General features: G+C 39.3%; 1 protein-coding gene across 1 annotated transcript; it reads left to right on the top strand.

Annotated features, from left to right (window-relative positions):
* Positions 1-26,800: 26,800 nt before the first annotated feature.
* Positions 26,801-60,646, top strand: LOC142856705 (fatty acid desaturase 2-like protein FADS2B). The gene is made up of 12 exons (XM_075984373.1): positions 26,801-27,240; positions 37,100-37,210; positions 42,281-42,478; positions 42,763-42,864; positions 48,740-48,865; positions 51,469-51,529; positions 54,039-54,115; positions 54,283-54,380; positions 55,428-55,524; positions 57,422-57,501; positions 58,874-58,999; positions 60,230-60,646. The coding sequence occupies exons 1-12, from the start codon at positions 26,932-26,934 to the stop codon at positions 60,276-60,278; spliced, it is 1,434 nt and encodes a 477-aa protein (XP_075840488.1). The 5' UTR covers positions 26,801-26,931; the 3' UTR covers positions 60,279-60,646.
* The last annotated feature ends 6,286 nt before the right edge of the window (positions 60,647-66,932 follow it).

A 66,932-nucleotide genomic window follows, 5' to 3' on the forward strand; every position in this document is an offset into this window, starting at 1 on the left:
ACTTTGGAGAGAAGTTGCAGCAATACCATTAGAAAATGGTGATGGAGAGATGATTTGATATATTTAACCTATGATTCTCGGAAGTGCTTCAGAGTATGTTGGTATATCACCCATTCAGACTGCTCAGGATTTTGTTCTGCCTGCTGATTTCACTCTGTTCAGACAATTCCATCTCACTCTTCATGCATAGACATTTGCTTGGCATTGAACTGCACTATGAAGAAACAAAGTTTAATGAGAAAGGTCACCATATGGGCACACACTGATAATTTAATATGATAGTTATGTGGCGACTACCAAGAAGAAAGGAGACATTATATAAGCTTACAGAAGTCTTTAGTGGGTCTAAATGGATTGTAAAGAGTTTTTAGGTTAGATAGAATGAGGAAGCTGTCATATAATGTATATTACAAAATTAAAGTTAAGGGAACCAGAGAGATGGCTCAATGGTTAAAGGCTTTGGTTACTTTTCCAAAGGACCCAGGTTCAATTCCCAGCACTCATCTCATAATCATTCATCATTTATGTTCTGGCAATGCTTAAGCATGTACGGGCAGCTCATGTATGGCGGTTCTCCAATTGTTCTTATCCCTGGCAGTCCTAGATGCTTCTGTGATTGTAATACCCAAGGTTCCACAGTCTTCCTTTATGCTGTCTATCCAGCGTTTTGTGGGTCTTCCTCTTCGCTTATCCTGCCACTCCTCTGAGCAGTGCTACCTTCGGGTATCTGCCGTCATTCATTCACATAACGTGACTGAAGTATTTCAAGTGCCGTTGCCAAATGCTGTTGTTTATCCTGTTCTTCCTTCTGTAGATGGAGATGTTTCTTAAGGTCATCGTTGCACAGCCTATCTCTTCATGGGGTGCCCAGAATCCTCCTGAGACACGCCATCTCAAATGCATTCAGCCACTGTTCTGAATTTCATTGTCCAGGTTTCTGAGTTGCAAAGAAGCTGGCTCAAGACAAGTTGTCTTACCTTTCCCAGAAGCTGACTTCTCAATGATGAGACTGGAAACGACCAGCTAGGTCTTCTGGAAATCTGGGGAATTTAGTGGGTGGATGGAAAGAGCTCCAGCTGGTCGGCTAAAGGCTACCACACAAAGAAGAGACCAGGTCTGTCGTCCTCAATGCAAACCATGAAACCCAATAAGGACACAAATCAACACTCAACTGATAGCTCACCGCTGTCTCTAACTCTAATTCCAGGGGATCCAATATCCTCTCATATCTTCCATAGGCACTATATACACATGGTACACATGCATACAAACAGGCAAAACGTGTACACATAAAGTAGAAGTAAATAAACCTACAAAAAAAAGTAATGTCAAGGGATGCCTAGCATAAAAGATTTCATTATCAAGAGGTAAATTACTAGACATAAGAGAAGGGAAGGTAGTTTCTCCATTCTTACCACTCTGAGATGTGTAAACATGGGCAAGCCCCTGAATTTTTCTCTCTTCGGCTGTAGGGTTATTGTACAGATTTAACATTCCTGATGCATTTGAAGTGTTTGGAGTCATTCTGGCACATCTGGAGACATAGGAAATGATGTTATTGCTACCTTGTTCGGCACCATTATTATCATTATTTCAAATATATGTACAAGACCTAAATGTGTTTATACAATCTTACTTTTGAAAGGGAAGTCAAGGTATGCATCATGATTTGGATTCAGCTCAGATAACATGCTCCAGGTGACTGGAGAGGTTACTATGGATCTCATAGGATGAATAAAGGAAACATTGTAATCTCACTTCCCTCAAACCCTGTCCCACAGAGCAACAGGCCCAGGTGATGGTCACGAGGTAGCCATTTGCTTCATTTGGCAAAACATTCTTGTCAAATTCACTGATCACTCACTGTGAAAGCAGACAGTTTTGTTTGCCCAGAATCCATGTAACAGATTGAACCCTGGCCTTATGACCTTCTTTTCCAATCTGCCTGCCTGACCTCTGCTCCATTTCAATCTCTGTTTCTGATGTCTACAAAGTTGCCTAGATAATAAGACTCCTAAGCATCACATCTCCCTTGGCTGTTACAATATCTCTATGTAAATAAATATGTATGGAAAACAAGTGGCTGGTTCAGCTCCAAACCATTTGTGTGTGGCCTATTAGGTTTCCTGAGGAATAAAATGTCTTCACTGTAAGATTTTTTTATTAGATTTTAAAAAATACCTATGCAAAATTCACACTCCCTCCTCTCCTCCCATTCCCTCCACACACCCTCCCATCCCACCCCCTCCAATCCTAAGAGAGGATAAGGCACTTTGCTTTGTGGAAGTTTCAAGGCCCTCCCTACTGCATCTAGGCTGATCAAGGTATACATCCAAAGAGAATAGGATCCCAAATAGCCAGTACAAGCAGTAGGGATAAATCCTGGTGCCACTGCCAGTGGCCCCTCAGTCTGCCCCAGTCATGCAGCTGTCAACCACATTCAGAGACACTAGTTTGGTCCTATGCTTGTTCCTTCCCAGTCCAGCTGGTGTTGGTGAGCTCCTATTAGCTCAGGCAAACTGTTTCAGTAGATGAACTCCTCATGGTCTTGACTTCTTTGTTCATATTCTCATTCCTTCTACTCTTCAACTGGACCTTGGGAGCTCAGTCTAGTGCTCTGATGTGGGTCTCTGCCCCTGTTTCCTTCTGTTGTTGGATGAAGATTTTATGGTGATATTTAAGATAATCGTCAGTCTGATTACAGGGCAAGTCAAGATTGAGCCCTGTCTCTTGATTGCTTAGGGTCTTAGCTGGAGTCATCCTTGTGGATTCCTGGGAATTTCTCTAGAGCCAGGTTTTTTGCTAACCCCATAATGGCTCCCTCAATCAAGATATCTCTTTCCTTGCTCTTACATCTGTCCTTCTTCCATCTCAACTATTCCATTCCCTCAAAAGCTTTGCCAAGGACGATGGCACTGGGTTTTGTTCCTATTGCATGTACTGGCTTTGTGGGAGCCTAGTCTGTTTGGATGCTCACCTTCCTAGACCTGGATGGAGGAGGGAGGACCTTGGACTTCCCACAGGGCAGGGAACCCTGACTCCTCTTTGGACTGGAGAAGAAGGGGGAGGGGGGGAGGAGGGAAATGGGAGGAAGGGAGGAGGTAGAAATTTTTAATAATAATAATAATAAAATCTAAAAATAAATAAAATAAAATTAATTAAGTAGAAAAAAAGAAATAAACAAATTCTGTAACACACACAAAAAAATTTAACCTAATGTGCTACTAAGAGAGGAAAATAAACACACAACAAACAACAAAATTGCCTTGAAAGAAGTATTTATTCAACACACACTCCTTGCAAAGCCATGGATTAGAAATGAAGATAAAAAGTGTTAGTGGGGAGGCTGGAAGTCTATGAGGAGAAGCACAAAGGTATGTTTTAGATGTATGCTACTTTTCATACTAACAGGATGTGTGGATTTAGACAAGTGTCTACACTTCTTTGAAACTGTTACCACATCTATTAAATTCCAGGAACACCTGCTTCAAAAAGCCACCTGTTGGTTGAGATTAAATGCACATAAAAGAATTTTCCAAACTCCAAAACACTGGTTGTGATGACTATGAGGTGGCAATGAGGATGGTCATGAGTTTGCAGTGGGGCAAGAACTGTCCTAAGCATTTCAAACACAATGTCTCAATCATCCTCACCAATACACCTGTTAGATTCTGTCAGAGATGGGAGAATTTCAACATGGGATTAAAATTTGAATTTGATTCTGGATGCGTTGTTAATAATCATATCTCTACTACTGTATGATCAATAAAACACCCTTTTATTAAGAGGATTATCTGAGTCTACAACTTACTCCCAAAAAGCTTGCCCTCTGCTTAGATTAGGTGCACCTGCTCTTCCAAGTGTTGTAGTTGATGGGGGCAGGATCAGCTCTCTCATTTGCTTCAGGCATTGAGGGCAGAGGCAGGAATCTCTCCCCTGATCATGCCACCACAAGACGGATGAGTAATGAGGACATCTCTCCCATGCTCACAACACTGGGACAGGTTCACCCACACCTCTGCCTACAAGATGAGCTCTACAGTGCTCACCAGGTGAGGTGCAGGGCTTACTCGTGCTACAGCTGGTGGGATACAAGGACAGTTCTCTCATTGGCCTCAGGCACTGAAGTAGGAAGGACATCTCTCCTGGCCCACACCACTAGAGAGATGAGTAGTGGGGACAGCTCCATGCACACAACCTCAGAACTGGCTTACCCACACGTCTGCCTACAGGGTTGGTCCCTAGAGGAGCCTTTTTATTCATACCATTCTCTCCTCCACACCCTATCATTGTACACATGAGCACAGGCTAAAATTACTAGTGATTTCTCCCCCTCCCTCTCCAGTCCAAAGAGCAGTCAGGGTTCCCTGCCCTGTGGTAAGTCCTAGGTCCTCCCCCCTCCGTCCATATCTAGGAAGGTGAACATCCAAACTGGCTAGGCTCCCACCAAGCCAGTACATTGCGTTGGATCAAAACCGCGTGCCATTGTCCTTGGCGTCTCATCAGCCCTCATTGTTCGTCATGTTCGGAGAGTCCAGTTTTATCCCAAGCTTTTTTTGGTAACAGTCCAGCTGGCCTTGGTGAGCTCCCAGTAGATCAGCTCCACTGTCTCAGTGGGTGGGTGCACCCCTCGTGGTCCCGACTTCTTTGCTCATGTTCTCCCTCCTTCTGCTCCTCCTTGGGACCTTGGGAGCTCTATCCAGTGTTCCAGTGTGGGTCTCTGTCTCTATCTCCATCCATCGCCAGATGAAAGTTCTAGGATGATATGCATGATATTCGTCAGTATTGCTCTAGGATAGGGTCATTTCAGGTTCCCTATCCTCAGCTGCCCAAGGAACTAACTGGGGGCCTCAGCTTGGGCACCTGGGAGCCCCTCTAGGGTCAAGTCTCCTGCCTATCCTAAAGTGGGTCCTTTAATTAAGAAATGGGGTTCCGTGCTCCCCTATCCAACCTTCCTTTATCCCGATCCTCCTGTTTCCCCACGTTCCCCCTCCTTTCCTTCTACCTTTTCTCTCCCCATCTCCCCTTAAAGGGAGAGGGGTGGGAGGAGGGGGAAAAGAATGGGAGGAGGGGGAGGGAAATGGGAGGCTGGGAGGAGGTGAAAATTTTTTTTCTTTCTTTTTTTTATTCTCCTTTTATCAATAAAAAAAATAAAAAAAAATAAAAAAAATAAAAAAAATAAAATTACTAGTGATGCTCCTTTTTTTGAGACATAGTCTCTTTATGTAGCCTTGGATGACTTAGAACTGGCTATGTAGTCCAAGCTGGCCTTGATCTTACAGAGATCCACCTGTCTCTCAAGTATTGGATTAAAGGTGTGCACCACCACACCCTGCAAAGCTTAAACTTCTTTATTGGCTTTTATGTACTGTTATGTAACTGAATAATAGTTCATTCTATAAACTAGAGTGGGCACTCTGATAAGTGAGTCAAGGAAACTAATTTAGAAGGACGTGGGTTAAGGAGATCGGAATCTGTACAAAATTGGATTGTTCATTTCCAAGTTAAATTCTTTTAAAGTGTTATAGGGAGGTGACCACTCAGACATAGTTTACAGCCTGTTGAAATCTTCATTCCAGCAGACTAGGACTTTACTCAAGTTTTTGGGTCCTAAGTGTAACCCAAGCATTTAGACAATGGACTTCAAAGGCACAAATCACATCCCAGTATCTAGCTCTGCAGCTTGTGTACAGGGTACACAAGAATACAGTTTGACAGAAACTAAGATAAGCAGGTAGTTGACAAGGGTTCTACACAGGAAACTAAGATAAATTAGTTGGGTCATCTTGACCTTGAGTTGCTAGAATGGAGTTGGAAATTTTTCCATGGTATTCCCCAAAGAGATCAAATTCTAGCTAAATCTGAAATAACCTCAGCAAGAATACAAGGCAGAAGAACCTCTTCATTCTCTTGCCTTGTCACAAAAGGGCAAAGTAGATGAGACACTGCTTTCACGTTGAGTAAAATAAGCCCTTTTTCGAGATTGACAGATATCAGTCTCTCCCCTAATTTCTCAGAAAGACAGAGAAATAGTTCAGTTCTGGCTTGCTATCTGAAAATTTCAGCATGAATGCTTCCTCTTTCGTATGTTGGGCTTCTCACAGGAGCACAATTAAATTGATGGCCTCCTTTATGTTTTCTGTAACATGTGTAAGGTATTGATTCTCAATTATGGATGTATGCACTTAAATGAACAATTGCAAATGCCTAGAAACAGGTTAAATGTTGTCATTTGGCTGTAGGTGAAGGCAGAATTTTCTATCAAGGTCCAGTGAGTAGGAACCATAGTATCTAGGAGCATATGCTTGCTGTCCATGTCTAAGCAGGAAGGAATGATCTTATTCAAATAAGATCAGTTGTGCTCAGGATGAGACACCCTGATGGAGGGAATAGCAATTACAACAAAGAAAATGGCAGTCACCTCACCAGGAGTAGCTATTAAAACAAACATGATAAGATTATGCCTTCTCCTCTCTGCTCCAAAACCACTACAACAGAAATGAAAGTATTTAATCCCAGGATCGAATGTTGGGTGGATAGGAGGAGCTCGAAACTGAGTACAAGGTTGATTTCTAACATTGCCTTTTATTTAAAATAGTTTAAGACTTGAAAATAAGGAACCCATGTAATTGTCATCAAACCTCTCCTTACAATGATAACTTCTCATTACAATAATGCTATATAATCATAGCCGAGGTTTCAAATTAAAACAAAGTATCAATACCATTAACTCAGGTGTTGACAGCATTTGGATTTCATCAGTATTGATACGCACTATCTTTCTCCATCATGAATCTGTTTTTTATGTACAGTTTTATGACATTTTATCTTATCATAGAGTCAATTAATCACCGCAATCAAGAAACAGAATGGTTTCCAATCACAAAGAAACTCTCACGTCTCCCTTACTAATTATGCCCTTCCTCAGCCTTCATAAGTGAACGTTGATCTGTTTGTTCTGTTGTAATGCTGCCATTTCGGTAATGTTTTGTAATTGCATCACAGAGTAGAGAAACTTTTGATGATTTTTTTGTTTTGTTTTCATTCAGCATGATGTACTTAAGAATAATCCAAAACTTGGCAGATAGTGGTGAATGCCTACAATCCAGAACTCAGAAAGTTGAGGCAGAAGGAAAGTGAGTTCCAGGTTGGGCTGGACATAAAAGTTGATATTTGTTACTTCCTAACAATAAACAGTATTCCTTATATGACTGTCCTCCCCTCCAATCACTTTCTTTGTGGAAGATATCTCGGTGGTTTCTAGTTTAGGACTTTTATAAATAAGCTTCCTGTAAGCTTTGGTGTAGAGATTTTTATAGGGACATAATTTTATTTTTTCCAGAACAAAATGTAGGATCATAACCATGGAGTCACTCTTGTGGTAAGTGCATACCTACACGCATAAGAAATAGACAAATTCTTTTCCAGCGGGTCTATGCCATTTTATGTGTGTAACAATAGTACAAGAGTGATCCTTAAAGTAGGAGGCACTAGTGAGCTAGAGAGAGAGGCCAGTGGTTAAGAATAAACCCTTCCTACCCTGAGCTGCTTTTTGTCCAGCTATTTTATCAAAACCACAAGATGAAACTAGGGCAAGGACTCTCTACTTTATTTTGAGAAAGTCTTTCACCAAACCTAGAACTCATCAGCTGGCTACACTGGCTAAGAACTGCTGTTTCTGACACCCTCCATCCTGGGGCTGGAGTTACAGATGTGCACCCAAGCATCAGGCTTTTGGGGTGACTGCTGGGGAATCATATTCAAGTCCTCTTGCTTACTCATGCACAAGCACTTTGTGCACTGAGCCATCTGCCCAGGGCCCTGTTATTGGTTCCTTGAATTGTTCTATTGGAAATACCACTCAGAGGCAGCTTCCAGGCTAACAAACATTGAAGCTTTCATGATTTATTTCATTCAGCCTAGTCTGGGCAACTTACAAGGTATCAACAGACACAATCCCACAAGTATCTCATGAGGACATACAATAAATGTGGAAGAGGTATGGTAATAGGACAGAAAATTCTAGAAATAGCATAGTGGCCATGAGTTAAGACACTGTTTAGAAAGGTTCCATCCTTCGTTTTTTTTTAACTATTATACTTTATTAAAAGGATTAAAGATAGCATAATCTCTTGAATTTGCTAATAGGCACCAATAACTCCAACAGTCAGACCCACTTAGCATTTTCTGTCCAACACATTTTTCCTACAGAAAAAAATATAAATATGTATTTACTTAAAATGATTCAATTGCTGAATTATGACTAATAGAAACAACTTATGTATATTTGTGAGAATATGAGTGTGTGGTATATGCATATGCATTGTGCACTCATGGAAGCCAGAGAATAGCAGGTGTCCAAATCTATCACTTTGCCTAATTACTTTTAGACATAGTCTCTCAGAGGAACCACACTGGAATTTAGCAAACACCATGAATTACCCCATCTCTGACTCCCACACAGAATACGGTGGTGCACATGCTCATCCCCCTGAAAATTAATAAATGATAGAAAAATAAGTCCAATTTAAAGAGTTTTGGAATGGGAATATATTCATGTAGCCATCTCTTCAACCAAGATACTGGATAGTGTCTTGAACTAGTCAACCCAGGTCCTGAGTTTACACTACTGGAAGAGAGAATAGCTCTGTACGAATTAAAGTTCAAACCCCTAACATTTATCAGGGGAGTACTAAAATGTCTGAGAATAAAGTAAACATGGAAAAAACTTAAACTGAATGTTGAGAAAGAGAATGACAGAGTCTGGAGGTACATTTTCATTCCTAAGATTATGATGACATGTGTAGTCCTAGACATTCCTGTTTTAGTAAGCAATTAAAATATTTTTCTTCTTTAATTTTGCAAAAATTTGAATTTCATTCCCCCCCCAAATTGCTATGTGGTTTATCTTTCAACTCTTAGAGTCATTATTGTCACATACAACACTCAAAGGCCAAGCTGATGAATAAGGAGGCAAAGAGGTCATTTTCAAACTCTTAAAGAAACAGAAACTTGAACTGAGCTTTGGAAGAATGAGAAAGTGAGATGACACACTAGAAAAAGGCGTTTCCCATGGGCATAGTATAGGCAATCAGAAGGTAGTACAGTGTGGATCGAATCATTTTATTCCCATGCTAATAGGCTTAGAAATCTCACTATAAGCATTGAAAAGACCACTGAAGTTTTTTTTTTTTAAATAAGTTTGTGCACTGGAAGCTTAAGTGGTGTGTACTCCTTTTATCTCTGCTTGTCTGGATGTTTAATATCCAGTGTGGATGTCAGTGTGCAGTGTAGGGGGGGAGGTGAGAGAGACTTACTGGGTGAATACAGCCATGGTGATGGAAAGGTCTGATATTGAGCAGCTCTTAGTAAAGCTAACCTGTGTCCTCCATGCTCCCAATGAACCCCTTTTCTGTGGGGAGGAACAAATGAGATGAATTAGAAGCAATTGCGGTTTCATTGCTTGCTTTCACTTAGAGTGGCACAGAGGGTCTTTCCTAAGAAAGCAAAATGCAAATTTACTGCTTCATACAGGTAAATATAGGCATTGACTTAAGAAAAAAGATCATTTAAGGTAGATCTGAGCTTGTGGTAGTATAAAAGGACTACACATTCACTAAAAAAAAAAAAACATGTTTTATATGTGTACTTTGAGCTTTGCAAGAATTGGCACTATATAATATAACAGAATCTCATGAGGCTGACCTTAAGTCCCAGCCAGCCACGTGATGGTGTTCTGTAAGTATTTTCCCCTCAAATAAATATCCCTTTTAATAATAATAAAAAAAATAAGTTTGTGTCCTGATGAAATCATCCTTCTAGGGAAATAATTTATTTTCTTACCCTTCAGATATAACAATTTCCAACCCCTCAACTATTGCCTTGCTCTTTTATCTTAAAAATTTCCTTAGAATTTCAGCCACCATCCCAACTGAATACACTCTGTAAACATCAAATGTGGGAAAGAATGTCCCAAATTGGATGTCTCTAGGATTGTCCCCGAGAGTGGTTCAGAACCTCTGGTGTCTGGGGAATTGAGAGCGTGGTGTGTGCCTTGTCTTCCCTCCATTGCCATCACTCTTGTTAGTGTTGATCATTCTTCAATAAGCAAGTGAAATGCGAAAGTCAAGTACTGCTAGATTTTAACCATTTTTGGCACAGAGAATAAGTATATACTACAGGTTGAGTGGCTTTTATTAGAAATAGTTAGTGCTATCTGTGTATCTGATAGAAGGAGGTTTGTATTGGGGAACATGCACATACATACATGTAACAACAGATATGTTGGAGTGAGACTTAAGTCTGCACATAGAACTAATTTGTGTTTTATGCACACCTTACAGGCTTAGTCGGGTTGTAGATTCATGACTACATCGTATCATGTGAGGTCATATATGGATTTTTCCCATTTCTGGCACCATGCTGGAGCATAAAGTGTTGCAGGTTTTGTGTGTGGGGGATAATATATTTTTAGATTAAGAATGACCTGTAATCCTTTCTCTGTTCTTATAGCATTACTCTCTTAGGTATGAAATTTCAAAAAATGAAATCTAGAGAAAAGCAAATCCTACTACTTATTTTTAATTGCCCGTGGATTGTGGATTTCACAAACTCTCTAGAAATGAAAACAGTTCATCTCCTTTTAAAACGATGAGCTACAACGATCACACACCTCTGAAGCTTTCAGCTTGATATTTTATTGTTTTTTACCTAGTGAACTCTTTGAAATGGACAACTTTTATGTCCCATTTATCATTGTTAATTTTGTCACAAATAATTCCTATATAAAGTAAATTTCTTTTACCTGATAATTATAAATTTTATAATACTTAGCTTTTATTTACAGTTTTTGATTAGAATCCAAGACCCTGTGCATTCCAGGCAAGGACTCTACCTCTCTACCACTAAATTAGATCTTAAAAATTCTAAAAGTTAAAATAACCCAATAAATGCAAACACTTTACTTTTAAAGCCATATGAATAATGACAGTGGATTTTTTTCTACACACAAATATCCACCTAGAATCTACCAAAAGAGCCAGTTTATACGTACAAGTTAAATGTCCCTCACAAGCCACTACACATGAATATGCAAAGACAGAAAAACTCCTATACATGAGTTGAATGTGGCTTCTAGATCTTGAAAAAAATGCATTTTCTCATTCATCTGAAGAAACCTAGGGATAAGGGAGACTTTATTATTATCTTGAAGGCTCACAAAAAATAATAAAAATAAAGAGAAAGAAGAGATGAGAGAAAGGAAAAAGATGAGACTGGGGAAAGCTCAGAGAGAAGGCAGATCAATACAGCAGTGTGGAGTGGACTCTGCCTTAACAAATCACGTTTTAACCATACTTACTTACAAATGATCTTATGTGGCCACAGAGGATGAGAGGAAATGCTTTATAAATACTTTCAAAGGTAACTTTGAAATTATGGAAGACAAATCACATCACATAAATCCCATCTGACCTGAGATTCTGAAACAAGGGTTTCTTATAATAAGGAAGAATAAGAGTGGGGGTGGAGGACAATGAGCACAGAGAGCTTGAATCACTCTCTGAATGGTTAAGCACAAGCATGGGTGTCCATAGGATTAAGCCTCCAAAACTTCTCTCCTGTGTGAGATAAGGCAGTAGCTCTGACCATGACAGGAAAGGATAGTGTTTCCTCATTGGATTCCTGCCTTGGCAGTTGCAGGGCTCACCAATCCAATCACAGGATGAGAGGGGACTAGCTAAAGTGGTCCATCCTGAAAGTCAGCCTCAAAACAAAGAGGTTGTTTTAACCCTAGGCACTAGCAGATAATTGCAATGTTTTTCAAACAAATTTCGTTGGAATGACAAAGCAGGGCTTCAGAAAAACTGGCCAGGGAGAATGGGTGTGCCTTTTGTACAGTGGCTTACTCACAGACATAGGGTGTGCTCTGGTGAAAGGAAGCCATGTGGAAAGCAGATTGGCCAGTTATGATGATAGTGGCACTTACATGGACAGGACAGGCTTCAGAGCACTGAAAACACAGCTCTGAACAGGAAGGTGGGCAGATTGCAAGTCAACAGAGAGACAATCTCCTTACCCTGGGTCCAACTTTCTTTATGGTTCTGTGGTTAAGAAGAATAGTTATATTTTTTCTCTGCGTGACATGGTGCATCCTATCGAAATAACTTTCACTGAGTGTTAAGTTGGGAGCGTAGTCCCAGTCCCTAGCATCCATTCCAGCCTCCCTGACCTAGGAGTTGCTTTGGTCTGGACTCCAAATCCCAGTATGCCAGGTCCTGGTCAGGACCACTCCCACAGAGTATTTATGTATTTATGTGTGCTCCAAAAGGAGAAGTGTGTGGTCTCTTTCCTCCCCCCACCCATGATCATATTTTTAATTTGGCTTGTTGTGATTTGACTTGATAGTGATTTTTGCTTTGGCAGAGAGCTTGTATTAGGAAATATTCCTAACACTGAGATCCAGGGAAATTGTGTATCCATTATACCCATTATAAAATGACCATAACCGTGTTTCAGCCTTGTTTGTGCCCCCATGATCTCTTGTGGGCTTAAGTGATGGCATTATGATGTCTTATGCTCTATAAGCAGGAGATAACCGAGCTTCAGAGACTGTACAAGGCACCTATTCAAAGGGAAGTAGTGTGAAAAAAGCTGAGGACAATTTTACTAGTGCCAAGACCAGAGATTTTACAAGCTCAAAGATTGGCCTCTTGTAACCTTCAATTTCGGTCTTATACCTTAAAGGCAGCGTTTGTTGGTACCTGACTATGCTATAGGATACTATGACTTCCATGTTCACCCCAAAGAATGATGATCTCATCTGCAGAGTACCACTGCAAGACTGTCTTGAGTTTCACCTCTTTGTTGCCTTAAGACTTTTCAGAGCTACAGATAGTCAGATTGATGTGACATATGTCTGAAATGTCAAAATAAAATAAAATAGATATATAAACAGGACTATCAGGGGAAACGATGAAGCCAGGAATGGGGAAATGAAAACGTGGTTATAGCCAAAATTGCATTTTATATGTATGTTTGAAAATGCCACAATGAGAGGATGAGGGTGATGGATGGCTCAGCTGGTAAAAGACTTGCCATACAAGTACGTGGGCCTGAGCTTAAGCCACAGAATCTACAAAAGAAGTCGGGTGTGGCGGTACCCACGTGTAATTACAGTACTGAGCTGGGACAGGTAGCTACCCATTGCTTTCTTCCCAGCTATTCTACAGTAGTGAGAGAGCTCCTAGTCACTATGAGCATTGACTCAGAAAACAAGGTGAACTGGCCTGGGAATAATATCTGATTTTGTCCTTTGATCTGTCTGGCCAACACACACACATACACACACACATACACACACACACATAAGTGTTATATTATAATCCATAATTTTTTACAACTAACATGTGCTAGAGGAAAAAGGGAGAACAATGAGAGGGAGGCTGAAAAAGATTCATAATGAAGCTGTTGAGACTCAACACACCAACCCTGTCAGTGTCTTTGATTTATGATTTATACTTTTCCCATCAATTTATTTACTAAACTTGTGCACGTTTTTCTTTTGTCCTACCCATTTGGCTGTCTGTCCTCCCATTGCCTGTAAGAAATCAAATTACTATAAAGACCCAGTATCTGACAAGAGCAATTATTCTTTGAGTATATGCTGTCACAAGATACCATGATAACTCAGAGGTAAATGCAACCCACAGCTTGGGGGAAGAGGATGGCTCATACAGCCACTGTAGAAGGCAGCACTGGATGTTCCTCAAAGAGGAAAGACATCGAGTTACCCTATGATCTTGCATCCAGAGGAAAGGGAATCAGTAGGTCAAAGAGACAGTTGCACTCTTGTGTTCATTTGAACTCTACTTGAAGAGAGGGAGGAGCAATAATATGAGGAAAGGGGTCAAGACCATGATGGGGAAACCAACAGGAACTGACCTGAACTAGTGGGAGCTCACTGACTCTGGACTGCCAGCTGGGGAACCTGCATAGGATCAAACTCTGAATGTGGGTGACAGATGTGTGTCTGTGGAGCCACTGACAGGGAGACCAGGATTCATCCCTCCTGCTTGTACTGGCTTTTTAGAGCCCATTCATTTGGGAGGGAAACCTTGCTCAGCCTTGGTTCTGCCTCAAAGTGAGGTGTTAGACTTTTGTGACTCCCCATGGGAAGCCTTATTCTCTTTTAGAAGTGGATGGGGTGTGGGGTGGGTAGAAGTTGGGAAGAGCAAGAGGAGGGAAAGGAGTGGGAACTGGGATAGGTATGTAAAATGAGGAAAAATTCTTTTAAAAAACAAATTAATAAATTTTTTTAAAACAAACTCCATTCACAATAGCACAGAAGTGGAGACAAACAAGATACACGTTGAGATTAGTATATAAGGAAAATGAGACTCATATTGTATGTGCATCACACACACACACACACACACACACACACACACACACACACACACACGGAAACTGTTTTTTGTTTCCTGGCTGCCCAGATCCGAATAATCACACAGAAGCTATATTAATTACAGCACTGTTTGGTCAATGTCCCAGGTGTATTTCTAGCTAGCATTTACATCTTAAATTAACCCATTTCTATTAAGCTGTATATCACCATGAGGCTGTGGTTCTGGCATTCTGGAGTCTTTCCTTTGGCAGCTACATGGCGTCCTTTGACTTCGCTTACTCTCTCTCTCTCTCTCTCTCTCTCTCTCTATATATATATATATATATATCACTTACAGCTTGATTTTATCTGCTAAACCATTGCCCCAAACAGCGTTATTCATCAACCAATAAAAACAAAACATATACAGAAGGACATTCTACATCATCTCCCCTTTTCTATTTAAGTAAAGGAAGATTTTAACTTTAACATAGTGAAATTACTTATACAAAACAGGCATCAAGCAAGAATTAGATTTACAATAGTTAGTCTATTTGTATCTGGAAAGTTTCATACCTAATTTATCTTTTATCATAACTAAGGAAAACTATAACAACTATTTGTCTTCAACTCTTTAAAGACCCCAGAAGGATATACTATTACCCAACATAACAGGAAGTGCATTGTAAGCAACTTCCAAAACTCTAGAATTAACAGAGACATCTTGCTGCCTAGACAGTCACCCAAAGTTCTTCTGTAATGTTGGGGCATCAACTTCACCTTGAGGCCCAAAGTATTTGGCAAACTTTTCCATGAAACTGGGAATTTGAAGATCTGTGGGAATTTAAAGATCTGTTCTATCCTGTACTAGTAAAGTTCAGAAGTTGCTTTTTTCTGAGTCCTGCAGAATATTTGGCAATATCTTCTGTGAAGCAGAAAGCCTGAAGAACCATCCCATCTTTTGTAAAGTTTCTATCTCTTTTTAAGACATTTTGTTTTGTATATTGATACAATTTTAGGATATATTTATCATATTGTATTATACATTTTCACCTCTGATCAAGATACTTGTACATTGTTTACATATTGAGGTCATTGTCCTCAATTGCTGTACAGTAGTTTAAAGATCATTTAATATCCTAACATGAAGTCTCAGTCTTTAAGTTATAAAGGTATTAAGTATTATAGGTCAATAGTCATTCGTGTTTGTCATACTTATAGTTAGACTAATAAGATTCTTTAGATACATAAAGATTGTATTCTTCATAGATAGGTATTCTTCAGCCACTTCAAAAAGCTGTAGAAAATGGCATCTAAATAACTTAGGTTTGTGTTGATGTGAGACATGATCGCTCCTGGCAGCACCATTCTATTCCTAAGAATGTTGAGCACCAAAGACACCCCACTTTGTTTTCTTCTTGGCAAAGCTGGTCTTTGGGCAAGGAACTGCCCATACCTCATCCACTGACAAAATGCATGGTGTCTGGACTGGACAAACAAGATACAAGAAAAAGACTGCCAAACCTTGCCAAGACAGGGTTTATTTTAAAATATTGGGTATGAATTATGCCAATCTAAGAGCAGTTGGCTGTCGGGGTCTGGTGCTAGCTCAGACCATAAATTATTTCTTTGGACCGGACCCCAACATAAACTATCTTTCTCTAGACTGGCGTGGAGACACATGAATAAAAAGACAACTTCATCAGGAGGGAGATTCTCAGAGATCCCTCATGAAATCCTGAATTCACATCCTGAAGAATTCCCCTCATTTATTCTCCAAACAGCCTTATATATCAAAACATAAACTGAAGGGGAAATTCATTAGCATTCTGTTTTCTCGGTAACCAGGTAAATGGATTTTAGTCATGTCCACATGTACTTGTGTCTCTTCTGTCACATCTTTCTGGTCTATATGCTGTCTCAATCACATATGCTTGAATTAGCATCTCTATTCAGGCATCCTCCAAATTACAGAGAAGGAGCAAAACAACATCCTGACACTTTGTTAGGTTAGCGACAGCCTGTCTGGAAGGTTACATAACTGCTTCAGCTGTGGCCTATGGCTTTAGAGCCTGGCTGCCATACCATATAGAAATATGGGCCTACACTCCACTCTCTCTTATTAATTTAAATAAAACCTGTGCTTCTGCAACAGGACAGAAGATTACACCTGGCTGAGGCAAAGACCTCTTCATTTACCCAAATTTTTCTGTCTCTTGAACAAGTATTCATATCTGCAAGCTCCTGTGTTAGGCATCTGGGGAGAAGAAGCTTCAAACCTGTCACTGACTGCTGATCTCTGTGAAGAAAAGAGATTAATGGACAGAGATAACTATGGGCTCTGTGTTTTGGAGCCATACTTTCTTATCAGGATAAAATAATCATGTCTTATGAATAATCATGCTCCTAAAGGCTGTAGTCTTCTATTTAAAGGAGAAGAGGATCACCTGAGTTGAGAATGCTTCTTCAGCTAGTTTAGAGCAACTCTTAAATTTTTTACGTTGTATCAAAATCTAAAATTCTTAATATATGCATTAAACCCAAACATATATAGGGTATGTCAAACCTTTCTCAATATCTATAAGCAGTTACAAACATTATCAGGTCAATACCATAATTCTCAGCATTATTGGTCAATACCAACTTTTTTCAACATCTTATATGCAGTTACAAAGATCATCAGGTAAGTATTCTCAGCATTATTGGTCAACACCAACTTTTACAGATATTAACAGGTCATAATCATAATTCTCAGCATTATTGGTCAACACCAACTTTTACAGATATTAACAGGTCATAATCATAATTCTCAGCATTATTGGTCAACACCAACTTTTACAGATATTATCAGGTCAGTACCATAATTCTCAGCATTATTTGTCAAACCAACTTTTCTCAGTGTCTTTTATGCAGTTAGAAGTATCATCAGGTCAGTACCATGATTTTTAGCATTATTGGTCAATACCAACTTTTCTGAACACCTTATATGCAGTTGCAAATATCAGGTCAATACTGTTAAGAATACAATGACATTGCTGCTATCAACTTGCTAGTTCCAGTCTCTGAATAGCAGGTAAACCCTTAGTCTGCCTTCTTTTTAAGTGAAGAGAGGTTTTAGTCATTTCTTATTTTGAGTCTTTCTTTCCCTAGGTGGAAAACTTAGATCTTAGTTCTTACGTTCAATATTTTAATCAAAATCAGTTCTGTGTCCCAAAGATTGAAACAGTCAGATGTTCAGTCTGCATTTTAGCTACAAAGCAAACAGGATTCAAACTGCAGAAAATTGTGTTCATTGTAGTCACCTTAGGAGGGTCTCTGGGTCTGTGTGTGTCCCAAGTGTCTAGAAGCAGCTCAGCATCTGTCCCTCAGCGCACCATGGCAAACCTAAAGTGTAGAGTGGAGGCAACAGGTCCTGTGATCAGGCATTCCTCTCTGTGGGGGTAGGGAAGACTAGACCAAGGACTCCTCTCTAACTTCTTTTTCCAACTCCTCTATGGGGGCGTTTGCAGCTACGATGTCATCAGGTCTGCCATTCCTTTACTGTATAAGCAGGCATCTCATCCAGCTTTATTTTCTTTTTGTGAAAAAAAAGCATAAACATATCCTTGACCCCAAATTAATATAGGTAGGGTCCTTTTATAATTCATTGTAAGGGTTTTTCCACCTTGCCTTAGCAAAGTAAACTTGGTGTCACCATGCCAGATCTGTTTGCAGCAAATTTATCTGCAAATTTTATCCTGTTAAGTTGGTTTCAAAGAGCTATATCATTATCCACAATTTCCTTTTATTATTAACCATATATGCAGTTTTTCCATTGGAAGAGCCATTTGTAAAATTTTTGCATAACATCCTTTAAGGTAACTTTAGCTATAACATTGGCAAAATATAATTCTGTGAATTTCAGCAGCGATCATCTGGGGAAAAGATTATTACTCTAGCTTTTGAATTGAGGAAATACAATTGTCCAAGAATCACCATCTTAAAATTATTAATTAATCTATTGCGTAGTATAAGAAACATTGATCATAGTCAATTTTCTGCTAAACTATCTCCTAGATTCTATCCTGCTCTTTTGTATTAGACAAGCCCCTGCTTTAAATTAAAACTTTAATATCTTAACTGGCAAAAATGGGAACATGTAGCCATAAAAAGCATTCTGTTTTTTTTAAACTGCTGTAAAATAGTTTTGTACTTAATACGCACACTGGCTATAGCTAAATCATAACTAATGTACTGTAATTATTGATTATTGTATATTCTACCTGTTGATCTATACTCTACCTGCTTGAGTACCTGTTTGGCAGCTTCTAAAAGCTCTCTATTGGAGATTGGCTTATTGCTCCCTTTAAAAATTTTACTTTGTATCTCAAGATCTCCCATAAGACTGTTATAAATAAGGCTTTAACCATTGTATATCTAATTAAAAGTTTGTAAACTATCCTCCTCTCAAGTTGCGAGTCTGCCTAGCTAATAAGAAAATGGAAAAAGGAAAGCTGGCCTAACTAGATACCAACATGCAGAAGAATGAAAAGAGATCCATATTCATCTCTATGCACAAAACTCAAGTTTAAATGAATCAAGGACCTCAACATAAAACTAGCAATATTGAACCTCATAGAAGAAAAAGTTAGAAGCACATTTGAATGCATTGGTACATCTCAAACACAGACTCAGTGGACCAGACATTGAAAGAAACAAAAATAAATCGGATCTCCTGAACTGAGAAGCTTCTGTATAGCAAAGGACATAGTCAATGACAGAATATCAGCCTATAGAATGGAAAAATATCTTTACAACCACTAATCCACTCCAAAAACATAGGAAGAACTCAGGAAATTAGTCATCAAAAGAACAATTAATCCACCAAAACTGAAAACTCTCAACAGATGAACTTAAAATGACTGAAAGACACTTTAAAAAAATGCTCAAGCATAACATCATAACCATTAGAGAAATGCAAATAAAAATGCATCTGAGATTCCATCTTATCCCTGTAAGAATTACCAAGATTAAAAATACTGTTAACAACTTATGCTTCAGAGAATGAGGGGTAAAGAGAAAAACCCCTCCATAGCTGGTGGAAGTGCAAACTGGCACAGCCACTTTGGATCCTCATATGGCAATTTTTCAGAAAATTAGGCAACAAACTACTTTATAACTCAGCAATACCTCTTTGGGGCCTATATACAAAAGATGCTCAACCATACCATAAGGACATGTGCTCAACCGTGTTCACAGCAGAATTACTTTCTCATAGAGAGAATCTGAAAACAACCCAAAATGCACCTCTCCTACACATATGATGAGAGACATCGTCCTTTACAATAGCCATAAATATCATAAAATATCTTGGAGTAACTAACTACACAAATGGAAAAACCTGCATAAGAACTTTAAATCTTTGAAGAAAGAAATTTAAGACATAAGAAAAGGAAAAGATCTCTTATTCGCTTGGGAAAGTAGAACCAACATAACGAAAAAGATAATCTCACTGAAATCAACCTACATATTCAATGCAAATGCCCATTAAAATTATAACAAAATTCTTTACAGACCTCGAAAGAACAATCCTCAACTTTATAAGAAAAAATAAAAACTCAGAATAGCCTAAACAATGTTAAAATCCTGTACAATCAAAGAGCTTTTAATCTATTACAATCTCTGACTTTAAAACTTCATTACACAGCCTTAGTACTGCAATCGGAATAAAAATGGATATAGTTCCCCCCTTCTTCCCTTCTACCTTTTCTCTCCCCATCTCCCCTTACCCCCATCCCACCCCACCCCCAAGATCCCAATTTTCTCCCCGGCAATTTTGTCTACTTCCCTTAGCCAAGAGGATAACTATATGTTTTTCCTTGGGTTCACCTTCTTACTTAGCTTCTTTAGGTTCACCTATTGTAGACTCCGTGACCCCTATTTATGGCTAGAAACCAATTATGAGTGAGTACATCCCATGTTCCTCTTTTTGGGTCTGGGATACCTCACTCAGGATAGTGTTTTCTATTTCCATCCATTTGCATGCAAAATTCGAGAAGTCATTGTTTTTTACTGCAGCGTAGTACTCTAGTGTGTATATATTCCATACTTTCTTCATCCACTCTTCCATTAAAGGGCATCTAGGTTGTTTCCAGGTTCTGGCTATTACAAATAATACTGCTATGAACATAGTTGAACAAATGCTTTTGGGGAAACAGGAGGATTGGGATAAAGGGAGGTTGGATAGGGGAGCACGGAACCACAATTCTTAGTTAAGGGAGCCACTTTAGGGTGGGCAAGACACTTGACCCTAGAGGGGCTCCCAGGTGCCCAAGCTGAGGTCCCCAGTTAGTTCCTTGGGCAGCTGAGAATAGGGAACCTGAAATGACCCTTATCCTAGAGCAATACTGACAAATATCTTGCATATTATCATAGAACCTTCATCTCGTGATGGATGGAGATAGAGACAGAGACCCACACTGGAGCACTGGACTTAGCTCCCAAGGTCCCAATGAGGAGCAGAAGGAGGGAGAACATGAGCAAAGAAGTCGGGACCACGAGGGGTGCACCCACCCACTGAGACAGTGGAGTTGATCTACTGGGAGCTCACCAAGGCCAGCTGGACTGTTACCAAAAAAAGCATGGGATAAAACTGGACTCTCTGAACATGGCGAACAATGAGGGCTGATGAGACGCCAAGGACAATGGCACGGGGTTTTGATCCTACTTAATGTGCTGGCTTGGTGGGAGCCTAGCCAGTTTGGATGTTCACCTTCCTAGATATGGACGGAGGGGGGAGGACCTAGGACTTACCACAGGGCAGGGAACCCTGACTGCTCTTTGGACTGGAGAGGGAGGGGGAGAGGAGTGGGGGGAGGGGGAGAAGAGTGGGAGGAGGGGGAGGGAAATGGGAGGCTGGGAGGAGGTGGAAATTTGTTTTTTTTTTATTCTCCTTTTATCAGTAAAAAACAAAAACAAAAACAACAAAAAATGGATATAGTTATCAACGGAACTGATATCAATCCACACACCTGGAAACTAAAGATTTTTGACAAGGAAGCAAAATTTATGAAATGGAAAAGAAGCATATTTAACCTGCTTATTTATTTTTAATTGTCCTGAAGCTGCAGTTTCCTGAGGCCACCTTTCTGCAAGCCTGCCTTTCAGCTTCTGTGCTGAAGCTGTGCTGCATGGCAGGGGGTAGGACACAGGCTCTCTGTCTGCCAGACTGCCTTCACAAGCTTTGGCGGTCTTAGCTGCAGTGATTTTTAACTTTCTTTTTTATTTTAACTTGTAATCATAAAATTAAGAGAATTCCTGAATACTCTCCTTTGTTTTACTGGCTAATTTTGGGCTGACTGTGTGGGGTTAAATTTGTTCTCTAAACTTACTCTGTCTCCTGCTTGCCTTTCCCTGCAGGTGGGTTAGATTTAGCTGGCTACTGTGTGCATGTGGTGCCTCAAATTTTGTGGTAACCTAGGTGATTTTTTGGGCCAAATGCTGTATTTTTTTAACCATTTAGCAAGCGATAAAAATTGCAACTCTGTGACTATTATACTTATAGATTTTAAATATCTCTGTCATTGTTTTTGCTCCACTCACTTTCTTTATCATATATATATATATACACACATATAACTTATATTTACAAATTTTTATTCCCAATTTAAATTTTGTCCAACTTATCTACATTTTTAAAAATTTGTTCTGTATTTCTGAGCACTAATTACTCATGTATCCACCTGTGGTAAAATTTTTTCTTGTAGGTTCCTCACGTTCTTCTCCATACTTTTACAAGTTTTGGGGGGTTTGCAGATCAACCCCATGTTGGGCGCCATTTTGTCAGGGTCCGGTTGCAGGCCAGACCATATATTATCTTTCTGAAACAGACCCGAATATAAACTATCTGTCTCTGGACCAGCATGGAGGTGCAGGAATAAAGACACTACTCACATGGTTTTATTGGGAGGGAGATTCTCCATAATCCCTCATAAAATCCTGAGTTCACATCCTGCAGAATTCCTCGTTTATTTTCCAAACAGCCTTATGTATCAAAACGTAAACTAAGGGGGAAATTCATTAGCATTCTGTTTCCTAGGTAACCAGGTGAATGGCTTTTAGTCACATCCACATCTACCTGTGTCTCCTCTGTCATGTCTTCCTGGTCTGTATGTTAAATCTGTCACGTAGGTTTTATTAGCATCTCTGTTCAGGCATCCTCTAAATTACAGAGAAAGAGCAAAACAACATCCTGACCTTTTGTAAGTGTAGCAATAGCTTGTCTGGAAGGTTACATAACTACCTCAGATGTGGTCTATGGATTGAGAGCCTGGCTGTCACACCATGTAGAAATATGAGCTTACACTAGTCAAATTGGTGAGACCTGAGTTCAGCAAAAGACCTGTTTCCCTACATAAAGTGGAAGCAATTGAGAAAATGCCCAGAACCAGTCTTTGACCTCCCCATGCACAGACAGACAGACAAGACAAACACACACACACACACACACACATGCACACATGACATGCATGCACATGCACTCACACACCTGCACATGTATGCACCTTCACACTCATTAACAGGTACATGTACACATACACATGCAAAAACCATCATTTCTAGCCTTGTCTTAACCACTGAACTTGAATTCATGTGTTTAACTGTCACAAAGAAAAAGCTCTGAAACCTTATTACTAGTAGTCTCATCTTGGTTTCTTTTCTAAAACTTTTTTCTCTAGAATTATGTGTGTGTGCATGCATGAGTACTGTTGCCTAGGGAAGTTAGAGGCATTGGACATCCTGAAGCTTGAGCTTTAGAGTAGAACCATGACATATGGGTGCTAAGAGCTCAGATTGGGGTCCTCTGCCAGAATAGGGTGCTCTTAAGCATTGAGCAATGTCTGCAGCCCCATCCTCTGTGTCTCATCCTCTGAGGAAATTAAACTGGATGTGGTGAGACTCCTGTCATTCTACCACTTTGAAGTCTGATGCATTAAAATGTTGAGATCATGACCAGCCTGGGCTTCATAATAACTTGAAGTACAGATTCAATGCCCATCTCAAAATTAATTCATTAATTGACTAATTAAAATGAAGCATGGTGAAGTTAAAGATTTTTTTCAGATTTATTTCATTAGAAGTTCTTGATTTTGCTCCTGGGTTGCCTACCTCTATAAAAAAAGTTGAAGTACAGGAAATAAAATTTTATTTTAATTTTTCTTTTTAAATAATTTTCTGTACAAAAAAAATGAAAGTGTGGCTCACCTGTCAACTCTAGGATGATAACAAGAAAATAAGTTCTCAGAGAGTCTGCAATAAATTATAGAATTTTCTTAAGGGCTGGAAACTTTTTCTGATGTCTCTAAAGAGTTCTGAGCTTAGGAAAGAGAATGTGTCTCATTTAGTAGAGTGATTATGTAAAACACTGAGGCCTTAGGCTCAATCCCCATCACTTGTACTAGGAGGCTGGTTGTAGTAATAGGAGCGGCGGGGCTGTGTCCCCGGCACCTGGCTGCCCACATGGCTAGCTCTAGCTTATGCCCTGAAATAATTACACGGAAACTGTATTCTTTTAAAAACCGCTTGGCCCATTAGTTCCAACCTTTTCTCTGCTAACTCTAGCACCTGGACTAGCCCATTTCTAATAATCTATGTAGCCCACAAGCTGGCTTACCAGGAATGATCTTAACCTGCATCTGCCTGGAGTGGGAGAATCATGGCGACTCCTCGACTCAGCTTCTTTCTCCCAGCATTCTGTTCTGTTTACTCCACTCACCTATGTTTTAACCTATGAGGGCCAAGCAGTTTCTTTATTGCTTAACCAATGAAATCAACAGATAGAAAGATGACCCTCCTCCATCAGCTGGTGCATATACAGTCCTGTTACTATAGCTCTCAGGAGGTAGAAGCACTCTGATCACAAACTAAAGATCGTCCTTGGCTATCCAGGGAGTCTGAAGCCAGCCTGAGATACATGAGACCCTGTCTCCAAATAAACAAACAAAAAAATGTAAATAAAACTAAAAAATGACTCCTGAGCTGGGAGGGGTACAGGTGTTCTGATGGTTGAACCCAAATGGCTCAGAGATACTGCCTGGTCCTTTCAGTACCTGGCATTGCTCAGTCTTGTCCTGTTGAGTGATGATATCAGGGTCAGCTGATTTTCAAGATTAGCACAATGCCACCCCACAGAAGCTACTCAATATAGGCTTGATGAATGGATTTGTAAATAAACCATTGACTCACCCTTCCTTGGCAACAGATGGCAGCTTTCAAAAAGCTCTTTGTAAGGTTAATATCTTATGATCTTATCCTTGCAAGAAACTTTGGGTTATACCCATCTTTTTGTAATCATAATCAATCTGAGGATTACCTTTAAGATGAAGGTTATACTTAACTGTCCCCCTAAGGAAGAGTCAGAATATTGTGAGAAAATCAAGAGCAGTAACTGAAAAGGGGACAGCTCTTTACCCCTCTGGGTCAAGCCCCTCCAAGTTTCAGAAGGATTCAAGCAGTCCAAAGATCGCCATATACTGACAGACTTACATCCACTCTGAAAAAGAACATTTCTTTGGGGACAATTGTCCTGAGGACTCTTCCTTGCAAACACCCCAATATCAGTGCCTTCTGAAACTTCCGGACAGTTGAGAAGGTGGATATGACAGTTGAAGGGTGGATATGAGGGTTCTGGATGGATTTAGGTACCATACTTTGTGGTATGTCTGCATGGCATGATATGGTAAAAACAATGCTTTGTCCAGCTCATGGAATGTGCCAACCTACTTCCCTGCACAGCTGACCTGCCTCACCCTATGCCCTAAGCTGACTGTTGTTCCCCACTTCCCTAATACTAACCTTCTCGAGTTTTCCTGAATTTATACATATGATCTACGAACGTCCACGCAGGTACATTTGCTGTGTTTAGGAAACCTCCACTCAGAGATCATGGAAACTATGAGAATTTATGGTGTTAGTTAAATGGAGTCATGAGAAATATCCTTTTCCTTTCATTTATAGGTGGAAAATGCAAAGATGTAATTTAAGGAATGTCCCATAACTAGTAAATCGTTGAGATGAAATATGATCTATTTAGTGTCCAAGCCTATACATTATTTTTTGGTTCCATTAATTTTTTTTAATTTTAAAGTTATAAAAAAGCCATCTGTTAATTTGTCAAAATTTGGAAAGTACCATAACATTGTAAAGCATAATAGCACATGACTGTACAACCCAAAGATAAAGGCCAACACTTTGATCTACCTCCTTCCCATCAGAAATTATCCAGTAAATACAACTTACTTAGTGCCTTTTTTTCTGTAGAAAATTTCTTTAAAGTACAGTTTGTTGAATACCTTTCCTTCTGTATTAATAATACTGCAGTCAGGAGTGCCTATCAAAAAAAATCTGTGAAGTTTTATTTTAAAATATTAGCATCTTATTCAACTTGTAAAACAGATGCATACTTCTTCCTTAGAGCTGAGCATTGAGACCACTTCTAGCAGCTGCTAATATCAGTACAAAAAACTCCTTTTGTAGCAATTTTGAATTGTGTTGAAGATTCAGTTCAGTTTTGCTGTGGTTCTGTGCAGCCTGTTTTCTCAAGACTTAGAAGCTTCCCACCATGACGTGGGAATCTGTTCTTCTGCTTTGTTTCCAAACCATCTCATTTTGCTGTTGCAAATCTGAAATTCCAATGTGGCAGAAGAGGAAAAGACAGGTGACATCTCATGGGTTGGCTATGACATGATGATAGGTTACCTGGACTGTCTGCCCTTTGTTTTCTAAGCTGGAAGATGGGGCACTAACAGGCCTCGCAGGACAAGCACGGATGAGAGGATTAAGGGATGGATCAGGTGACATGGACTCCAAATCACCATGTGTCACTCATGCTACCTTGAGAGGTGTTTGCAGATTCAGAAAAAAAGTTAATGAAGTGAAATCGAGTGGGGGAGTCATTTACATCGTTCACTTAGGTTTTCCCCCCTTTTGAAAATGACACTTAAAAAAAGGGAGTGGGTGGGATTTAAACGTATTTGAAAGCCCTTGGGTGAGATGACAGCTGTCCAAAGAAAATTCCTCTAATCCAAGCAACAGCTATTCTAGCCATCCAGGAAATTCTGAAAGCTTTTGTTCACATGTTGAATTACTAAAGGTCGTTAGTTGGAGGTATTCCAGAGAACAAGTAAACCCAACCCATGATGATGTCACTAGAAAATCAAAGACCAGATCTGAGCCCCTCCTCCCACTGGGTGTGGCCTCTAACCATCCAGACTGCGATTGGCTCCGGCTCTGTACTCTGGGATATTTAATGATGAAGGAGGATGCACTTAAAGCCAGCAGGAGAGAGGTGACTAGGGGAATGTGATTTAGCTGTCCTCTTGCAGCAAAGATTAACTACAGACGAAAACAGGACCAGGCAGGGCAGGTGCTCGCTGTTAGACTCTAAAGAGACAATTTAGCCAGAAGGCTTTCTGTGTAGGCATCAGGACCGCAGAGGAATAAAAGGGGAGGCAAGGAGTCATTTTATGGCCCAATTACAGAACTAGGAAACTCTCAGGGATTCAGGGACAATGAAGTTGGAGGAGAAACTTGAGCACACCGAGAGCCCTGTTAGAAGTTGTCAGCCATGTCTAAATGACGCGCATCAGGCGAATGGAAAACCGAGAGCAAATGTGAAAGCGGAGGTCTATGAAAAGCAGGAAGCAAATGGCAAGGGGAAATGTCTCAACCTGTACACCTGGGAGGAGATCCAGAGACACAATAAGGAGACCGACCAGTGGCTGGTGATTGATCGCAAGGTTTACAATGTGACTGACTGGGCAGGCAAGCATCCAGGTGGGCATCGGGTCCTCAACCACTATGCTGGGGAAGATGCTACGGTAAGGACGTCCTCATGACTCTCTCTCTCTCTCTCTCTCTCTCTCTCTCTCTCTCTCTCTCTCTCTCTCTCTCTCCCTCCCTCCCTCCCTCCCTCCCTCCCTCCCTCCCTTTCTTTCCTCCTTTCTTCCCTCTTTCTCTCTCTCCGTCTCCCTGCCACTCAATAGCTGAGATCTTGGCTCTCATCCCCAAAACACTGAAGTACATGCCGTGCCTGGGCTCCACAGTCAGTATCTCCTCCCAAACCACTTTTTCAGGATTCCTACCTATCTAACAAGAATCTAGAAGCAAAATGGGACTTCAGAGTCTAACTGTTGCTCAATATAGTATACATTCATATGTCAATGATGGAAATTATTGTGTTTTTGCATTCTGAATTTTGTCCCCCCCCCCGTGTGTGTGTGTGTGTTCTTTTGCTTCTTCTTCTTGAAGTAGAATAACTGTCTTATAAATAGCAAGTTATAAATAGGTGATTAAAAACTGGGGTGGGAGAGAATGATGTTGACTTAAATGGGAGTTGACAGAAAGCAATTCATCTCATGGGCATCAAACATTTTTAATAAAAGTGAAAACCAAGAACTGCCTGGACTTGGAGAGTTTACAGTTCTCTTTTGCATAGCGTAGCACAAGCAGTTTGACAAGAGTGATGCAATTCCCACTGACAGATGCATTCAAATGAGCCACCTTAGGTACTCTTGCCAGGGGCGTGCATGTTATTCCGTGTCACAGATGGTGTGCTTGATATGCAGAGGTAAAGCCGTTTACACAGCAGGTACTGAGAGTGACAATGCTAAGCTTCAAGTTGTTTTGTTTTGCCTCAAAAGCCCTGTACATCTTGTTCCTTTAAAAAAAATGAATACAAAAATTAGAGCCAGCAAATAGCTCAACAGGTAAAGACACTTGCCGTCAAGTCTGACACTGAGTTCAGCGTTAAGGAACTACCTGGTAGAAGGTGAAGACCAACTCCAACGAGTGTTTCTTGACCTCCACATGCATGAGTTTACACACACACACACACACACACACACACACACACACACACACACACACACACACATAATACATAAGTAATACTAATAAGAAAATATTTTAAATTTTATTCAATATTTGATAAAGAAGTCTGCCAGATTCTCTCAGTTTATTCAATGATCTTTTTAATCTGGGTGTGGTAGTACACATAGTCAAGAGGCAGAAGCAGGCACAGCTATCTATGAGTTCAAGGTCAATGAGACCTAAACAAAGAGGGCCAGGCCAGCCAAAGTTATATAAGATCCTGTTTTTAAAAATCCCTTCTTATATATTCTCTGCATGATATGAAAGTGTTATTTTCTATCACAGTACAGATAAACACAGAGTTTGAGGCCCTAATAAGCTCAAGGTCAGCCAATCAGTATAAGGCAGAACAGGAATGTAAGCTGAGACTTGATATTTTTGCATTCATTCATTTCATGCACAAGCAAAGAAGTTCTCTGACTGGTTTCTAGACATAGGACTGGACACACCTATATGCAGATGGGATGTTCTAGAAACAGGACTTATTAGCTACCCAATGGATTTGTAAAGTCAGATTGTGATGCCATCAACATCTTTCCCCGTAAGTCTCAGTTTTCCTGAGTTTCCATTCCTCTTTACTGTTTAGCGTTTTTTCTTCTGTCATCTATGGCTTCATGTTCAGCCAGATGAATGGATGTCCAATCAAGCCCCGTCATATCTACGCTAATTCAGTTCTGATATGGTTTGTAAACCATGTTCCATCTTTCCTTGGGAGCAAAGGAGAGGGGCATGCTAGGTGTCAGAAAAGCACACTCAGGCAGAGTTCTAGAGACGGGAGGGAAGGAGAAGCAAAGCAGGGCAGTATGAATGAGAATCAGAGACTGACAACGATTTCAAATGACAAGAAAATAAGAATAAATAAAAATAAATAGCCACAGTTCCTTAGCTAGTCCATCCCCTCATTCCTATAGCTCAGAGAAAGTAGACAACCTAGTTTGTTTGAAACAAGACCTTGTATGTCTCAAGCTGGCCTTGAACTCTTGACCTCCACCTTCTCTTATTTACATAGAAGCTCATTTCTAGGCCTCCTAAAAGGTGGATTAAAAGAACCTAAGTAGTGAGTACAGTAGTGTGGGGTCATTAAACCACCACTCGTTCATTTTTCCAAATCTTTGGTAGGAATGTGGCCTGATCTTTAGAACTATAGGTTTCAGAATGGAATAGGCTCAGTAGGCATTGGGAATCCACACTAGTTAGGGAGCTCCTAGGGAGAGTGTTTAAGTTCTCCAAGTCTCAGTTTCTTACACAAGGAGGTAATAATACCTTAATCTTGGTTTTATTATAAAAACTAATGGAGTCAAATAAAATGCCCCTTATGGTGCTCAGCAGAGATTACATATTCAACAAGTGATGACTTTTGCAGTTAATCATCACTTTATTCTTCCAAGATGGATTTTAATGCTCTCCACGACAGTTAAATAAACCTATAAAACAAAGTCTGCACATAAGCCTCTACTATTGCATGCGTGAATTATCTGGTTGTTTACAAGCTCTATAAATTTAAGCTTATGTTACAGGGCCAGTTTTCAGAGTTTGTGGCTCGAGAGTTTTCATCCATGTGAGTTTACTGAGAAAATGTCAGTGACAGAAATTTCAGCAGGAAGAACTGATTATACAGAGTCTCATTTAATTTCACCATGATAGGTTATTTTGCAGTCTCTAGAACAAAGATTGCTAAGTGTTTTGATGACAAGATATATGTATGAATAAATATTTGTCTGCATATTTTATACTAGACGCTGATAAGTTCCAAGGGAATGAAGTGAAATCGTGGTGGTAGATATACAGAGGTTGCAACATTTGAAATAAAGAAAGCAAGCACAGGTCGATCTGTTCATCTCTCAACATCACACCTTAGAAGAGGCAATGTCAGGGCTGGAGCGATGGCTCTTGCCATCCAAACACGAGGGCTTCAGTTTGGATCGCCAGCACTCACTTAAAACGTTGGGCACTGAAACAGGCGTCTGTAGTCCCAGAACTGGAGAGAGAGAAGCGGGCAGATTTCTGAACTCTGCCTCTGAGTAAATGAGCTCCAGGCCAGGGAGAGGTACTATCCAGGGAGAGGTGCCATCCAGGGAGAGGCGCCATCTAGGGAGAGGTACTATCCAGGGAGAGGTACTATCCAGGGAGAGGCGCCATCCAGGGAGAGGCACTATCCAGAGAGAGGCACTATCCAGAGAGAGGCGCCATCTCCAAGGATAAGGTGGAGAATAACTGAAGAAGTTACCTGACTTCAGTCTCCAGTCTCCATACACACTTGCATACACACTCAGAAGGATGCTTCACACATACACACACACACACACACACACACACACACACACACACACACACACCATACAGTCAAGTCATTTCTCATATAAGGGAGAGATGACAGAAGCTTACAGAAAATATGGTAAAGCGTTCTTCCACTATTTGGAGGGCTCTTACAGAGGAAAGGAATTATGTACAGCTACAAAAGGAAGAATCCATGTGGTTTGGGATGAGCTGAGCTGACAAAGGTAAAGCTTGGCTGAAGGGAAGAAAGAGTGTGAACAGACAGGTTGCATACATGGGACTAGTCATGAGTAAGTTACCCAAGTAGCTTAGGCATCCACTTCCTCTGTTTAGCATAAGGCCGGCCAAATGTGCACGCGTGATTGATGTCTGAGAAAGGCAGATGGGAGAGAGTCCAGGTTCTGGGAGATGAAAATGGACCGTGACAGCTAAGAGGAAGGGGTACATGAGGTCTCACGCTTCCTGACTATCTTTAGGCAGTTAATGGTCCCAGGGGTAGATGGGGATATTTTCTTGGGTTGTGCAGTCATGGATAAGGAATTTAAGGAATCCATGCTGCTGTAAATAATCCCTCACTCAGGGTCCTGTAAGCAATCCTAATGAAATTCATTAGGTCATCAAATGAAAGAGATAAAAGTGAGAAGGAGAGAGAGGATGTGAGGGGGGGCATCAGGAGTAGGAGGGAAACAAGGGATGAATGCAGTAAAATTGTATGTTAGTAATAACATAAATGGAAAATGTATGTACATGAAAATGCCTAATTAAACCAATTAGTATGTATAATTAACATCTGCTAGTAAAAACATAATTACAAAAACATGAAGAAAGAGAATGGACCATGTAAAGGTAAATGTTGTCACTCTGAAAGGTCAGCCTAGCAATCAAGTAAAGAACTAAGAAAAAATAGTTAAAAGGAAGGAGAACAAGATGGAGTCCAGCGAATAAGCTGAAAGTCCAAACAGAACATGAACAACAAGACTGGAAAGAGAAGATGAGTAGGAGGAACACTGAAGAGAGATAATTTAATAATTGAAGGGTAACCAAATAAGCAAGGAGGATGCAAGTCTAAATTGATGTGGGTACCTCACTCAGGCACCTGGCTGCCCATTACAGAGTGAGACCATCAGAAGAATACATAGGTCTAGGGGGTAGATGAAGAACGAAAGGATGGAAGCAGAGCAAGGAAGGGAGGAGAAGGGCGAGGGAGACAGAGAGAAAAGACTGGAGTTCAGAAGAAAGCAAAGTATAAAGGAAGACCTTCTGGTGGCGATAGGAACACCTGTGGAGGCACAGCCACCTCAGCCTCCCAGGTTGCAGCTCTTTCCCAAGGCAAAGATGCATTCTCCCCAAAATTCAGTCTGTTTCCATCTCATCCTCCTCTCGCATACCAGGACTCTTGTGTAACAGCCTTGAAGGGCACAGGTTCTGAAAAGGAAGCAGAAGAGGGGAAAGAATTGCCCAAGGGAAAGTAAGCTTGAGATTTGTTTTTCTTTTTTAAGGCTGTATGAAACTCACTAGGTAGCCAACAATAAGCTCTTGCCTCCACTTCCGGAGTGCCTTGTTTTGTGACATTGAAACTCTCTCTGCTGGTCTTTTATGAGTTTATATTTGTCTCTTAATCCACAGCTTTTGGGAAATTTCAGGCCTTATCAAACAGGTCTTGGCCATTTGTTTCAAGTTTGAGATCTGACACTAAGTATATAACTAATAATAATAAAAGTAATTTATAGATATCTGATTGCAAAGAATAAGCTCAGAGACACTAGGTTAGGTCCTGTGTAGATTGCATAACACCTGACTAAACAAAGAAATAATGAGCACACGGGGAGGAGTAGGTTATTTGTGTGTATTTACATAAAGACTGAGGCTTGAGTAGGAAGGGCCAGGTCAGCAAAGGCACTTGCCACCAAGTCTGATCCTGCAGGGAAAAAGCATTGACTTGCAAAAGTTGTGCTGTAGCTTTTACACACACACCACCACCACCACCACCAACAACAACAACAACAAAACAATACCAACGACAAAATGATTAGATAAAATTAAGTGCCGAACATGAAGAAGCCTACTCCTCTGCTGCCCTTCATTTAGAGGTTTTAAGAAGCAGGCTGTCTCTGAGTGGTTGCAGTTCCCTAAATTGCAGATTTAGCAAATGGAGTCCTTGGTATATTTCAAGCTTCCCATTTCACCTTGTTGCTTTGTGCAGGTCACAATCTATACATCAGTATTTAAACTTAAAAAACAATCAGAATTTTGTCTGAGGCTTTCTGATTTTACTGTTCTATTTCCGTGGGGAATTTTGTTGCTTTTCTGATAAAGCAGTAAGCAATCAGCCCTCAGGAAAGAGTATCCATAGATCTGCATCTTTCAGAGTACTTGGAAACATAAAGCCATGTTCAATACCACAACTTGTTGATATGATTTTTGGAAATAATCAGTTCCAAGATGAGCTGCAATATTATGCAATTTATGGTGAACTTGAAGAGCAGAGTGATGACTGAAAAGGGAGTAAAAGGTAGTATAGGGAAAATGGGAGCAGCCTATTATTCACACTTCAATCATCCCGACTCCTCACGCAGAACCGTTCTGCCTACCTGCTTCTCATCTTTCCCTTACTCATCAGGGTGTGTTCACGGAGTGTTTTATTCTAGGTGCAGTGGTAGACGTTAGGACTGCATCCATCGATGCCTAGTACACAGTCTCAGTTTCAAACACTCTCTAAAGAAACGGCAAGTATACAGTTTCTTTACAATGTAAGGAAAAGCTGTGCAGTCAGTGAGACAGACAGCTTCATAGGTAAAGCTGCTGCTGCCAACTCTGATCTCATGAGTTTGATCCCTGTGAGAACTGATTCCCTCAAGTTTTCCTCTAACAATGAATAAATAGATAAATATGTATTTTATTTACAAATGAACCAACTGTGATGAGCTTTCAGGGGTACTTGTGAACAAGTTGCCTGAATATGAAGGAGTGGCCATATCTAATATTGGGATAAAATTGTAAGAAAAACTTTTGTGTGGAGAAAAATGGAAGAAGTGAAGGGAAGGGTATAAAATCTAAACATTCAGAGCTCTAAAAGGGAACAGAATCTTATTTGATGCAAGGCTCTGATAAAGAATATGATCTATGAAGCCTGAAGAGCCCAGATAGAACCAGAGGCAAAGTATTTCATGAGACTAACACCTAAGAGACTCTGTCGCCGTCTGTCCAGAAGATGTAGACTGATTTTAGTACCATCGCAAGGTCATCTAGCAGCATGTCTCTCAGGAAAAGGATTATAGACGCTGAAGTCTGGGGTGGATCTTTAGAGTGTTACTGCTCTTTTTAGCCCCAAATTTGAACACTAGCTCTGCTGCTCAATGTGGTATGTGGAGGAAAGAGTTCCATCCCATATTCCTAAAAAAGTCTGATGTCTCCCTGTACAAGAAGCAATAAACCTCACAGCAGTAAGTCCGTAACTACAGACTGGCATGCTCCTTGTACACAGGGTGCATTCTGAAAATCCTGGCCCTTCCCCTTCTCCTTCCACCTCTCCACATCCTTCAGCAAGAACACACTTGCCCAAGAATGTGGGGAACAGAACCTGTTTTTGTGGGCTTCCATGTAATGATTTCACAACTTAGTATATGGTTTCTGTTAGAAAAGCTCTGAGTTTTTTAAGATTAAACAAACTCTTCTTCATTGTACTTCCTCAGTAATCCAATGGGAAGGGCTCTGCAAACCCTTGGCTACTGTTCTACAAAACTCTGGGGCTCCTCAGAACCTGTCCCCAGAGCACAGACTTCTGATTACCCCTTGGGTTCAAAAGGAACATAGTACTCAGAAAAATTGATTATCAACACAGTTCGAAACTGTGCTGGGTTACATCTTTATAATATGTGCTACATATTCTGAAATTATATTATTTTCTTCTGTACTCCGAAAACTGACCCACCAATATGTTTCCCCATTCTAACCTACTCAGAAACAGCAGATGATGATTTAATCAGTATAAATAACCATAAGATACAAAATTCACCCCTTAACCACTGACTAATTCTTTGACTAGTTAATAAATCTAAGCTTTAGTATTTTCACAGAAGGTGAAAATTTTAAAACATCAGCTGGGTGGTGGTGGCGCACACCTTTAATCCTAACACTCAGGAGGCAGAGACATGTGGATCTCAGTGAGTTTGAGGTCAGCCTGGTCTATGAGACCTAGTTCCAGTTAAAACAAATTAAAGCATCTTTGAAACAGTGCAGCCCATTGTTGTCCAAAGATTCTGCGAGAAGTGTGTACAGTAGAATAAAGTTCTAAAGGATCCTAGAATCCTATCTATGGACCTGTTGGTGAAATCAGTCTACAATGTTGATATTGTAATGCTTCTGATACCATATTCACCATATACACACGTTCTCAGACGTAGGCTTATGCAAAGTCCTATGACATTGGAGATGTAGGATTCAATATATTCACTCGTATAATCAGAGTCGACTCCACAGTGATTGTTAGAGTATATCATAAAAGCCTGAATTTCTACGTTAAAGAGAAGGTAGGTAGTGAGTTCCCCCCACTAGTGGAACATATAATAAAGATGGTTAACAAGAACTGTAAAGTGAGACCTGCCTGGAAAAACGGTCTTTGGTTAAAAGTAAATGTTGCTTTTGTAGAACTCAGTTCCTAGCATCCATATCCAGCAGTTTACAATAGCCTCTAACTCCAGCCCCTGCAGAGCTGAATCCAGTCACTCACACCCTGGAGGCCCATATTTCTATATGGTATGGCAGCCAGGCTCTAAAGCCATAGTCAGTATCCGAAATGGTCACGTAACCTTCCAGACAGGTGGTCTCTAACCTAACAAAAGGTCAGGATGTGGTTTTGCTCCTTTCTTTGTAATTTGGAGAATGCCTGATAGAGATGCTAATCAAGCCTACCTCACAGCTAGCTTACAGAGCCAGATAAGTAGATGTGGATGTAACTAAAAGCATTCACCTGGTTACCTAGGAAACAGAGTACTAATGATTCTACCCCTTAGTTTATGTTTTGATACATAAGGCTGTTTGGAGAATAAAGCAGGAGGAATTCTCCAGGATGTGAGCTCAGGACTTCATGAGGGATCACCGAGAATCTCCCTCCCAATAAAACCATGTGAGTTGTCTTTATTCCTGTGCCTCCACGCCAGTCCAGAGAGAGATAGTTTATGTAGGGGTCTGGTCAAGAGAAATAATTTATGGTCCGGGCTAGCACCGGACCCAGACAACACCCCTATGCACATACCCAGACATATGCATAACTGATAATGAGATAAATCTTCTTTTAAAATTACTATTTAAGTCAAGTGGGTGGAGGCACATGCCTTAAGCCAGACACTCAGAAGGCAGAGACAGGTGAATCTGCGTGAGTTTGATGCCAGTCTGGTTCCAGGACAGCCAGGGTTACCCAGAAAAGGTGCCATAGAGTTAATATATGCCAGTCAACATCCTAATCAATTCATTCAAGCTTCATAATAACTTAGGAATTGAGTGGCAACTGTTACTACCATTTAGGGAAGAAACTATAAAATATATATAAGGCAAAAATACGTAAGGCCCAAGTTTCACAGCCTGTAAGCAGCAAAACCCGAACTGAGAAGTAGGAAGGTTGGCTCCAGGGTCTGCTTTTTGCTACCTGTACTGTGCAACAGTCACTGTTCCAGAGTGTTTGTATCCCATTTATATACTCAAGGTACAGCTTTGGTTTTATTTCTTCAGTTGTAAACACAATGTCATTAGCAAGAAACTAATCATCTGTATCATAAAATTTTTTTACCTCCCCCCCCAGAAAAAAACTATAAAAATACTTGGAAGGACTCTTTTACTTCCAAACATACATAAGATATGCTCCTCTGCTTCCCGCAGTAATGTGGAATTGCTACTTAGCAACACTGTTTCTATGGAGTGATGAGAGTCCTTCAATGCAGAATACAGCTGGAAGGATATTACTTTAGACAGCCCAGGGCTCAAGGACTGCGCTCCCCCAATCATTTGTGTCTTTGTTCCAAGGTGTTGCTATCAAATCTAGTCTGCCGTTGTCTGGAATAACTAATTGAAGAGGCCTCATTCTTCTGAACCTTAGTCAAGAGCCAAGAGGGAGCCCTTGATAGAAAATGTAATTTGTGTAGAGAGCTTGTTTACTGCATGCCTTGGACAGCTTAAGAAACTGTCACATAAATCTTGATACTGGACTTTGAAGACTCACCCTGGCTAATTAACTTAAGCAACTCTTCCTTCCAGTGTTTAGGAAAAGAAGCAGTGATGCAATCAATGTTCTAGGAATTGTCTGTCTTTAGACAAACAGAGCCTGCCCTGGGTGGGTCACCATCCTCATCCTCTTCTAGAAGAGTCTCAAGGATAAAGTTGATGAATCACCTTGAAGCACCAAATGAGATTAGAAGCAAATGCTCTGTAGTCCGGTCTGTACTGTTGCTACTTTGGGTCCGGGATGGGCAAGGAAGGAGCAGATCTGAGGATAAACACTTCTTCTGGAAGCTTCTAACAAACATCTCTGCTTTACAGGATGCATTCCGGGCCATGCACCTCAATCTCAGCACTGTGCGGCTGTACCTCCAGCCACTGCTCATTGGAGAACTTTCTCCTGAAGAACCCAGCCAGGAGAAAAACAAAAATGTAAGTACAGCTGCAGGATCCACGGGCATATAACAACTGAGGATAAGGTATATTTCAAGGCCTAGTTATTATTTTCTGTGAGAGTATGAATCCGTAGTGAAGTATGATAGTTCCCTATTATTTTCAGGGTGTACAGCCTAAGACTTTCCCTGAAATAATGGATGATATGAGCAGCATCTTCAAGCAGTATGAAGCTAGGAGAGTAGTTTTGACTACCAGGATGTCTGTTAAGTAAGTGGACAGAAGGTGGTGGGCTCATGAGGCTGTGGATGAAGGGGTAATTGAAGTTAAAGACAGAGTGGAGCAGATGGCAGGATATTCCATCATTATGCTCAAAACAAGGCATAACTTGCAAACTCTGGAATTTTCTTTTTAATATATTTTGACCAGGGATAACTAAAAGTAAATGAACCCACAGGAAAGAAAGAGGGCACTTTTCCCCTTGTATTGAAGTTAGATTCATTTCTCATATGATATTACCTGGTTATAGTTTCCCCATCTCTCTACTCCTCCTGGTTCTGTTTGTCCTTACCTTTCCATCAGAATACACTCCCTTTCTGTCTCTCATTAGAAAAGATCAGGTTTCTAAACGATAATGATAAAATATAAAAACTAAAATATGAGATAAAATTAAAACCACCACAAGGACCATTAGTTTGTACAAGACAAACTAACAGAAGGAAAAGAACCCGAGGAAAGGCACATAAATCAGAGACCCATGCATTTACACACTTGAAAACCCCAGAAAAACATGAAACTGGAAGACATAATGTATATGTAGAGTACCTGGGGCAGATCTGCACAAGATTTGTGAATGCTTTTGTCTCTGTGAGTTCAAAAGAGCTTTGCTCAGATTGATTTAGAGGGCCTTGTTTGCTTGGTGTCCTCCATCTCCTCTGGTTCTTACACACTTTCTGCCTCCTCTTCTGTGAGGTTCCCTGAGCTCTGAGGGAAGAAATATGATAGAAAAATCCCATTTAGGACTGAGCGTTCCAAGGTCTCCCTCACTTTCTGTGTAATGTCCGGCTGTAAGTTTCTACATTTGTTCCCATATGAAGGTAGAAGCTTTTCTAATGATGTCTGAATCAGAGTATAGCAGAATATCAACAGGAATCATTTTAACACTATGTTTCATGGTTTTGCTATTGTATTATATCAGTATTATTTGGTTTCACCAAAGTTCTCTGGGCTGTCTAGTCTCTGGTTCTTGGCCAACCAGCCCTTGTTGAGTTGAGTTACATCTCATGGATTTAGCCTTAATTCAAATCAGACATTGATTGGGTTACTTTACACAAACTTTGTGACATCCTTTCTTAGCATATCTTTCAGGCAGAACAACACTGTAGATCAAAGGGTTTGTGGTTGGCTGGGTGTTTACATTTCTCTTTTGGTAGCATGCAGAGTACTTTCTGTACTAAAGATACTGGAGTGTAGAAGTGAAGGCACCAGCTCAGCTTTTCCATGTCCAATGAGCTGTATAATGTTTTCTTCTGCAATGAGGTCTTGTTACCAGTTTGAAGAGAGCAATCTATTGTCTCAGCAAGAGCCTGAGATATCTGGGGATTCCCATTGGACCTTGTTGGTCAAAAACTCAATGCATGTAACCTAATCCTGATACTGGAAACTTCATTTGGTGACAGGAGATGGTCATTTGGGGCTCCTTCTTCCCCATTATTTGGCAATTTCTTTTAGATAATCTTCATATATGGTAATCTTTTAGGAAATTTCTATTGTATTAGTTTTCTATATTGCCTCTCAAATGTCACTCAGTTCTAGCTGTCATTCCCCATCTTCCCTCCCTCAACCCCATTTCCCCTCATCTCTTGATCCTTCCACTCCAGACCCTCACCCATTCATTCATAATTATCTACTGTAGTTCCCTTTTCTAACAAGAGCTATATGTTCCCTTACTCTATATTGTAGCTTTCTTATCATTGACTGATATCCATATCTAAGTGAGTACATACCATTTTTATCTTCCTTGTTCTGGATTAACTCCCTGAAGATAATTTTTTCTAGTTCTATCCATTTCCTTGCAAATTTCATAATGTTATTTATTAAGTTGCTAAGTAATACTCTGTTGTGTAAATGCACCACATTTTCTTTATCCATTCTTCTTTTGAGAGACATCTAGGATGTTTCCAATGTCTGGATATTATGAATAGAGCAGCAATGAACATGACTGACAAAGTGTCTCTGTGGTAGTAATGAAGCATCCTTTGGGTATATGCCGGCAAGAGTGGTATAGCTGGATCTTGAAACAGATGACACCTATCTTCCTGAAGAACCACCACCCTGAATTCCATAGTGGATGTCCAAGTTTGCACTCCCACCAGCAATGGAGGAGTGAGTTCCCCTTACTCCACATCTCCTCCAGCATGAGCTACCACTTGTTTTATTGATCGCTAAATAAGTAGACTCTGCATATTTCAAGTATCATATTTTTCCTTGGAAGATTTTCTCTTTATTTTTATAATTTCAAACATGTATCTAATGAAATATGATCATACTTTATTATCATAGCAAAGCAATGGAATTTATAGTACTTCATCCTATACAAGGTCTATGTCTCTAAGCATTAATTCATGCCAGGCAACTTAGACCTGGTTTTATTTCTGTGGCTGTTTTTAATTATGTATTTGAAGCCTAACTAACCTCTGTTGCTTGGGAACAGAGACTATCATCTCATTTATTCTTGTGTCCTCCAAACTGCCTACACAGGATCAGACATGCAGCGAGACCTCTACAATTAGCTGTTGAATGAAAGATGTAAATAAATCTTAACCATGGCCCTTTTTATGCTTAGGGAAATTATCATTCAGAAATAAAAAATTGTGTTTTCAGAAACACAGCTACTTTATCAAAGAACTGGGCCTCAAAACCACTTCTCTTTGGCCCAGTTTACTAACTGATCCCCAAGATGATTGTTTTTTTTTTTTTACTAGTTTGAGTGTTTTAAATACTATCTTCTAATGCTTCTACATGACTAGAACATTGTTGGGATGATTTTGCCTAAAACGTAAAAGGATTTTACTTAATAACAAACAATTAGCTTGCTTGAAATTTATCTCTGTAGAAACTTAAATGTGTCCAGTATGTAACTGGAAATCATCTATACAGAGAACTGGCCCATACAGTACCATGAAGTTGACAGTAAAAGCACCCAACAGCACAGTTCTGTCTAGAAGACTGGACTCTGAGGCTCACCCTAACCTGCTCATTTCAAACTCTCAAATTTCTCTGTGTCCTATTTTTTAAATGTAAAATAGTGACACTACCACTACCTTTTTGAATTATTGGGACCGTAATTCAAAAGAAAACATCTAAGATAATAAAATTGTATTTAAAACATAGTAAATTCTCCATAATAAAGATATTATCATACACAGATATTATGATACACACTGGTGGTATCAGAAGTTACAAACCTCCATACATGTCCCCGTGGCTTGTAGCAGGTGACGACCCTGTGTTTAAAAGTAATAGCAAAGTTTAATTGCTACTTCTAAAAAGTTTACGAAAGGCAAAACAAATTCAGCTAGCCTTTGAGGGATGGTCATTTTTTAAACTATTGTTCTTCTCTGAGAACTCAGGTTGATTGAATTTTGAATTTTCTGTTTCACATCTGTGTAGCTACTGAAGCTACAACTGTAGACAACTGGCAAAACTGAGTGTCAGAAGGTGTACGCTTAAGTCCAACATCTGACGTTGGCTTGATAATTATTTTGAGGCAATTGCTCTTCTGAATTTTGGTAACCTCCTATTCTGTATAATTTTACTGGAAAAGAAAAAGCCAGGAGAAACCCTAGAGACAAATTAATATCAGAAGCTAATTAAAAGTGCATATGGCCAGCAGAATTCCAATTTGATGGTTGTTGGACATAAGCTTATGGACATTTTGGGCTGACAATGGGACCCTTAAAAGTTTCATCAATCACAAATACACCCACATGCATAAAAGAATGTGAAATACACAAACAGCTAGGGGATATGTTTAAACTAATTTGGCCTAAATAAAGCACCATAAGCTCCTTCTGTAATTTCACAGTTTGGTGATTGTGTAACCCAGGACCTAGGTTCTGTGATACTTCTTATTCATCTATCCATCTCCCAGAAGAATAAGCTTCTAGATATCTAGATGAAATACTCTCACCAGTAAAATGGATACATAGCGTATGTTGCTGAAAACAACACAAGTCGGTCTCCTTTAACTGAGGTTCATTTTCAATAGTTTCAGTGAGCAACCAAAGCTCCATAACATCCCATACAAAATTCTAGAAAAAGCCGATGTATTCATCTTCAATTATTCTGAGTGGTACGACAAAATTTTTATCATCCTCCTTTGTTCTTTCTAGGATATGAATCATCTCTTTATGCAGTATAGTCAAAGTGTGTAATCACCTACCCATTTATCTTTTTAGTCATCCTGGTTATGAGGTGGGACTCTCTTCGGTTTCAAACATACACTGATAATTTTGATGCGTTTTCTCTGTGGGTAAGGAATCTACTGTTCAGGGTTTTACGCATTACAGAGTTCTTCAAAAACTCCTTCCATCTTTCTCCTGTTTGCCTCTCCTCTGTCCCTCCACACCTTCCAGGTCTTCTTCTTTCTCCTGCTATAAGGGAGAAAGAGTTTCTAATGCGAACCTATGTGACATGACAGTGCTTTCTCTATGGATGAATGTGTTGATTTCTATGTTTCAGTCAGAGATGGTCATGCATGAGCATGTCATTCTTGAGCACATAAAGAAACTCGGGCCAACTCTGAACCTTCATAAGAAAAATTAGGGGCATGATATCACTCATAAAATTCCATATTCTAAACACCTAACTTCTCAGAAGTAGAAATCTATTATTGGAAAGTTGTCCCTGAAAATGAAGATTTAAGATGTGTATTAAAATGTAATTAAAATGTTAGACAAGCATCATTTCTTCTCATTTTAACTCTTTGCTTCTAAATGAATTACTTTGAATTTTCCATAAACAACTGTAAATGTTAACATGTCGCATCCATTTATCTTCCCAGCCCCCTGAAGGAACTAATCCTAACCTTAAATATTTGTTTCACAGCCACAGTTGGTGGAAGATTTTCGGCAACTGCGCAAAACATTAGAGACCATGAATATGTTCAGTGCCAACCTGGGGTTCTTCTTTCTCCACCTTGCCCAGATCTTGGTTTTGGAAGTCTTAGCATGGCTAATACTACGTCATTTTGGCAGTGGCTGGACTGTTACAATACTCATTTCTTTTCTCCTTACAGTTTCTCAGGTAAGCAGGTGTCCTAAGCTTGGGCAGCAGCCTCAGACAGAAGCTTGGGGTGTTTTCATCCTTTTGTTTTTCATTTGAAAGCATCATGCATGCACTCAATATATTTTGATCATATTCAGTGCTCACTATCCCCTCCTAGCCCACTCAGGACACCACTCATTGTATCTCCCTGCCAACATCATGCCCATCTTTATAAATGATATTTTTATCCCACTGAGTACAGTTAGCACTGCCCATATGCACAAGGAACTTTGCAACTTCTCTAACCTCCTTTTCTTTCATAGGCTCAAAGTTCGTTTTTACAACATGACATAGGACACAATTCCATGTTTAAGAAGTCCAAGTGGAACCGCCTGATGCACAAATTTGTAATGTGTCACCTCAAGGTACAGGATGTGAGGGATTATGATGGAGATTGGGAATGTTACCCTTAAGGCAGGGGTTGTTCTGTCCTGTATGTTCACTTGAAGCAGCAAAAAGCATTAAGTAAAAATATCTTTATAATATAGGTTTTATAATCATTATACTTAATATAACATTGCAAAATACAAAGCAAGATCAAGTTTAAGTTTTAAGAAGAATGTGTTTAGTGTTTATTTTTTTATGACTGATAAACTCTTTGGCTCAATTCACATTGTCCTCAGGAATATTCACAGAAGAATGTTTGTATCCTTAAAATCTTGATATGTTCTGGAAAATCATGAATGAAGATCTTCTTAGAAAGGACGTGAAGATTTTCCTTAGGGGAATTCATCAGATCTAATCAATCCTGGAAAGTTGAGACTGAGTACTTACAGGAAAAATGCTATCCCAGAAGACATACAAAAACTAAGATGAAGAATAGTTGAGGAAGGCTAGGTGATTCTATTGAAGAGGAGGATCGCAAGACTTCTGCTCGAGTTGAAAATAAAAACAGGCATTATTCTCTGAGAATGAAATGTGCTATCCTACACAGCAATAGTGAGTTCACATAGCTCCTCACTAAGCTTCTTGTGTGAATGAGTGAAAGCACAGATGAACAGAGATGGCAGAACTGCACTGTTAAGGGCTTTGTCTCTGGCAATGCTCAGTATGCCATCATACTACCATGTGCGTCTCTGACCTTTTCTAACATCAGGAGATGAGTTGAATCTCAGCTTTTCTCTAAATGTTTACAGTTTAAATCAAGTATTCTGACTCAGAAATATGTACTCCCCTCCCCAAACAAACAAAAACCATCTCAAACAAATCCTTTCCTTCAATCCCTTCAAGATAGAACCTCCCAGGGAAAGTCCTCAGGCACTGAGTCACCCTGCTTTTTCTTCTTTAGCGCAGTCTCTTTATATTACTTCTCAAAGACATTCACTTGGTTTTCCAGCCTGGAAACAGGCAATGGTTACTTCTCAAGGATATTCACCTGGTTTACCAGCCTGGAAATAGGCAACTAATTAACAGAGCAAAGAGAACTGAAGAGGATGCTAGAGCCAAAACCCTGGAGAGCAGTGAGTCGCACGCAGCCATGTATAACAAATGATAAGGAATGGTTGAGCTCAAAGGAGATAAAGCCAAGTGCGGAGCTGTCTCCTTTGAGTCTCATTTTTGAGTCTTACACATAAGACTCACGAGATTGATAGTACAGAATCCTACTTTTCACATAAGAGGAATCTTTAAGGGGGTTGACTATCTAAGCCAATGTCTGCAAGCTGGCTATTTAGAGAAATTCATACCAGACTATTAAATAATACAGGCCAGAGTGGAGCTCCTCAATTTGAACTATCATTTGGAGGAAACTGAAGATCTTGGTAAATGTAGGTATGCCTAGACTACTAAAGATGGTCTGATTTAATTTATTTTCAGCAAGGCCTAGGTGTCAGCGCTGGTGAAGCTCTTTGGAAGCTTTGTGAATAATTCTAACCTAGAGCCAGCACTGAGAACTACTACTCCAACAATAGAACTAGGTCACTTTGAACAAGTTATTTAATGTTTTTGAACTTCAGTTTCTTTGTTGAAAAGAAAATGAAAACAGATGGATAAAAGCTTCAACCTGTGAAATTATTGGCAGTTATATGTGATATTTGGGTAGCAGGTGTAACAGTGTTTAGAAATAATCATGGAAGCTATTGATAATATAAGGAACAATATGTTCACAACCAGAATGAGGATCTAGAATCAATAAGAAAAATGTTTGATCATTATAGTACTAAGAAGTAGCCTATACGTCCAACTTCCATTGGGTTACAGAAATCATTTGTTCTTAGCCACTGTCTCTCTCATTCAGCTGATGGACCCATGGTTAGACTAAGCAACAGAGCTGAACTTGCATTCCCATTAGAGACATGTCTGTCCCTCAAAAAGCAATTGCCACATTATATGACAAGATTTTTTTAATCAGAAAATTCCTAGAGTCATGTTCTTCTGTACCTATATCCACCTTTGCTAAGTAGATACATTTTCTGGATTCACTCTGAAATATCACAAAATAAAAACATAGGCTTTGTTTTTTCTGTCACTATGAGATCCAGGTAGTAAAGCTGCATGTGTTCCCTCCCCTAAGCTGAAGAGACAGAGGAATTAAAAGTCACTTGCCCTCAAGCTAATTAGAAGTTGGTTTGGTACCAACTATGTGGAATTTTCCGGTGAGTGCTACCCTTACTGGCTCTTTTTAGAGCCAGTGTTTTCCCACTAATCCCAATTTACACATAGGTCTTCCCATGCTATGTCTCTAAAAAGCAGTTTTCATAGTTTGAAATGTATGTATCTTTGACGACTCCTGACTTGAATGAGAAAATGGGAAGTGGCTCTAAAAGCAGATCCAGCATACTTTGCCTTTTAGCAGGCAAAGCCAGTGATTTATGAACAAAATAAACATAGGCTTCAACATGTATGGAAGAGAAAATTGCTTGTGGGGTGCTGAAGTGGGCGGGAAGGAGATGACAAAGAAAATTATATGCAGCAACATCCCCGCCTCTTATGATCATTACAACTTTAAATTTCAACACTAGGCCTAATATCTTTCCCCTCATAACTCAGAAAAGCATGGGTATTATTCAGTATCTTTCCAGTATGTGTGTGTGTGTGTATGTGTGTGTGCATGATGTTTATAGTACACAAATAGTCAAATATCCTTTCTGAAAATGAACCATGAAATGTGAAATGTCTACATACATTTTGTATTTTGTGTATTACAGATCCAACATTCTTAATTAAAAACTTAAATGTGAAATGTTTCTAAATCTAAGTATTTTTAACATCAAAATGATACCAGGAATGGAAAATTCCATATCATCGAACTTTGATTCATGCCAAAATATTCTTTAAAATGCTAAATAAATTTATCTCCAGGACAAGGTATATGGGAAACAAATGAGTTTTAGATTTAGATTTAATTCTCATCTCCATATCTCACACTATATATGTACAAATATCCCAAAGGGTCTTTTTTTAAATGAAATTAAAGATATTATTGACCCCTGAGATAGACATTAGGTAACATTTTTTTCAAGATCTCCCTATATGAAAATTTTACAAATAGTAAGAATCCTGTATCATTATAGAGATAATGGAGCAGACTATTCAAGGTTTAAGACCTGACCTGACATCTGTGACTATATTCTAAAGATATGGTGGAAAGGAAGAGGAAGAGCTGCATCCATATCCTGGTTAAGGATATTTCCTAAGTCACACACCTAGTAGATGTCCGAACAAGAATTTAAATTCCATTTGACATCAGTCTAAAGCCTAGATTCCTTCTCCTGCACCAAATTAAGGACATAATTTAGAAATAAGGAATGACCTAAGTAAGACTCACATAGAACTGTCTCGGGTAGCCAGGCACATGGCTGAAAGTCCTCTCCTGCCCATGAAGAACTCCCCTTTGTCTCTGGTAAGAATGTTTTCCAGACACGGGGTTCAGGTAGAACTGGTTGTTTAGTTCACACCCAACATTATGTTGGCCACTGTTCTAACCTCTAGGGCTTTTTGCTATTAAGATCTGTTCCCAGATCTACTGTGCATCAAAACCTGTCTTCCATGTTACCAGTTACCACAGGTAGTCATTGCCTAAAAGGGCAGTCAGCTGGTGGAAGTAGCCAAAATATCAGCTGTGGGAAGAGATAATTTAAAAAGAGAATCATTTCTTATCATGCAGCATTTTGCTGTCAACAGTTCCCATTAGATTGTATATTGCTAGTGTGGGAACCTCTTAAATCACACCTTTCTTAGTATCGTAAGTGCCTGCCTAGCTCAGAATCTGATATACTTCAAGATGATGAACCAATGAGTAAAAAGAGGAATGACTGTGTAGCTTGACAGGAATAGGACTGAGTGTAATGAGACCCCACAGGCGAGTGATAAATACAACTTGGGACAAAAGTATGAGCAACCATAAGGTATCTGGGAAGTGACTCCCCAGGCAGTCAGGAAACAGATATTAAGTGGAGTTTGAAATCCCACTGTAAGAGTGTTAGGAAGTGTTGGAGGGTAAAGGGAACACACATCCATTCTTTTTGTTTGTGAGTAGGTAGATAACTGCAGGGTCTCAGAGTAGAACTTCCAGAAAGAAGATGGAAAGGCAGGGCTAATGCTCACGGGCTTTCAAAGCATACTCATCACCTTTGAGGTGTGAGGTTTATACACCATGTTTCTCCAGTAGGAACAGTATATAAGCTGTATTAAAATGACATTGTAAGACCAAGGTGCCTGCTGTTAGATCATGTCCCCTGGGCATAACAATGAAAATGCATTCACAGACCCTCAACAATAAGATTCCCTAAACAAAGCTAGCATAATGACAACAGCAACAGTCATACCAACATGGACATGGGCAATACTACAAAGTCCTACCCATAGACCAAGAGCTAGAGGTGATCAGCAGCTATTGAGAGAGGGAGAATCTCCTCAAGAGACTAACTCCTCATAGAGTCTACTCCCAAGAAGTCAGCATCGACACATGTACATATGAGTAAGACCAAATGGACTCAATGGCTGTATATGTAGGCATATGCGTGTATAAATGTATATAGGTACATATATGTACATATGCATATGTAACAATAGCAATTAAAGAAGAGGTCATGACCTTGGGTGGGAGTGTAGGGTACACAAAAGTAGTCGGAGGGGTGAAGATGTAGATAGACACAGTATTGTATGAATTCTCAAAATGAAAAACTTTTGAAAGGACATCCTTCTTCAATTTTATATAGCCATATTTAAACTGCTTGTTTATATCTATAATATAGTATCCAAAATACTATGACTTAAATCTGTGATCAACCTAGAAATTAGTGAAATATTTTGCATCTATTTTGTGTACTGATTCTGCAAAATAAATCTTGAGACTTAGTTTATCTAGCCACAAATAGTAGCTTCTATAACGGACAGCGATGATCTATAATATGTAAACATGGATTATTAATAGATGGAAAATGTGGTAATAAAAATATTACTGCTGTTCATTCTTCTGTAAACAGCACAAATAAGAAGCCACTGGGTCTCTCAAAAAGCCAGCTCTGTTGCTTCAGCATCTCACATCTTTCTGAGCCGTCCATGGAACTAAATGTTACCATGCAGAGATGGAATTAATTGAGCTTCAAAGAAGATGAATGATTTGCCAAAAGCTACACATCAGATTTTAAACAGCTAGTATATGAAAGAAGATTGAGAGACCTCAAATCTTTTGCTTTATCAAAACTCTCAAACTTAGAGTGAGAAAGAAAATCATGAGCAGAATAATCAAAGATGATTCTACCTTGGCACCAGCTAGAAAGTTTTTATTCTCATTTGTTTTCATAGAAGAGCAGTAAGCTGGGACCTGCAATGATCTGAGCAGAGGCCTCCAAGGAGAGAGAACACAGATTCTTGACTCTTTGAAATATTCATTGAAGTCAGATTCCTAGGGTCACTTTTTCCCCCATAGCTAATTAGAAGTCTTAACTGTGAGGCTCCTTTATATGTAAAATAGGAATACAACTCTCTGCTCCATCTACCTTCAGAATCATTTTTTAGATTTGGCTCCTATAAAAGAAGGCTAGAAAACCATTTCATATGAGTACATTATGTTTCCCTTCTCAGGAGATCTTCTTAGCCTGAAGTCATGTTCTTGAATTAGAAAAATATTTCTTCCTAGCTCTGAGCACCTTTGCCTAATCATCCTGTGGCCCAGCATCAGGGTCAGCTAAAGAAACCAATCTCTTATTTTTCACTTTGAAGATTCAGAACACTCCAACAATGAGGGGTGCCTGGGGAGAAAATTCTATTAGTTAATTAATTCTCTCTTCTCCTCAGGGCCTCTCCGCTGACTGGTGGAATTATCGACACTTCCAGCATCATGTGAAACCAAACATCTACCCCAAGGATCCAGACATTGATTTGGGCCCACTTTTCCTGGTTGGAGATACTCAGCCTGTCAAGGTGCATTTAGCAACCATGTTAGGAAAATGTTCCTGGAAGTGATCCTTCTCATGGAAAGGTCAATTTTGATTGTTCTAACTACACAGAGGATCTCAGAGCTTCTCTCCCTTTTAAGGTCCAGATAAAGACCTGAATAGGAAAGTCTACGGTTATAAGTATAAAAGAAGTTTAAGAGTTCTAAATTTTTGACCATAAACGTCACTCAGTCCAGACTCCCACAGCAGAAGATATAATAACCTGTATCACCCTGCTTGAGCAATCCCAATGACAGGTTTACTTCTAGCCTTATCACTACCTCTGAGGTAACATAAACTATTTTCAGGGAGTAGAATCAGATTACAAGGGCCAACATTAGTTTTCAAAGCAAGGATATGAAGAAAGGTCATCGAGAGAAAATAAACTTAGTGCATTTGGTTAGCACTAGACTGCAAATATCTAAACAACTGGTTGACTCAACTCATTCTAGTCTAGTTAAAAGAGATATTCATTTTTGGTATGTTTGATTTATATGAGCCACATTGCTCAATGACTTATGTAACAGGTGTAGATCCAACTCATAATTTGGACTTTTAAACAGAAACTGGTATGTTAAAGTAATATGCTGAATTTTTCAGTCATTGCTTCTTCTTTAAAATCTCAAATTTAGTCTGTTATATAAGACTATTTAAATTACTGAGTTTTATAGGAAAAAGAGTGTTCCTTAAACAAAGGAAGCATCCTGACTGAAGTTTACCCTTTATCTAGGAGAATGATCTCTCCCAACAACCACATACTTTCACACAGATCTCTATCTTCTAGAAGAACTTAAGAGTATTAGGAAATTTATTTCATCTTTGTTGCTTGTTGCCTGAACCTGTTTAACACAGCATGCAAAAACAGTGCAACTTTTAGAAGTTTTTTTTCCATCTTTGAGGAATTTATCATCTGCCCCAAATAAGGGAGAACATAAAGGTTCTTGCTTAAGTATGTGCCAAAGATGTTACCTACTATTACGAACGAATTGCTTTTGACAACTGTTTGATTCCCCTGGTGCTTGTGGACTTCCATGCTCCACACTAGAATAGTGATGGGTTTGTGTCTTTGACATACCTCCCCAGAGCACAGGTAAGGAAGTAACTTGACTCCCTCCAAATCACCTTCTAGAGAGCTGCGCTTAGCATAAATGCTGCCACTTCACAAATATGGAAACCATCTCAATAGATTCTGAAAGATGCCTGTGGGCCCACTCACAGAATGTTTGTTCGAGGTCTAGATGCTACAGCCTACAGCATGAACTGCAGTTATTCCACCTCTGAAACTCAATATTTTATTTCCACAGAGTGATGTCTGAGTTACGAGTTTTTCCTATCATATATCCTCCCTGAAAGCCTTTCAAACCCTAGCCCATTATTCAAACAGGACTTTCTTAGCCCACTTTGACTGTCCAGAAAGACTTAATGTCTTTATTCAGAGTGGTACTCAACTAGTCCGTCTAGGTTTATCAGGTCCCAAGCATATTCCATCTCACCCCTTTCCAGTGTTTCTCACTACTTACGTGTCTGGAAACTTGAGAGCAACCACAAATAGATACTAGTATTTCATCCCCATAATATTTCTTTGTATTTATGGTAATAAAAGCAGGTGCTAGATGCATTATCTATATAAAGGAAGATTTCTATACATAGAAGGGCAAGGGACAACTAAATAAAATGAGTCCAGCAGGTCCTCTAATATTGTGACTTACTTACCAGAGGGAAACAAAGAGAGTGTATGAATTAACATTCACTCATTTAATCCCTTAATGAATGTCAGCTAGATATTATAGATATACAATCATTAATCCTATGCCTCAAAGTAATTGCTACCATTGCATCCTGAGCATGGATCAGACTCATCAAGAAATCCAGGAAATGAATCAGATTCTAATTTCTGAGTGGAATCATATAGTTGCACATGATGAGAAACTGCATATAATGTTTATAAAAAATATTATATACACTATAGTGATGTTTCAGTATAGTAAGTTAATTGAGACTCATGACAAGAATGTAAAAGAAAAGAGAGGAGAGAAAGGGGAGGTAGCCTGTATATCTCTTTTGTCACAAAGCCTCTTAGTGAGCTTCCGTTAGATGGGGACAGTAGAGACAGAGACAGAAGTTCAAGCTAAAGTATAAGCACCACAGTTAACGAGAGCGTAAAAGAACTCACAAAAACGTTTATTCTGAAGTTAACATTGCGTGAGAAGAGAATGAATTTCAAAGTGTTTTAAATATAAAAAATATTAAATTTTTATTTAGTTGAGAATTATTTTAAAATGATAGTAAACTCTGAGCAAGAGTTACCCTCAGTTAAAGTGGCTATTTACTCCCAAGCCTGCTCTGGTTCTTCTAGTGTCTCAAGTTTGATAGGCAGTGAGTCCTAAATTCACATCTCCCCTCTCTCATCCCTTCCCACTCCATCTCTGTCTCTCTCTTCCTCTCTGTGTCTGCCTCCTCTCTCTCTCTCTCTCTCTCTCTCTCTCTCTCTCTCTCTCTCTCTCTCTCTCTTTCTCATACACACATACACACACACACACACATGTGCTAGAGAATAATGACTTTTTCTTTTATCCTCTGCCCTTGTAGTATGGCAAGAAGAAAATCAAATACATTGACTATGAGAAGCAACACCTGTACTTCTACATGGGTGAGTCTCCTGCAGCCACTTTTCTTGTCAGTGAGCCATGCTGAAGGCATGATTGGAACTGTCTCACAGAAACCAACCCGTATCTGATTTGTTCATGAGAAAATAAACAGATCTTATTTCAGACTCACTGGTGGGAAAGTATGAAATGAAAATAGAAAAGTAAACAGGCATTTCTAACAGGTGCCTCATCATACTAGGTATTTGGCAAGAAATAAAAGATATACTTAAAGAGGGTCAGAATGCTAAAAAGGGAGTCAACACCCTTGTATGAGAAAATTTTAACGACATTGAAATAAAAGAAAAATAACCCTTTGTAATGAAAAAAAGAGGTAGAAAAACAACACTGAAAAAATTGCGGTGTGGTACCAGAAAAAGTAGACCCTCAAGATAAAGAGCATCGAGAAAGTTTCTACATGGAAGAAACCTTGCAGCTGCTGAGATCAGCAAGCAGCTATAACACATGCACGTAAATCAGACACTTAGATGACAGGTAAGTGGGTAGACAAACAGACATACAGACAGACAGATGTAGGTAGGTAGGTAGGAAGGTAGAAAGGTAGGTAGACAGACAGATAGATGACAGAAAAAGAGATCTTACACTATAATGCCAAGCTTGAAAGCAAAACCATTTAGTTTACTAATTCTGATAGCAATATTAATATTCTTATTAAATAAAATCAAACTCCTCGTAACTTATGAACAAGTTTTCAAGTAACTCCAAAGTCCATCAATCTAAAACATACTTGCACATCTAGAAACACACTAACATCAGGGAAGGAAACAAACACCACCTGAACACCACAGGTTGTCTACCGAGGATATGTTCTCTCAGGGGACATTTGAACAAGGTCTAGAGACATTCTTGCTTCTCAGTATGGAAGGGAAGGGGTATAATTTCAAAAATCCTATAATACACAGGAAAAGTCCATCATAATAAATGATTGCCCAGCCATATAATTCAATACTTCTGAGACTGAGAAACCCTCACAGTGGCCTATTTGCCCACGTAGGCAACTAGTGGTCACTTGTAACATGCCTATGGAAGATGGCCACTAGATGAATTATTTGTCAAGTAGGCTTGCATCTCTCTTCCACACTGGGATTTGGTGTCTCCACCTGGTACCCATCACTGCACCCTTTTTATGCCAATTTCCAAATCGCAGCTGCCACTGGACATGTAGTTTCACAAAAAAGCATTTATTCTCTGAACTTTGCTAAGTACTATGTCTTCACATCACATTTCTGTAACTGTTAAATATCCCCTTAGCTTATAAACAGTGAGGACAGAGTATAAACTCACTCCAGCATGCCTACGCCACAAACCCTCCATGGTTTCTTGGTGCCACTTCTCTTTGAAATGCCAGTTGAGCCTCTTTTGTATAAATAAGTCCAGTTGTCACAGAGAAACACGGCCATGAACTTGTTAAAGATGACTAGGAAAATTTTGTTCAGACTAATGCAAAAGGAGAGAGGAGCTTCAGTACCACTTGAGCTAAACTCTGCAGAAACAAATGGCGAGGAGGGAAAGTTTTCCAAATACTAAAGAAATGCATTGAAAGATACTGACCTCCCGGTCGAAAGGAGTGTGATACAGTTAGACCATCTCTGCAACTGGCATTCACTGGTGCTGGGCTTTGTTCCCACTGGAAAAGAGGCTTTGTTTATAATATTTCAAGAGGAAGTCCCCCTGGTCCTTGAGTTCTAGCAAATAAATCTCAAAGGAAGAGAGAAATGATTTGCAGTTAGACATAGCCTAAATAATTCTCTATGGAAAATGATGCCAGGTTCCTCTTATCAAGGGGGATGGGACAAAGTAAATTGTTCTGGCAGCATTTGGTTTTCCCAAGTGGGAACTTTAAGGAAGCTGAGTGTCCTGGCTTTGAGCTGCTACAGTGAATATGTGTGAAATCGATTGTGCTGACAATTAGCGATCCTCATGGATCAAGCTTGGATCTAGTTGAGAATGAAGCTCAAAGGAAGCTAGCTAAAGTTTGACCAGGGAAAAAATATTGGTCCACAGTCTAAGAGTCTCTTGGAGATTGTTTTGTGCTCTTGGAAGCCTTACTGATGTGATGAGAAAATCAGGTAGATAGCTCTCTGTCCAGAAAACGAGTACACGACTTCATTCCTGTCATACTGAAGTATTGTGACAGAATCAATCTCTGAGGACTTAGAGGGCCTAAAAGACTCCAGAACCTAAGAAAAGCTTGAAAGATCACAACAGAAGAGTGGGGAAGTGTCTATCAGAATGACTCTTACTTACACGATTTCATTAGCTACTTCGGGAAACTTGCACCTGCAATTGTTGGCCAAATTATCCCCCCCGCCCCCCCCCCCCCCGTCCCTGACGTGTGAAAGTCCAATGGAGTTTAGAATGTGGTTCTGGGTATCAACCCTTCTCAAAGCCAACCCTCTAGGAAGGGCATGTGGAATAGACAAACACCTACTGACTTGCACCAGGGTTCACATTGATCATTTATCCATCAACTTTCTTTCGGATCTCTTTCAGTTGCTCTTCCCCTCCTCATGCCTGTCTACTTCAATCTCCAATCCATGCAAGTGATGTACCTTCGAAAGTACTGGGTGGTGAGTTGAGTTACTTATCTCATCTTCAAAACCTAGACCAGATAGAAAATGAGTTGAAAGTGCTGCTTGTTCTCCAGGTGTAACAGGACATCTAATTGAGAAAGTATCCAAAGAACGGGATCTGTAACCATGTTTAAGACTTCTCACCAAAATGTTTATCTCTGCAGGACATTGCTTGGGTCAGCAGCTTTTACCTTCGGTATTTCATCACATTTGGACCTTTCTATGGCATTTTTGGAACGGTGTTGCTCATATATTTGGTCAAGTAAGAATATTTTTTTTATTTCTATAACCTTGTTTTTTACCAGAAACATTTGTAGTTAGTAAAATATGATAACAGCATGGTCCACTGCCATGAGAAGTTTGAAAGCAAGCTGAAAGGTGGTAGTTTAAAGGATTGAACAACACAAGCTCTCTCTAAGAATTTGTCCCAGTTGAATCTCCCCTTCTTCCTTAGATTTCCAACTAAGCCATGCCAGTTGTTCTTTGAAGGCATTGTAGCTTAAGTGGTTTGACACCAGAAACTCTGTCAAGAATCATCATGAAGCAAGGAAAGTTTTAACTTCTATCATGACGAGAAATTTTTCTACAAACCAAAAGGGCTTCAAACCACTATTTTGCATACATAGCCCTTCCCAAACTTCTAATTTGTTTCTTTCTCATTCAGCTGCATTGTTACACTAAACTCCTACTAGTTTTAAGGATAATGAGAGCAACTGTGCATCAGACAGCCAGTTAAAGGCTTGACAGTTGTCGCTTTGTTTGATGTAATCCCCACACAGTCTTATGATGTAGATAGTATCATCTTTCTTTCTTTCCGCTCAGGGAACTGAAGCTTGGAGAGATTAAATCACTTGCCTAAGGTAACAGAACAAGTAAGGGCCAAGAAAGGTGCCAAGACAGAACTTGAACCCAGCTCTATCTGATGGCAAACTGTCAATTGCTTTACAAATGCCCTTAGCGAACCTGGTAATTTTCTTTTCTTGTGCTGGGAATTGAACTGGGCTTCACACATGCCAGGCAAGTACTCAGCCACTGGTATATTTCATCCTTGCACCAAAGCTAGAGTAGACTGCTTACAGGTCGTGCTCCTGTGAGTTAGGAAGTAGAACAAAGCATATTGTCAAATACTTGTGTGTCAACCCTAGTGAGAATTGGCATTAAAAGAGGAAATGGGACCGCCGTTAGAACCTTAGAACCTTGTTCATTGTCTCCAGTGTTTAGCCAGTTCAGCCAGAGGTCATGCAAGCTCAGTGATTTCAACTAAAACACACCAAAGGAGTCACCAAGACTACTTTGTATTCCTCCAAAGGTTTATTGAGAGCCCCTGGATTGCCTATGTTACCCAGATGAGTCACATACCAATGAAAATGAGCAAGGATGAGAATCACGACTGGCTCAGCACTCAGGTGATGGTGGCATTCCCAAGGGACAATCCTTCTAGCCAGACGGTCTTATAATCTGTTTGCCTTAAACAATAATGGTAACTTGTCTTCATAAAGCACTTCCCTGAGGACAGGCACTCTGCAATGGTTTGCATTTAACTACACAAGGAGGACATAATGATGATTCTCACCTTACAAAATGATAAAGTTGACTTGTAAAAAAGGTTGGTAACTTGTATGTGGGCACACAACTAATAAGGATTGCAGCAGTTTTTATTTTTTTATTTTTTTCGAGACAGGGTTTCTCTGTAGCTTTGGTGCAGGTCACGGAACTAGCTCTTGTAGACCAGGCTGGCCTCGAACTCACAGAGGTCCGCCTGCCTCTGCCTCCCAAGTGCTGGGATTAAAGGCGTGCGCCACCACCGCCCGGCTTGCAGCAGCTTTTAAACCTAAGCAGTTTAATTATAGAATCTTGCATGCAAAGTACAAGTCAGTCACCTGTAATCCAACAGCCAAATCTGACCCACTGATTGTTTGTACATATAAAGTTTGACTGAGGCATTATCATGTTCAGTTATTTATATATTATCCATGGCCACTTCCTTGCTATGAAAAAATTACTGATGATAAAATTAAGAAATTTAGTATTGAAACTCTAAACTACTCCCTATTCAATACAACATGACTAGCCCTGAAATTGTATACACACAAACAATAATGCATATATTTGTGCATACATGAACATATATATGTAACAACAGTAATCAAAGGAAAAGGCTATAACTTTGAAAATAGAATGTGGCATTGAAGGAATTGGGGGAGAGTATTTGGGAAGGACTGTAAAATGAAAATGAAGGGAGGAAGTGTTATAATTCTATTTTGGTAAGAAATAGGTGTTTAAAAAAATCTAAAGATAAGATTAATTACCTGGGAATTCATAGAAAATTGTGCTGACTTCCTATTCTAATCACTCATGTAACAAAGCCTTTCAAGTAAATATAAGACTCAAAATTCTAGGATGAGTTGTACACCAGGAGGGACCCTAGAAATGATGATTTTACTATATGGGCCACACATTTCAGAGAGGGAGCATGGTGTGCTCACCACACATGCAGCTAATGCTTAGCAAAGTGATGGCCAACCCAAAACATTCCTGCCTCCTAACTCATGGTCCTTTCCACTGGCTCTGTTACGGTAATGGGGAATTTGGTCATTATCTCGTTTATTTCCAGGCTCATACGCAAACTCAGAAAACCTCACCCTTTACAGTCGAAGAATGGTTCTCAGGCATTCAGCCAAAAAACTACTTCTGTATCTTCTAGTTTTTACTCATTTCTTTAGTCATTAGTTAGACTAGGTGCTTCCCACATTCATGTTAGATTTACATACCGTTTATATTAATTGTTTCCCAGAATACTTGACCTTTCATTTATGTGAGCATTAATACTTTTTTGATGATATATTATAAAGTAGGGCTTTTAAAACATTCCCATGTTGTAAACATGTTTCTACCTGGTACTTAACCCTGTAATTTTATTGTAGACTTTATTAATATTTTATTATTTTATATCACTCAGAATACCTCAAGTCCTAACCATATATTTTCCACAACATTTCTTAAAAAAAAAAACTCATCTCAACCAAACTCCTCATTCATGACTGCTTACTCTTCTGTGTCTAAGGAATGGCTGTGACATTTTCTCCTTCAATCCTATATATTCCTTCATATGTACTTCTTAGCAAAATATTCTAGTGTGTTTTAAATGGTAAGCTTCATGAAGGGTGGGACTTTGTTGTGTATCACTCATAGTTACTAAAAATAAACAAATAACAACCCTGGGTTAATAGGTGATTCCATGAAATAAGTAGCATTTTCAACACTTGCGCTCACTTACAGCTAATGAAAGCTCTTTCTTGACAGATTGTGGCCACCTGCAATATTGAGCAGTCGTTTTTCAATGATTGGTTCACTGGGCACTTGAACTTCCAAATTGAACATCAGTAAGTGAAGCGTATGATCCATTATGGAGCCAGGGCTGACCCAATATAGCAGAGTCGGCAACCATTCAGTGAAGAGCCTCAGAGAATTAAGAAGTTTAACCAAGGTTTTCTAAAAACTGCTTGCCATCAGTGCCAGTGGTTGGGTTGGGAAGGGAAGAAGTGGAAATCTAAAGGTTGTGGAAAGCAAACTGGAATTACAGAAATGGACCAGTAGCTTTGCTTCCATATATTATGAGTATTGAGAACTGGTGACGTCTATAGATCAGGGAGGAGGGAGGTATGTAGATGGATGAGTGCATGTGCCCACTCATATTTTATTTGCTAATGAAACCTAAGAAAAAGTATAGCACCAAGTAACCACGATTTATTGAAATTTAAGTATATTAATGTAACTATCATTAAATAATCATCAATGAAATCCAGTCACTTTTGCAATTCTCAGGTGAATCTGAAGATACTTTCCCAATCAATCAGTTAAGTGGAGATGCAATAAAGAAATGGAAAGTGATAATACTTGGATACCTCATCGTCCCCTGAATATGCAGCAAGATGCTTCTCATGATTCCTTCTGTGAAGCTGCATCTAGGAGTCAGAGAAAGAAACTCTTATGTTCTTAATGCTGTTTTCTCATTTTTTATTCTTAGTCAATCCTTGAACACCCTAGAAAACGAAGAACCACAATCCATATATTATTAAAGAAAGTGTTCAGATCCAGGAAGATTACTTGCCTAATTTATGGCCAAACCTTAGATAAAAGTCATACCTTCTTGCTACAAATTCCAATCTGAGAACTTTTTTGCATTCCTTTTTTTTCAATTTAAAACAATCTTATTTTACATAAAAATACCAGTTTCCTCTCTCTCCCCACCTCCCACTTTCCCCACCTTCCTTCCACCCCACTCCCATCCAGTCCTTAAAGAGGGATAAAGTATGTACTATCACTTGAGGCAGGACCAACTTACTTTTAAATATCACAGCTAGACCCAAGTGAGTGACTATTTGACTGTTCAACAGATAGGTTTTACATAGGAAGAATGAAAGAGAGTCAAGAATGGGAAAGATGTAATCTTTTGCTCTCCCAGGTAATTCAAAATACTAGCTTATCCATATTCTCATTGACCTGACCAAAACTAAGCATATTAAATGGAGTTAATATTATTTTCTTAGCACTTCCCAAATGCTTGTCATCCACATGACTTACAGAGATGTTGAAAGATAGAAGTTTGGGGAATAGGCACTCTGGCTTTCTAGAAAGCTTGTGTGAGGTCAAGGTTGGGTCTGCATTATTAGTGAGAGTTTATTTAGAAATAAATAAAACTTCTTTGTGTTTCTCTTCAGGTGTAAGTTTCACATCTCCTGTTTGTTTTCTTAGCCTCTTCCCAACAATGCCACGCCATAATTATCACAAAGTAGCACCTCTGGTAAAGTCACTGTGTGCCAAGCATGGATTGCAGTATATAAATAAGCCCATATTGAAGGCATTTGGAGATATTGTCAGGTAATAACATCATTTATCTTTGCTCATAGCTCTAATTTCCCTTTCTTCCAAGCTTTTCAGAAACTTTTGAATCTTTCATCCAACAACCATTCATTCATGAAGAGACACCAGTATTGACAATAATAATGACATATAAATATCTACTATTTATCTGCTAGACTCTAGGTATTTCTTAGTGGAAATACCTCCGTGTCCTACATAGTTCAAATGTCTTGAAATCGTGGTTATGTAGGATTTGTCTTTTTATTCCATATAGATCCCTGGACATGCTTTAGACTTTAACATGATAGGAATGACCATCAAATCTGTTGATCCACTGGAGAAATTGTTACCACCTAGAGTGATTTGATTGCATGAATCAGTCTGGGTAACCGGCCATGTCTAGTGAGTCTAGCAGCAAATCCATGTGCATATGTATGCATTTCCCTGCAGGACATGGTACTGGACAAATTTACAACCACTGGTCTGAGTTTAATAAAGTTCTCTTTTTTAAAAATACCAGAGGAATATTGTAAAGGCCATCATGGTTACATCTGATCTCATCTGCCTCTGTCAGTTTCTCCACATCCTTCTTCCTCTTTGTCATGCAGATATCTGGTCTACCTTCAGTTGCTCCAAAACTCCCTATGCCTGAGTATCTCATCCCTTTGCCATGTTTCTTCTGCCTGCAACATGCTTCAAAACTACTTCTCATTTCACCTTCTCAGTTCCCTACCACTCTCTAAGGCTCATTGCAATATTTCCCTTATGTCAGCCTTCACTGGTCTCAAGACTAAATAAATCTATCCTTATCACAGTCTTTGTCATAGCCTTGATTAAAGAGCTTGCTGAGTAAACAATTATTTAATGCTTATCTTTCAATTAAGGCCAAAAGTGTATATGAAAAGGATTTGTTTCTGTCTCTGTTGATATTACCTATGAAGATCCTAGAAATACATCTTCTATTATAAAATAGATAGGTAGGTGAATATGGTATGAGTTAATATATAAGTATATTGTATAAAAATAGTAAAATAAAAACAAAACTCAAACTTTGCTGGAAGAAAGCCAAACTCATCTGCTGAAGGGAATTCAGTGCATTTGATGTCCTTCTCTGATGAACAGACAGTGACACTTACCAAAAGCGGCTAGAAACTACATTTTCTTAAAACAAGCAAAGCACCCAAAAATTTCATGGGAAATTCCTTTGCATTGAGTTTTATTTTCTGACTATTTTGTTTACTCCTCTAGGTCCTTAAAGAAGTCTGCTGCACTCTGGATGGAAGCTTACTATGAATGATGGAGAGTTGTGCACTTATTGGTATCTCTAGAGGGGGAGGTGCCCATGCAAGAGCTTTTCTCTGATTAACTGAGAATTAACTGGCAGTGTTGGCACAGCTGGGAGTGCCAGGAATGTGAATCCCAAAGGCACATGTAAACTTTGAAGATCTCCTCTGTAACTGAGAGGGGGGAGAAACACAGGTGACTTTGGTCAGACTAATCAAAGGGAAATGGTAGCTCACCGTTTCAACGTTTTCAGTAGGATTTTGGACCTAGCAAAACTGTTATCACATGGAGTATAAGATGATGTGGACATAAATGGAATGGAGAAAAGTAATAAAGATCTCTGACAAAGTCCACTGGAAATCAGTGTAATGGTTCTTAGAAGAGAATTTTTTTTATTTAAGACATTCCTTCTGAAATACAAATTTTTGCTTACTTCCTTTCAAATAAGTAAACTTCTTTAAAAATTTGTCATAACTAACATTAAAATATCTTCATATGTTCATCTTCACCTTGGATTTTCTGTATTGTGGTTAACATGTGTGTAGTTAGTGTACACATGCATGTGTTTTTCTATGTGGAGAAATTAGAATTTCTCTAAAGTCTCCTTAAAGAATTAACAAACTCCAATCCCAGTAACAGTTGATAAAGAATATCTGTTTAAAGGTGCTTCTGTTTGGCTAAAGAATATAGTGTTTCTTGAATATAGGACTAGGTTTCTTATTCCCCACCCAACAAAACAAAACTCCCCAAATGGGAATCACTTACTGGATCACTTGGGTGAAGGGAAGAACTATGGGCTATATTAAGCCATTTTCTCAAGCAGCAAATTCAGCCTACTCGTAACCATTTTCTCTCTCATGAGTGAATTTCACAAGTGATCACTATTTCTATTTTTTTTTTGTTCAGTCTTGGTTTCAGCCCATATTTCTAGGAACTTGCCCTCCTTTTACAGATTTTCTAAATCTTGATAATTGTTTGTAGTGATCTCTTGGGATCTTCTGTCTGTTGGTTACTAAAAGGCACACACTAATGAATGGACGTTTTCCGACCACACTGGTTTCTTTTGTTAAACTATTCATAAAGGATATAATAAAACTTGACTTTACTTGTAGGGAGAAAACATGTCAGGACAAGGCTTTCTTCTATAGCTCTAAGCAAACAAGTGTTGCTGGCTGATCTGTTGTCTGAAGTCTTCGGTAGGCTTTCATGTCATTCACTCTCCCAAAGGTCTTAAAAATACTCCAGACTTGTTTGCATCCTGATTGAATTCCCTGCAAAGAACAGCACATTCAATTCCTCACTATTTCTGCAGGTTCACAAACACACATACCAAAGGTAAGAAAATAGGAATCAACTCTCTGGAGAAGAAAGTTATGAATATGAAATGGTCATAATGTCCAATAAGAAATTTGAGCAAGAAGATGAGAAGAATTCAGAACTCTGTTGACTCAGTGATTCTTCCCAGTGTTAGTAGAGCCAATGGTAATTTCTCCTGCCTAGACTCAGACATGCATGTGGGGTGAAATTGCAATTTGGTGGGTGTCCCTAGGTGTACCTGGTTCAGTTCCTAGATGTTCTCAAGTATTGCTTTTTCTTGGGTATTTTTTGGGAGGGGGGAAGGGAGTCCTTAGAAAAAGCAAAGAGCTTTTGCTGTCTAAACCTAATTACCTCAAAGGAATTCCTAGTCAGTATTAAAACCTGGCTACCCTTGAAATTCTGCAAACCTTGTATTACTGTGAATTTTTAAAGAAATGTTAGGAAATGTAGAGAGACTATATTGGGGAAATGAAAATTAATTAAATAAATAAGAAATAGATCTAGTCAGCAAGTCCTGGGCTTTTCCTTCTTGGTAGGTTTGGGTTAACACCCTACTATGATACTTTACTCCTTATTAATCTTTTATATTTCCTATTTTACATGATTCAGTTTTGTTAATTTGTGTTGTTCTAAGAATTTATGTACACCTTCTAAGTTACACAGCTTGTCAGAGTGAAACTTTTGTAGTGTTCCAATATGATGTTCTATATTCCTGAGCATTGCCAAAAAAAATACACTAAGCCATATGCTATATCGCAATTCATAAGAGTAGTTAGAAAAGGAACCTAGGGAATTATAGAAACAAAATTCGGGATAGGGGATGTTGTGAAAAAAATGTGACAGCATGAAGGGAGATGAATGACAGCTCAGCTCTGTAAAATGTGAGGGGATAGAACAAGTCAGACACTGGGATCAAGGGAAAAGACCCTGTGGACGAAAGAAGATGAAGACTTGAAAAAGCAGCAGGATCAAGGGCCAGAGAGGTTCAGAGTGGAGGAGCTGATTATCTTTATTACAAGTTCATTGGGAATCCCCTAAAAAGTAGGCCTTTAATATAGCTCTCAAGGTCATTTCATTTAAAGACTCCAGAGCCAGGATAGTTAAGCCACTTTACTTTTTGACCCACACATCTGATTCCTGGAGTATGAAGGGAAGAAGTAAAGTTACCTACAGAACCAGTTCTCCCATTCTGTGATCATTCATCAGAGAAGTTGCAAAAACAGCATGTTTTGGCTCTCTACCTCTATGGAACAATTAAACAACAACAAAAAAATAAACACAGCCAACACCTCACCCAACACAAACACCAAACATCATCAGTGGGAAATAAAATTATTTGGTTGGGAATTCAGAAAGATGATAATTTTATTGATTGGCAACAACAAGACAAATTAAAATTACTCCGTAGCTAAAGTACCATTAACATTTTTCATGATGCACGGTTTTTCTGATTTCAAAAATATGTTAATGTAATCCCTTCCAATCAGATAGAAATAAGCTTTACTGAGTATTTAAGATGCATTTCTAGGGTCAGTAAGGTGGCTCAATGGGCAAAGGTACTTGCCGCTAAGACTGACACTCTGAATTCAGTCTCTGAGTCTCTCACGGTCAAGAGAACTCCAGCAAGCTGTTCCCTAATGCCACACAATGCTGGCACACATGTGTCATGGGCACACACAAGGGAACGAGCCAATAAATAAATATTTAAAAAATAAAATGGTGCTATATCTTTTATATTCTCATTTCATTTAGTGTGTTATCTTTGATATTAATTCACACTATTGCTTATTGCATGATTCTCTGCTCTCCTGAAGCTGGGTAACATTCTTTGTACATATGTTCCTAATTTTAATTCATTAATCTACTGATGAATATTCAGGTTAATTACACATCTTAACTATAATGAATATTTCTGCAATGAAGAGGAAAAACAAATATCTTTTGATATCCTAAATTTAATTATTTTAGACACTCACAAACTCCACAAACTTCTTACTGGTTCAAGGCATTGGGTAATGAGCTATAATATTTAATGGGCATTGTTCCATTTATTACCACAGCCCTATGTGGCAGATGCTACTGTTAAATTCCTTATAAAAATCAAAAATGTGACACCTAGAGATAATGAACGTTTTGTATGAATTCACAAATTGGTGGAGTAGATTTCAGACCTAGGAATATATGACTCTACCCTCAATGTCCACTCATTTTCATGCCAAGAAACCCCAGCGAAGAGGAGCTCAGTGAGGCATTCAAAGGTATGAGCATCTTTAGAATATTTCTGATAGCTTTCTGCAAGCTGATGGCATGCACAGAATACCACTTAGCCCTCTGCAACAGTGTGCTTCACCAGAATGCAGACCTACACAGGAGACATGAAAGGAGTGTACAGTAGGTACCAGGAACAGCACAGGGAAGGTCCATCTTGGCTGATTTCCGCACATCAGCTTTTAAATATCAGGATAGTTTCCCACGGAGTGACTCAAGCTGGGTCTTAACCTTTCAGAATGACGGATCCTGCATTAAATATAGAATAGCAGAATGGGAGACTAATCTAAGGATTTGTAACAAACATGAATCAACCCAGCTAAAATCCATACTCCTCACGTACGGAGGCTTATGTCGGGGATAAACCACTAAACCTCTCAGGGTTCAGATAGTTTTACTATAGCCGGCAAAAACTTACTGATTAGGTCTGAGAAATAAATTAACCCGCTTAAGTCCTTTTTATCATTGTCTCATTATTCTTTCTATGCCTTCTCCAACGCTCTCTCGATGTTTTTTGTTGTTCTCTCGCTGTTCTACCCATCCCACACAGTTTCCAGTTTGTATATAGACAGCTAACAAGAATGCATTTCACAGAATCACAGAAACCTGTGCATCTGACAAGGAGGCGCCTTACCTTTCAAAGGGGGCATGGCTGTGAAGCTCACCTGCAGATACCTGGAGGATTAGTTAAGAATCAGTAAAAACTCTAAGAAGTTTCTGTGCACTAACCACATTTTTAAAGTGTAACTAGAAGTTTGTGATTAATAATTGCAGAAAAACACAACAGGGCTGTTGCACTCTGAACACTTTTGCATCATTCACCAGTGATTGGGACACAGCATTGGTAACCATAGCAATTTGTTGGCTCAGGAGGAAGGTAAGGTGCTCGATTTGCATCAGTGTCTAGCTGTCTGGGTTAAAGGAATCTAAAGGCATAAACAGTTACATTCCCAGGCTATGACCTTATGTTAATTGAAACCAAGGTGAAGAAGAAATACAGAATATTAGTAGCTTGTTAGGTTAGAGCAAAAGTCCAGTAGACTACACCTTCCTGAGTCTGCTGCTAGAGAATTCAGGGGCCACCCAGATGTACTCTATCTGCTCAGTTCCTCCTGCCTAGGGCTCCTTTCTTTGTGGAAGTCTTGTCAATAGGATAGCTGGCAGGAGAGGAGCTAGTGTTATGTAGATTTGACTATGAGAGCAAAGATTTGGGTGAGTGAATGCTTTCACATCAGGCCTTCAAGGTGTGGCAAAGGTACACAGTTGCCCATACAGGTAGAATTTTTTAACAAATGATTTATATACTGCTGGAATATTTGGGGAATGGATCCCATTTTGAAGGTGAGAAGAGTCATGGCTTCACAAGGTTTTCACAGAATTGACAGTGACTGTCCAAAAACAAGCGTTCCTGCAGCTCTGCAATACGGGTTCTCCACCAGATCACATTCCTATGGATTTGTCTATTGGTCCAGCAGCTCTGCTTCGGCTGCATAGTCTTGTGGGCTCACCGTACCCATGCTGTTTGGATGGCTTTCCCACATAGCTTGGCTCCTCATTATTTTTGCTTAAAATAATTAAGCAATGACAATTTGACAAGTTTTTTTTTTTTTTGGCTAGGTAAATGAATTAGCTCCAGGAATTTGCATTCTAATCCTAAACCATTAGTTTTATATTCTACAGTGAAATTATCAAGATCACTTACCTCAATCTCCATGTCTGTAAATTATGTATGGTGCATAATAGTATGTGCCTATACACACTACTAGCATGACTGTAATAATCAAAAGTCAGGCAAGTGGAATGGTTGCTTAGTGGGAACACCCTTAGATTCATATTGTAATTATTATAATCAGGGGTTTCCCCATAGTACAACTACGAATATTGAAAGAGGACCTAAGTACACAGACCCACAGGATAGAAAGCCACTGACTCATCTTTACAAGGATGAGGATACTTTCTTTAAATGAGAGGATTATGAGTCACAAATAAGAACATGAATTTTCCAGTTGCAACAAGTATCAATTATGAGCCACCTACAGTTTCTGACTGTACTCAGTTCCCTGGAACCCAAATGCAGATCTTAGTTTGAAAGGATAGAAGAAATCAATGTTCTAGCTACCCAACTCCTGATTAACAATATAAGTGCCAGTTGTTATTCTAACAAATCTTACCAAACATAAAAATACTGTTTGTTGATTAATATACAATAAAGATTTGTCTTGAATGCCTCCATGATAGCCAACTACTCTCTGCGTTCAATTTTAGGAGTGCAGAAATTATAGAATCTTGGATTTAAATTCTGTTGAAAGTGTGAATATGCTTGGGTATTTTTTTCTTTCCCAGGGTTGCTTATAAAAGCTTGGAACCAGAAAAAATTGAATTTTCCACTGAACATTCCTGTAGCTATCAAATGATTTCAAGATCAATATTTTAGCAAACTTGTTTCATCCTGTACCTTTCTACCTAACCACATCTCAATCTATCTACTAACACATTCTATTTTATGCATTTCAAAGTAAATTTCCAGGGGTTACTTAAAAAAATAAGTTTCAGGTAATTCAAATGGAATGGTGTATTTTCTCATTTTTAGTAAAAAAAAATGGCATAAAAACGCGTTGCAGTTTTATTTCTAAAGAATTATAATGTAGTTACCTTCTCTGCAAGACCAATTAACTCAATGCAGAACAAACTTTCACACAGATTTACATGTGTGTGTGTTAGTTTGCGTGTGCTTATATATCTTTCATGTATTTTAATTATTCTCTTTCATTGGATGATATTTCTTGAACACCTGCATGGTCAGGTATTGACTTGGATTAAAAAGAAAGCAGCAGGAAACTACGAATTCTGGGAGACCATTAATCAACATGTTAGTGGAAGAAAATAAAAATAATCAAATATAAAGAAAACAAAGAACAGTGTCAAGATGTTCATAATCAGGATGCTGGTCAGGCCTGGTGGCAAAAGTCTTTAATCCTAGAACTTGAAAGGAGAGGAAGGTGGGTCTCTAAGAGTTAGAGACCAGCATGGTCTGCATAGTAAATTCCAAGCAGTTAAGGTCTGCATAGTAAGCCTTGTCTCA

This window comes from Microtus pennsylvanicus, chromosome 9 (assembly GCF_037038515.1).
Source record: "Microtus pennsylvanicus isolate mMicPen1 chromosome 9, mMicPen1.hap1, whole genome shotgun sequence".
NCBI lineage: Eukaryota > Metazoa > Chordata > Mammalia > Rodentia > Cricetidae > Microtus > Microtus pennsylvanicus.

What these genes read in the sequence shown, in the direction of transcription:
- LOC142856705 (XM_075984373.1), top strand. Translation starts at nt 26,932, where the DNA reads ATGAAGTTGGAGGAGAAACTTGAGCACACCGAGAGCCCTGTTAGAAGT. An exon ending in GCCAGGAGAAAAACAAAAAT is followed by an intron (nt 37,211 to 42,280) that starts GTAAGTACAGCT and finishes TTTGTTTCACAG; the next exon opens with CCACAGTTGGTGGAAGATTT. An exon ending in ACACCTGTACTTCTACATGG is followed by an intron (nt 51,530 to 54,038) that starts GTGAGTCTCCTG and finishes GATCTCTTTCAG; the next exon opens with TTGCTCTTCCCCTCCTCATG.